This window comes from Ambystoma mexicanum, chromosome 1p, assembly GCF_040938575.1.
Source record: "Ambystoma mexicanum isolate Mex_15411 chromosome 1p, UKY_AmexF1_1, whole genome shotgun sequence".
Taxonomy (NCBI): domain Eukaryota; kingdom Metazoa; phylum Chordata; class Amphibia; order Caudata; family Ambystomatidae; genus Ambystoma; species Ambystoma mexicanum.
In genome coordinates this window covers 680,532,069-680,604,157 of record NC_090921.1, presented here as the reverse complement: position 1 = coordinate 680,604,157, position 72,089 = coordinate 680,532,069, and the positions used below count along the sequence as shown (strand labels likewise).

General features: G+C 47.6%; 1 protein-coding gene across 1 annotated transcript; it reads right to left on the bottom strand.

Moving 5' to 3' along the window:
* Positions 1 to 13,135: 13,135 nt before the first annotated feature.
* MLLT11 (MLLT11 transcription factor 7 cofactor) lies at positions 13,136 to 63,960 on the bottom strand. Its single transcript, XM_069649774.1, has 2 exons — positions 63,814 to 63,960; positions 13,136 to 13,540 (listed from the first exon to the last, which is right to left on the bottom strand). The coding sequence occupies exons 1-2, from the start codon at positions 63,886 to 63,888 to the stop codon at positions 13,274 to 13,276; spliced, it is 342 nt and encodes a 113-aa protein (XP_069505875.1). The 5' UTR covers positions 63,889 to 63,960; the 3' UTR covers positions 13,136 to 13,273.
* Positions 63,961 to 72,089: the final 8,129 nt, after the last annotated feature.

Sequence of the window (72,089 nt, the reverse complement as noted above, 5' to 3'; positions counted from 1 at the left end):
TTTTAAACATATGAGATATACATAGTACACAAAGCGTGTTGGCAAGCATTACTACTGGAATTAGTGCGATGAAAACCGAATCCCCTTTTATTACCAATTCGCCCCAGCCAGTGCCAAATATAGAGGTAAAGCACACATTGATACAATATCAAATCTACCCCCTGCTCTAATGACATATCATGGAATAATGCTGCTTGTTTCCAGATATGGGACACATCATCCCATATCTGGAAATCATTTCTCCTGGCTTCATCAAGCAAAAACCAGCGTGTTCCATTGATGGCGTAACATATTAACTTAATGGGCAGGATGGAGTAAGGCCTAACTTGCCCTATGCTAAGGTGGAACTTCCCTAACTAAAGAAACCTAAGGATAGTCTGTGTCAGGAAGTCCAAACCAAATGCCTGTCTGTGCCAGTCTGTGTCCAAAACCTATACTTGCCCTCACAATTAACGGTATACAATGTGTAGGGATGTCAGAATGAAAATGAATAGTGTTCAAAAGAAAGTTCAGAGCTTCATCCACCTCTTGGCTTATAATCAGCTTCCCTTTTCCCAACTTTAAAACACAATATATCTGGGCTCCCTTACCCAAGAGTTCAAATCTTCCAGCTTTCAAAACCACACAGTTCCTTGGGACACTTCCCGGCTCCTCTAATATCAATACTTTTCACCAGTTCAGATAGGCAGTTCTGTTTCTTGACTTCCAAAATATACAAGGTTGTTGCAAAACACAAGCTTCTCTATGTATACCTTTGTTGGCTTTTCCATACAGGGGGCACCTGGTCTAGGTGCAGTTGGCGGACCACACGGTCCACCCATCACAGGTCACGCAACAGATACCCCTTCTTGACTGTTTCAATCAACAATTATCCACTGCTTCCACTTGACAGTAATGTTTAGTTGATTCCCCAGTGTCAAACACTTCTGACACTGTACCATGGCTTGGTTGGCCACCATGCACTTTGTTACACTTTTCTGTATTCCTCTGGCTCTTGCCAACACAGGTTTCCTCTTAACCTGCAATTCATGGACCCCTTTTAACCAGTACTTGGTTTCTCATTTCATACCCTTTTGGGTATTCTCTTGACTTTGTCAATACTTGCTTCATACAATACATTCTGTGGTATCTGCTCCATGCACCACTTTGGTTTCACTTCACTCACGACTGCTCAATGTGCTTTTTACTCTGTGCAGCATTCAAAAAGGGCTTACAATAACTTTCAGTTCATTCAATATGCAAAAGGATCTTGTTACAGGTTCCCAGAGCGCCTGTCATACGCCCATTCTATCAGCGTATATGGAGTCAATGGAAACTGTTCCGCCATTGAAATGTGCCTTCACATTTCCTACGTTTTCTCTGCAACAGTCTAGTCTTTTGTAAGATGGCCACCGCCAGCTTTCAAGACCGTCATTTCGCCCACGGCCAAACGCGTTGCGACTTTCCAGGACTTCTCCTTCGTTGTTGTGCTCCAAGTATTCTCTAGGCTTTGCTAAGCCCTCTGTCCTTGGTCACCTTAGACCCTCTCCTCCCCAGCTCCTGCCTGCTGTTTTCTGCTTCCCGCTTTCGCTTCCCTGGATCGCTCTCCCTCATTTGGATTACCTCTTCTCCTGTCTCCCTTACGGTCTCCCGCCAGGCTGCCTCTCACCCCCTTAAGAAAGAAAAAGCTGCAGGGACTCGGGGTCCTGTATGTATTGTGGAGATCCATCCCATTTGCTAAGTAACTGCCCTGAGGTGCCACCAAGACGCTCGGGAAACAGGTGACCTCAAACCTAGGTGGGACTATGGTTTGAGGAAATTCTGGAAGTCCCTATGTTACTCTGGCAGTCTCTCTGTCTCACATTTCTGAGGATTCTCGACTCATGGTGGTCTCTCCTTCTGTCTTGGAGCAACACGAAGATAGATACCCGGGCCCTCAGACTGGTGCAGCTGGCAACTTCGTGGGCCACCAAGGTGGGCATAAACAGCATACCCAAGGAGGAAGACCAGACGGTGGAAGGAGTAGACAGCTCGCCTTTGAGCTCCGGACCTATCACTCATACGACAACAGAGTCTTTGCAAGTAACCATCCAACAGCACTTTGAAGATCTAAGCTTCTACATCATCAGCGCCGTGCATTTCCCTGTTCTTATGGGAATTGCTTGGTTGCGCCGCCACAATCCTAACATAGACTGGACAAAGAACACCCTTGATTTTCATTCCTTGTACTGCAAGCAAAACTGCTTACATGCTCAACATTTCCAACCCGTCAATCTTTTGAACGCAGATTCCCGCACTCGAACAGTGCACTGTATCCCAGCGGAACTCAGAAGATACATTAGCGTCTTCACAGAGAAAGAAGAACATGATTTACCACCTCACCGACCGGAGGACTGCTCTATTGATCTGGTGCCAGGAGGTCTTGTGCCTTTCGGGCGCATGTTCTTGTTGTCCCTTAGGGAAGAAGAGGTTCTACACAAGTACTTGGATGCCAACTTGAAGAACGGGCTCATCCAACCCTCCAAATCCCCAGCCGGGGCTTGTTTGTTTTTCATTCCCAAGAGGGATTCCCCAGAACTTCGTCCATGCATCGACTACCGGGGACTCAATCAGGTTACAGTGCGCGATAGATACCCGATGCCCCTCATCTCCGACATTTTGGAAGCTGTACAAGGAGCCACAATCTTCACCAAACTAGATCTCAGGAACGCATACCATCTGCTCACAGTCCGAGAGGGGTATGAATGGAAGACCGCATTCAGAACACCTTATGGGCATTTTGAGTACCAGGTAATGCCATTTGGCTTGGTAAACGCGCCTGCCATCTTCCAAAGATTCATGGACCGCACAGTCTCTGATCTTCTGACCCAATACGATATCATCTGTTTATATGACATTCTGGTCTTTTCTCACACGGATCGAGAACATTCCAACAATCTATGTGCGGTGATGCAACGACTGCAGGATCACCGTCTTCTGATGAAGCCCAGGAAATGCCACTTTCAAGTAACTTCTGTCCCGTACTTGGGTTTCATTCTATCCAAAGAAGACATAATGATGGACCCTTGCAAAGTGTCCGCAATCCTGGAATGGCCAGCACCTTCCTCCATCAAGGATGTACAAAGATTTTTGGGATTCTCAAACTTTTATTGAAAATATATCGCAGACTTCTCCCACACTGTTCTACCCATCACAGGACTCCTTAGGAAAGAAAATGTATCATTCCGATGGACACCCGAGGCGGTTGCCGTTTTCAGAATCTTGAAACAAAGGTTCAGCTCTGCCCCAATTCTCCATCAACTGGACCAATCTAAACAGTTTATCGTGGATGCCGATGCCTCAGCTAGCGCTGTGGGAGCTGCTCTCCTTCAGAAGCAAGATGGAGCCGAACATCCAGTGGTATATCTATAAAAGACACTCACTACCAGTCAAAAGAATTACTCTGTGATCGAAAGGGAACTCTTGGCCATGAAACTCGCTTGTGAAGAGTGGAGACACCTCCTCCAAGGAGGTGCTCATCCCTTCGAGATCAGAACTGATCACAAGAATCTCAAAGCCCTTCAGAATATGGAATGCGTCAACTCCAGACAAGCCCAATGGTCACACTTCTTTTTCGCACTATGATTTCACCATCACTTACATACTAGGCAGCCAGAATATCCATGCCAACGCTCTCTCTCGTCGATGTTCCTCCGAGCGTTCATCCACGGGACAACCAGAAAAATTGTTCCCTGAAAATCGGGTCATTAGCACCGTCTCGACCTTCCTGAGCCAAGTCAAGGCGGTCACTGTCCTCTCCTAATTATGAGGAAAAGGAAGGTCTCCAGTTTAACAACAAATGCCTGTATATACCCCAAGAGTATCTCCGCCAGCAGGTTATGTCATGGAGCCATGATCACAAGACGGCAGGCCATAGAGGGATGAAAGGCACCGAAGAACTTATCAAGAGATTGTTTAATTGGCCAGGAATGACGACAGAGATTGCGGAGTATGTCAAAGCATGCATGAGATGTGCTCAAAACAAATACCGATTCAAGAAGCCTAATCGGTCTGCTGGAACAAATCCCTTTACCGAACAAACCCTGGAGCCAGATTTCAACAGACTTTATTGTTGATTTACCCAATTCAATAGGCTATACCTGCATCATGCTGACGGTGGATTCGCTCAACAAACTCGCTCATTTCTCTGCCTTCCTGGGAGTTCCATCAGCTTCAAGAATGGCAGAGGTATTCATCCGGGACATATTCCGACTACACGGACTACCAGACCAAATCATCTCCGATCGAGGGAGCCAGTAGACCTCTCGATTCTGGCAAGACCTATGCAAGAAATTAGTTATCGAGCGGGCCCTTTCATCAGAGTTTCACCCGAAAACAAACGGCCAGACCGAACGGCTCAACAGAACTCTAGAGCAGTACCTAAGATATTATGTCAACCTCAATCAGGACAACTGGTTTTCGCTATTGCCTACAGCTGAGTTCTCATATAAGACCCCCATACATTCAGTGCTGCGACTCAGTCCGTTTTTCTGTACCTACGGTTTGCATCCCAGAGGTATTCTTCCAGTGGTTACGCATGACGCCAACATACCTTCCATAGAAGACAAAATTAGGGAGATCAGGGAAGCACACCGGGCGGCCAAGAACGCCCTTACGGAAGCTCGGCAGAGATATAAAACATATGCCGACCATAAACATGCCATGGAATCCATACAACAGGTGGGTTCCGAGGTTTGGTTATCCACCAAATACCTCCCCAGATAGGTGCACCCGACTAAACTGTCACCTCGCTTCCTGGGTCCCTATGAGGTGTTGTCTCAGAACAACCCAATAGCCTTTCGCTTAAGACTACCCAAAAGCCTCAGTCGAGTCCATCCTGTCTTTCACGCGTCTCTTTTTTGCGTCCGGCAGATAACAGCACCACAACCTCTTCCATACGCTGACCAAAAGACCAAAAATCCACCAGTGACACTGAATACGAGGTGTCTGCCATCAGAGATTCACGCTACAGGAAGGGAAGGCTGGAGTAGCCTGTGTCTTGGAAAAGCTACCCCTCTTCGGAAGACTCATGGGAACCTAGATCGTTTGTCAACGCTCCTCGTCTGGTGCAAAGATTCCATCTAACTCATACGGGTAAGCCTGGCTTCCGGAGGCATACTGTCATACGCCCGTTCTATTGGCGCATCTGGAGTCAATGGAAACTGTTCCGCCATTCAAAAGTGCCATCAGGTTTTCTATGTTTTCTCTGCAGCAGTCTAGTCTTTTCTAAGATGGCCGCTGCCATCTTTCAAGACCGGCGTTTCGCCCACGGCCGAACGCGTTGCAACTTTCCAGGACTTCTTCGTTGTTGCGCTCCGAGTCTTCTCTAGGCTTTGCTAAGCCCGCTGTCCTTGGTCCACTTGGACCCTCTCCTCTCCAGCTCCTGCCTGCTGGTTTCTGCTTCCTTGGATCTCTCTCCCTCATTTGGATTACCTCTTCTCCTGTCTCAGTTACGGTCTCCCGCCAGGCTGCCGCCTGTCAGCTCTGTTTGTCTAGGGCCTTTTCCCCCCCTCTTTCTTTTCCCCTCGTTTCCGACTCTTACCTGAATCCTGTCAGGTGCCCACCGCTGCTTCCCCCGCCTGGAACCATCTCTTTCCATGGACTCTTCAGCTTACCCAAACCCATTTCCAGCTTACTCTGGGTTCTCCGACAATCCTCACTGGAAAAGAACGCTGCTGTCACAGATTCCGCTCAGAGATCATCAACCCTACAGCGGATGGATCGTCACTGGGTTTTTGCCTTGGTTAAGGCTTTCCCCCCCCCTTTTTGGCAGTCGCGGGACCGGGGCCACTGGTCTTCTGGTTCTTTAACCGACCAGAGTGGCGTCGTCCTGCGGCAGGCCTTATCTGCATAAAAAGAAAGACATGACCAGAACAGGAGGAAGAAAGAAACCTCTGGTTAAATCATCTTCCAGCTCAGGTGAGGAGTGGTATCTAAGTCCAGACTGGAACAGCGAACGTGATAGCGCCCCAGTATAAGTGTTTCTCTGGTTTCCACTCAACGGTCGCACACGGCAGCTCCCTTCTGTTCGTGGTCCTTCATGTCGGGCCTCTCACGCTCTTCGTTATTTCCAGCTTGCCCAAGCTTCGCCTTTCCCTTGCGGCAGCCAGAGAGCACTGCTCGCTCTCCAGGTTTCCGGTGACGGCTGCGGTTTATGGAAGTGCGGATAGCTCTCTCTCTCTCTCTCTCTCTTCCCCCCCCCCCCCCCCGGGTCTCCGGCTCCCTTCTCTCCAGCCCGTCTTTCCTTCTTGCACGCAGTGAGTTTTATATCTGTTAGGAGTGTAAAATGACCCCTTAAGTCCAATTGCCTGACTCTGGCAAAGCCTATTAGGTGGACATGCCTGGTTGTTCCACCTGTATACCTTCATAGCCCTCTCCATTGTCTCAGTACTAGAGCAGAGTTGGGGTATGTCAGATTTTATAAGAGAAGAATGTACAACTCGGGTGTTGTCTCCGATATGTGTTTATATCAATCAAATGAGGATGCATCTTCCTACTTGGTCTCTTCCTCATCCCAGTACTGAGGTGGTATTTCTGGGATACAGTTTGGGGGAAAGGGCGGACAGTAGCTGACAAAGGCTTGAGGGATAGAGAGTTCATTGTGGCAAGGGGGGTATCATGTCTCACCTAACGACATCCTCTTCCCACTCCCCAAGTTCCCCCCACCTAGGTGATCCTCCCTTGCATATCCACCCCCAAGGTCAGGATCCAAAAGCGATGGCCTTTCAGTGGCCACCCGAGAGGAGGATCCAGGTGGAAGACGCCCTCACGTTCCTCACACATACCCCTCCTTCTCTGCCAACAGGTAATCTATGGCCATACGATTCTCATGTTTGAAGCAACACCAACTGTGCCTGTCCAGGGAATCACATGCCCCATGACACTCTTGAAAGCACTGGTTCATCAATGCGGTCATTGATCCACAGTCTTTGTCTTCACTGATGTGGCATCAAATGCCCTCTTCCCATGATACTCCTTATTTCAGAGTACGGACTCACAACCCATCAAAGGAAAATGCAGACACAACCAGAGCATCTTGGCAAACCTCTCAAGAGGACAGGATTACTTGGTGTTCAGTGGGCACAGGAACATTCATGTTCAGAGGTTTGTGTTCAGATATATAGATAAGGTATTTAATCTGTATTTTTTCTGGAATTGTTCATTTGCAATTCCCTTCTTCAAAAGAAGCTGCTAGGTCTGAGGATTAACCACCTTACTTCCCATCATTCAGCAGTACCAGCTTCCTCAGGATTAACACAATGTTATATGTGGACCGAGAGGGGGTGTTACACTTCGGCAGACAAAAACTTCCCTTCGGCGTACGTCCCATTCACAGGCTTCTTTGTGGAGCAGATACAGGTTGCCATGGCGTCTGTACAAGCTACAGCGGAACCCGTGTCAGCTGACATGGCTCGTACGTGAAGGACGTACAACAAGGCACGCCCACCTTACGGGTTTAAAACCAGCGTCTTCCAGCGGGCTTGTTGCTGCTAATTAGTGTTTCTTACTATTTGCGGTTACGTCCGTTTTCCTTCGTGAAATCCTGTCACGAAATCCCAACTTGATCTCCTGGTTTCGACCCACGCTTCAACTTTTGGATTGTTACGTCTCCTATTCCATTTACACTTCAAAGACCACTACGGTATCGACCCGGACTGCCCCTGGACTGCCTTCTCTACGCCCTTACCATTGTTATGATCTTCTGATATTTGACACAGAATGTTACTTGGATTATTCTTCCCTGCTCCTGCTGTCTTCGCAACACCTTCGTCAGCAGTTATTCGGAACACTTCAGTTGCTCCAACTATCATTTGGGAAGTCTGTGTTTCAGGTAACCAACTATGTTGATTTTCTTCTATTTCTGCCAGCGCCATCTTTGACTACTACTGCTCTGCTGGTATTCCTCACTACTGATTGAACTGCAACTCTCAACAAACTTATTTTCAAAGTGCATATTGACGCTCTCCTACTCCTGCACCAACCCGGCTCTAGCACGACCCTCGTGCCGCCCGGGTTAACTTCCCTGTACTAACTTCCCTGTTTGTTATTTTTTCCTGTCGTTTTGTTCAATCCTGGAATTCATTAACCCTTGGGAGTCCCACAATTCAGGTCTGTAGTTTTTTGACTAAAACTCTCTACAGGAAGAATCCATTAGATTAATTCACTAATTTGGGGTTAACTTCTTTACTTGTAGGTCCATTCCCGGGGAAAGTTCCACTCCAATCACTGCCTAGGTATTTCCTGTCCCATACTGTGCTTGATTGCTTACTTGGTTCCTCAGTACTGTCTAATCTCTTTGTATTCCTTTGCAGCTTGGGTATTGGCGGTGTGTGTTCTCCCCGCTCTTTTATTCAACCGACACCTCTGCCTGTTCCAATTGAAACAGCAGAGAGGTACGTTGTAAAGAAGAGCCCCTCTCTTGAGGAAGCCGGAGTCTTGAACTCAGGGGAGCTGGAGTTGGAGGCTGGATATCGATTCTTGTGAACATATCGTCTCCAAGGTATCTATCTTCCTGACCTATTTACGGAGCTGTGAGTAACAGGGGGTGGATTTTGGGAAAGGATCTGGTTCAAGGAAAGAAGGACTGATGTTTATTGTCATTACAGCTCAAGGGAGACACAGGTCTTGTGAATTTTGCTTGTGCCCCAAGGTTGATGTCCCTCTACTACTTTGGTTGTTAACGAGTGGTAGTGAGACGATTCCTCTTGGTCGTTGGGGTGCCTTGCTTCATTTCCACTGCTGAGGTTCTAAGTCCAGAACACCAGAGTTGCATTAGGTCTCTTGAATTTTAAGCACATTAGGAAATTCCATGCAGTTTATTCTTATAACAGTCGTCCCAGGGCAAGGTAGACTGGTGTACAACTAGTATCAATGGAGTTGTATTACATTGCTGCCATAAAGTGCGTATTAGAAAGTCACAAGATCTAGTGGCCAATTAATGTTGGGGTTTGCCTCCAGTAAGCCAAGGAGTTGTTTTGAAGTGAGACACACAAATGACATGGAGCTGCATATTCTTTTCTATTTTTCAGTTGTATGTCCACAAGTAAAACACAATTCATATTTAGAAGGGGGCGGCTGATGTCTTCGTACACAGGATAGATATCAACAGAATGAAATCGAGGGTCTCGCGAAATATAGAGATCCATACATTGTTCAAAAAAGTCTCTGGGGAAGCTGCCATTTTTGGTGAAGTGCATTCCAAGTGAAACACACCAATTGCACCTCTGAGACTAGTTTGCCCACTCAAATGACTGTATTTTGTCAAGGTCTTTAAGTATTAAATAGGTGAAGTACCATTCAAGCCAAACCACAAATTGACAAAAACATTCACTTTGTAGGGTAACATATATCACCGTTTTTAGATTAGTAAAAAGGTCATCTCAATACACCTGAAAAAGAGTAGAAACAACTTCTGAATGTTCTGTGCTCGCCTTAGAGCCGATAGTGTCGAGGGTTTGGAGCGTATGGCTAGGTAACACGAGGAGCTTGGGGCATATGGACAGATGGCACGAGCAGCTTAGAGGCATGGACAGGGAGTGTGAGGAGCCAGAGACAAAGGCAGAGCTTGTGGGGTGAAGGAGGGGTTTCGGTCATTGATATGTTGTAAAGTGCTTTGCTACACGGACTGAGTGTTCAGCTCAAGATCAAAACCCAGAAGTGGACAAATAGGTCAATAAGAACTACCTCGGGCTCATCCTTAAATCTCCTGAGATGAAGAATGTTTCACCCATGTGCCAAGAAGGAGCTCAGGGGGTGATGTATAAACATTGGAGCATTGTGAAGAAAAAGGGAAGTGCACCTTTCATTCCAGACAGACTGAGGAAGGAAATAGAACAATACCTTATTGAAAAGGGGACCCGGATTTAGATGAACATTTGGATAAAAAAAAGACAAGGAATTGTAAATGTCATGATGTCGCTTTGAGGCAGAATTGCACATTGAGCCCAAATGACATTCCGGATGCAGGAAAATTGAAGCAAAATTTAAAATAAAGCAAGTAAAAAAAAAAATTAAAAAAAGGACTATACTTTACATTTCATGTTTAAGTTTATTTGAGAAGTAAACTGGTCACCGTTTCTTTGCTGATTTTCTTTGCGATTAGCAGGCAATACAAAACGGTACCATCATGAAATGTACATTCTACAACTTCAGCATACTCGCATACTTTGATTTAACAGCTGCAACATTCTTTAATGAGGTTACATGATGTGACGCAGGCAAATTTAAAGGGGAAAGAAATAGAGCAATTACTTAATTTGCAACCTGTCTTGCTTTAAAATGACCTTCGCACTGTGCCATTGTGTTCGAGGCCCACACCTAAAATATCCCAAAATCAGGTTAGCATAAATAATACAATCCCCAAACTCCTGGCAATGCAAGTCTGCATTAAAATGCAAAAGAAGCTTTCCATGCAGGCACGTTCTACTGCGTTCTCATTAATATAGCAAGCAAAAAGCAGTTCCTTAATTATAATTGTTATACTGTCGTCTGGATGTTGGGCGGCCCGGCAGGACAAATGGATACAATATAAATGATGGGAGAACGGTCTTCACAATCCTGGGAGTGTTGGTCCAAATTGTGGGCTGGCTTCTGAGTTTGGAAGTTGCCCATACTGTTCCAAACAAGACCCAAATATAGCTAAAGATCACTGAACATATAATTTTCAATAACCAGTATTTCCTGTCACGTTTGATCTTAAGGTTTGAAAAAAATATTGGTTTAAGAAAACTTTAAAGAAACATTTAAGGTTTCAGTGAAAATGTAAAAGAAAATGGGATTAAGGACATTCTATGACAGTGTGTGTTTTTGCATGGTACTATAACCATCTGGGTAGCTAAATGATTTGAGAATGAAGAGAGGGGCCTGATGTAACTGGGGTACATCGGTAAGCTATAAGGACATTGGGGGTAGTTGAGCGTTGATGTTGCAGACTCAGACGTCAATGACCGACGTCTCAGGGACTGCTGCCACAGAATCTGACAATGCAGTCCGAACAAGGAACAAAATGGGTACTTTTGAGTGTCATACTGAAATGGAAGCTTATATGTGCGCTTTCTATATATGAAATCCCCAAAAGAGAAGCAAGGTCTAGAATCTGGGACTTTTTTTGTTTGGCACTTCTGCCCTTTAGGATTGTTTTGGTGGGCAAAATCCAAAGAGAGAATATCAAAGGCAATAATTTACACAGTAAAAATAAATAATTCAAAATAAATACAATCATAAAACTAGTGTGTCGTCGTGGGGTGCAAATCCATCCACTCATTAGTTTTGCTTGGTGGTGCCCCTTAAATGGACGCCCTCCCAGGTTTAGTGCACATCATTGCAGGAGCCACCTCAGTTGTGCTCGTGTACTGGGTTCAGTAATCTTCATTCTACATTCTTTTAGCCTTCCTATCCACAGCATGAGAAAATGGTTAGCAGTTGGGTCCCGGGTTCAGATGGACTGGCCTTTCGTGAAATATGGAGATTTCTCGAATTGCCTTAGCCTCAGCCATGAGACTGGCTCTGTCGCAGGCAAGTTGGCCTTCCAGAGGCAGGTGAGTCTGAAACGCAACTAACTAATCTACAGTTCTATCAGCCTTCCCAAGGCATTTACGTCTCAAATACAACTGACTCTGCCCTATTCCTTTTCCCTTCTTGTCTATTTTAGACACCATCTGTACATGGACGGACTCTACCTCATCCCTACAAGCCTTTCACCGGGACTGGCCGAACATGCCACTGACTAACCCCACCCTACCAGTGTTTCTGATACCAGCGAACCTGACACACAAGTGACTGTCGCAGCCCTACTGCAAGCCTTACATTTTACAGACTATGGTTCGGCCTAACCAGTCATTCAGGTGCAGGTAAGTCTGAGTGACCACTCAGCCGCACTCTTATCAGCAATTTATAGCACATGTCCAGGTCTGCAGGTGTGCCAAAGGCCGACACCACAAGTATCAGTACTCTAAACCACAGCTCTGTTGCTTTCACTCTGCTCTGATGCCAGAGGCACCCTACACATTTCGCATTGTCAGATGAAATGCCTGGCTGTGGTCATTTACCGTCGCTCAAAACATTCTGAAGTGGAGGAAAGGCATAAAAGAAACCTACATCTAAATAAATAAGCTAATAACAAATAAATACATTCCACAAGGTGGACATGTTCTTGGGAGTCAATATGTGTGTGCGTCAGCCTAATGTCCACTTCCCCATTTCATTAAGCCCTCAGCGCTACACATGACTGTTGGTTCATGCTTTCAACCATGAAATAAGAGGAATTAGTGGCGGGATGGGTGCAGAGGGGTTAGTGGTTATTTTAACCCTTTCCTTGCACCCACAAGGGCCTAGTTGTAAGGGTTATGAGGACTACCCTATGTCTGGGGGTGGCTAAGGCTGACAACGGATGAACACCCTAAACCTTTGTGAGCAAAATATGCAAAGCAAATCCATAAGCACTGTCACGGTGTTTGGGGGAGGAAATAAATAGGGCATGCGTGGTACCCCAAAGGGTATCACGGGAAGAGGCAGTGGAGGAGAGCCTGCTCCCCTCCTCAAAGGACACTACAGAAAGACACAAAGAAGGAGAACTCCATCCCATCTCATCCCACTACCAACATATTGTTCAAAACCTGGTGTCAAGCTAGGAGCTGAGACATGGAAGTAGGGTGGCACCACAGGAAAAGACAAGTAAGAAGATATTCTGCTCTGCAAAACAATAATATAGCAAGAAGCCTGGAGGAAAAGCAATCCACCCCTCAACCTGAAAGGATATCAAAGGAGGAGATACATTAGAACACACAACCTCACCAAAGGCATCACAGGATGAGAGTGGTAGGGCTGGACAGCTTAAGTAACGTTATCTCCTGCTAGGGCTTGTCCCGAACAGCTGGGTATGGACTAATCCGTTCAGATCAGAGGAAACAGCTGGCGCTGGAACCTAGGTTTAGTTTGGGACTGGATTTGACATTTTATGCAAAATATGTTCTCCTCCCCTGGGGCTTAATACAGTGCATTTGAGTCTAGCTTGAGGAAATAAAACCAAGAACCAGACAGAAATGCCAGAAGGAACTCCGTCCCCCTCACCAAAGCCTGATTTCAAAGGGAGAGCCGAACAAGGGGCTCTTGCTGAGCCTACTGTGCCAGATTTCTAGATGTTCCCCAGAGCCTTCTTGCACAACTGCCAAGATGGAACCAAAAGTCTGTTTCTTGACCTTCCAGGGGAGAGATTTGGGGGGCGGGGAGGGGCAGAGAAGAATTTTGGGTGAACTCTCTAGAGAAAATCAAAGTCCACACTTGCAATGGGTGCTCGCCAGTAGTTGAAGGAGTTGTACTGTGCTAGGTTGTCCTCTTCTCCTCGTCTCCCCCGGTCGCCATATCCTGGACCCTCGCTGCGTTTGTCAATGGACCCTGGTTTGAGGGAAGACCGCGGACACTTGATGCCCAGTCCCTCTAGCTCACTTAGGTCCAGCTCCGGAATTGGAAGCTTCCAGAAGACGTACGAGTTGTACTGGGTGTTCACAGTGTCCAGCATTGTGCTCTGCAGGAGAGAAGAGAGGGGAAAGGAAAATGGGGAGTTAGCCATACTTCATAAAAATGCTGGACTTGGGCAGAGCCCGCAGCACCCAAAGATGTGGAGACTTGCATGTGCCACTTAATTATTCTTATGCAAGTTTTATGTACATTGAACAGCTTTGTATTTTGAGTAGTGTTTTTTCCCCCCTCAACTCTGATACACTCCCCATTCAAAGAATAAAAGATTGCGATTTGTGGCGATACCACTCCACTGAAGGATTAGCAGACCAGGACAATGAAACATCACTTACTGAGCCCATTGCAAAACACTTATTTCCAAAAACGACTCCTTGTCCATTCAGTTTTAGATTCCGGGATGCCCCTTTGTACTTCATTGCTATTATCACCCATGCTATTATTCTCCTTTATCTCTTTCTTTTTCAATCTGGATTTGCCAAAGTATGATAGCCAGTAGTTTTGGGGAATAAAAGCGGTTGTGCAGAGGTGATAACCCCAAGAAATGATGGCCAGGAAGATCTAGCCTCAAATCTAGAGATCCTGTCCTGCATAAGCTGTTCCCCTCATAAAATAGAAAATAGGTGCAGGCAAAACATTAGGAGAGACATATGGATGACAGAATGGAATAGATCACAGAAAACTCTGGCTTCCATTGCCCTCCCAAACTCCTGCCACCACTAGTAAGTGATGAGGGCCAACTCCAAAGTCACAGGAATTACTGAGAGAGTGAATATAATATAATGACTTACCATCAATATTTGTATTTGTTTATTATTTATAGAGCGCACCTAACCCCAAGGTATCTGGGCACTTGAGCATATACAAGGTTGTTACAATTACAGAAGCAGTGAGTTAATACAGTTCACGATACAATAAATAATACAATAGAATAGTTCTTAGGACCAAGTTACATGAGGTCAGGTTGGAGATAGCAATAATCGGCAAAACAGGAATGAGAGACAAGTTCCAGTTCATTCTAGATACTTAGAGATCAGGGTAGTTAGGCGAAGAGCCAAACTTTTACTTTAGATCTGAAGGCACAGAAAGAGGGTTCGTCTTCTATAGCTGTAGAGGAGGAGTTCCAGCATTTGGCTGCCAGCACTGGGAAGCTCGACCCCGCTGCCATTTTCAATTTAAACTTAGGTATATTAAGGCAGTGCACGTAGGTAGATCGGGTGGAATGGTGCCATGAGAATTTGTCTGACAGATATTGGGGAGCTATGTTGGCCAAGCATTTAGGTGTAATGACGAGTGTGCAAAGTTTAATTCCGTCACATACCGGTAGCCAGTGAGTTGCGTCTGGTGGATGAGATATGGCTCAAACGTGGTATGTTCAAAGCGCAGCGCAAGGCATTGTTCTGAAGAACTTGTAATCTATTCAGATTCAAAGTGTTACAATAGTCCAATTTGGACACAATGAGGGGTCTGGCTGGAGTAAGGCAGCTATTAGTGGATAGAAAAGGTTTGCAGGCATTGAGGAGTTTATTGGTGTATGCAGTGGTTGAAGCTGTAGAATGTACCTGTTTTTAAGTGAAACGGTGGAATCTAAGCAGACACTGAGGGCCCTATTCTCATCCAGGTGGTAAGTACCGAAAAGGACGTTAAAAGGCTTAACAACCTTTTCGGTACTTAACACCTATTCTAAAGGTGGCGCATTCCTCCGAAGTCAGAAGGAATGCGCCACTTTCGGAATACATGTGGCGGTTTCTGGGATGGGATGAAAAACAACCTAGCAACCGCCACATTCGTAAACTGGCTTTTTGGAAGCCTAGTCTTGTGGCACTCCACCAGTTTAATATGTGCAATAAACTAGCACACATTTACGGTACCCTTTTGGTGCCGTTAAAGTGGAGGAGTGCCACAAGAAGCCTTGTTTGGTGTAAATGAAAGTGTTCATATACACCCATGTGTTGTATATGGAGACGTTCATGCACACCAAAGCAAGCAGCTTCAACTTTGTAGGTTGCAACATTGAAGCTGCTTGCTTTGGTGTACATGAAAGAGTTTGTATACAACACACGGGTGTGTGTATATGAACACTTTCATTTACACCAAACCTAGCAGCTTCAACGTTGCATCCTGCAACATTGAAGCTACTCACTTTAAATGAAAGTTCATATACACTGCACAGGCGTATATGAACACTTTCCTATACACTAAAGCAAGCAGCTTCAACATCCTGCAATGTTGAAGCTGCTCACTTTGGTGTTTAGGAACGTGTTCATCTGTATTCTCTGCAGCATTTTTGTAATATAACAAATATGTCGTTATTTTACAAAAATGCTGCTGAGATTGGATTGCGCCCGTTAGAACTAAAAACAGGCGCAATCCTCACAGATCAATGTTGCGCTCTACGAGGACGCCCAGGCCCACTTGAGAATAGTAGTGGAGCCTGGGCGTCCTCTTTTGGCACAGTGAATCGTGCAGTCGAGCACCTTCACTGCTGAAAGTTGTGAATAGGGCCCTGAGGGTTTTTACTTCTTTGCCAACTTTGATGGTGTTGCCATCGATGTTAAGGAGTGGTATCTGTGGTCGGGTTTATTAAGAAAAGGCTTGGCTGCCGACAATTAAGAGCTCAGTCTTGTCGTCATTTAAGCAGAGGCTGTGTCTGGCCATCCAGGATTGTATTTCACTGTAGATTTCATTCAGCTTTTCGGCATCTCTCTCATAGCAACCAGTGAGGGTGATGAGGACCTGAGTGTCATCTGCATAGTTTGTGTAGGTGACACCCAGGTTGTCAAGACGTTCGTAAATATATTATAAAGCGTGGGCGAAACACAGGAGCCTTGGGGTACTCCACAGTGGTATTCTGGTGGATTTTTGCTTTGTCTGTATAGCATTTTAGGTCAAATCTATTCTGACATATGTACTTGCACAAGGAGGTCTCTCCATGATAGATGGTTAGTTACACCCTTGTTTTAATGATTTTAGAGCCAAAAAAAGACAGACAGGAGCCAGTAAGTCAAGCGCTGCCAAAGATAGCCATTTGAGTTTGTGACTTCCTGATTTGATCTATTCCTGGTTTTAAAACCACTAAAAAAGATTCAACTGAAACACCGGACACCAAGATCTGTAACTTGATTTTTGAAAATCCCCAGCTAATATCAAAGAGTATGCTGGTTATTTACAATTTATTGAAACATACGTTTGCCCTCTCCCGAACTATGTAGCAGAAAGAGTCCCAAGTATGGTGCTCACCCGGTAAAGCAGAAGGAGGTGGGCAGCAGCATCTCACATGCAGTGTGTAACCTTAGCTCTTAGAGACCTTGCAGGTTATACCCATTTTGCAAACGGGGGTAGAGTTGTGCAGCAACCCTTCAACTATTTATTTCAGGGCAGGATTAAGAAAATAATCCCACCTTGTGTCTTGCTAGTGCCTTCCATGAGATAAATCAATCTACGGGAATAAGGTTTCTCTGCAGATTTGTTTGCCAACAGGCCTTTTAGAAAGGCAACACACCACCGTAGAGACGGAGAGGAACTTTATCCATTGAGGGACGAATTAGTTGTTTTTACCTTCCCTTTCAGGACATCACATAGATATTTGGTTCTTCCATTTGTGTTAAAAACTGCTGATGCCAACTGATGAGGAATCATAGGAAAAACACAATATGTACCAATGGTGGAACTGTGAGTTTGGCTGTGGAACGGGGTAGGTGGAAACAATAGGGCAACACATGTCTCATGAGGGTGCGGCAGAGGCAGGTTGACAAGTCGGTTGTACAGACAAAAGAAGGCAGGCAGCCCCTTGTTTTGTTTGAACTTTTTTTTTAAAATCACAGTTGGTCAGTCCATTGGAACATTAATATATCATCTACTTGCTGATCTTAACTCCGCTGCGACCAATAACTAGCATCTACCCGAGGAGATCCCCTTCAACATGGGCTTGCAACTTGTAAAACCTATGCTTTCATTTACAGAATTGAGCAATTTTTAGTGGGGTTGGGTATCTTATAGTAATGTATTATGACAATTGGTAGTGATATGTGTTATGTAGATATTGATTTAATTGTACTACCTATGGATCTGTTCTCGCATGTATTTGCTTATGTATTATTTTGTGAAAACATGTTAAATAAAGTTGGAAAGAAAAAAAAAAAGAATTGAGCAATTTATTCCAAAGCCTAGGTGCAAATAATGAACGTCTCATCTCTGCTCTGACCGAGTTTTAGGAATGAATAGTCTGTGGGTAACTGTCCTAGAAGTATCAGAGGTTGTCTCTGGGGGACCTGCAGGGCATTCATTTCTATGAATTTCCTGAGAACCATTAATCCAAGGTACTTGAGAACATGATGGAGGGTACTAGTTTCCTTGAAAGACAAGTGTATTTACTTTCCAATCTATTACAGGGTTATGATATCGAAACTAGGGGACTCACGGAATTACTTGGAAATGTGGAGCTGCTGTGGCATCAAAATGTATAGTTGTTCTGTGATGCTGAGCACACATCCTGAGTAAAGGAGGGGTGTGTAATGCAATAGGGCAGTCAATAATTGTCGTCTATGGACAAGACGGGTTCTACCTTATCCTTGGGAAGAAGTATTTTGTTTTTATGAGCAAAGGCCAAAATTACAAAATTCCCTGTGGCCCCACTATTGATGAAAGCAGTGATATTTTGTCACCTAGTTTTTGTAGAGTATAGCTCAATAAAAGGCACGAGAAGCACGATTAGGGACAATGGGACAGACTGTCAAACGGGAGTGGTTTTTAGAAGTACACAGACTCCCTATTAGGGGCGAGTAGGAGTGTCTCCTGACATTCCTCACATGGCGTATAAACATACTGGTTGACCGGTTTCCAAACAGGAAAAACACAAGTTCCATCTTATTTGTCTTTCTCTTTCCTAGCTTCATGGATTCAGGCTCGGGGATATTAGTGGGAAGGTATCCTGTCCAAATGGGGAATGGGTCTACTGAAAGAAGGGGAGAATGGAGAAGCAAATAATTCAGAAGTATGCTTCTCGACCCTGACTTTTAAAGCAATGTATTCAGTGATGGTATATGCAGGAGCTACAACTGGGCGTCCTTTAGTTTGTCTTTGTGTCTAAATTAAACAAAGTTATAGCTACCTCTCCTTGATCTGATGCGTGTAGAGGGGGACTATTCAGAAATTGTATTTTACATTGCATCACAAGTGACCTGAATTCGTTTGGATTCCCCCCTCCATATCTTTGATGCATGGGGGGCGAGGGTATAACAGGTGTGAGGCCAGGAGTCTGATATGCCAGCGATACCCTTGTTCCAGTATAACCGGAGCAGGTTTCCAGTGTTGCTGGTATTTTCGTTGCCAGTATTACCGGCGCTGGCAATTCCGGATGAGGTGATATCAGCGCAGGTAATTCCAGCAACTGTGTTCCAGCAAACTCCTACTTTTCAGGACCAGAAAAAGTGCTGGTAAGCAGTATTACCAGCACTTTTACCATGTACCGGCAAAGTTGTAATGAGGCTGATAGTCTTTTTTTGCTAATTGATCCAAAAAGGTACCAAAAGCTGTCATAGGTTGGAAAAGAACAATGTTCACTCAACGGTTAGTATTCGCTGTTACCTGTAATTTCTGGACTGCTATGGTAAGTTCCTTAAGTCTCTCTCCATCACTCAGGAGAGCGAAAAGGCTCTCATAATCTGTCAGAACCTTACTTGACTTGGAACACTCTCTGAAGTCTGGAGGAAGAACACTCCAAACCTGCGAGGATCCACCCCACCTGCTCTAGATAGGAATCAAGACACCTGGTTTTCCCAGGCAGGAGCAGTATGGGACACGCCCCCTGAAAACTTATGAAGACTTGGTGCTGTAACCCATAATCAGAAAAAGACAACAAACATGGAATAAGAAGAATCGTCCAGTACCAAGAGGATTCAAGGGACAGACTATGTTACACACAGGACTAACTGGGACAGCATCTTTGAGAAAACAGCAGGCTGATGAAGACTGCTGTAGCAGGTTTCTGGCCAGCAGGATGAGAACAAGGGTAGAGTGAGAAAAGGATCCAGAAAGCTAGAGATTTTAACAAGAAAGTATCTAACCACCGAAAGTACTAGGGATTCCTTCCACTTTATGCCGCTGTCACAAGAATGCTCATCTGCGCTCTTGCATGGATTCTGGATGTCAGCACGTTCGTTTTCCCTATGTATTGATGTCAAGTGTGAGGAAAGGACCTTCTGCTATACTGGCAAAGCCAGAACTACCTTGCGGCTTTGATCACAGGATTGCACAATTTCTAAGGCAACAGGTAAGCCCTTGGATAATAGCGAGGCAATCCGAGAGGATTCCCAACACTCCTCAGCTCCTAATTTTTTTCAGTACCACCTTTATTCCTTCTCCAAATCCTTTTTTTTCTACGGGGAGGTGGGGCGGTTGATGTTTGCCATCTCGTCGGGTTGATGTCCCTTGAGGGCCTCCGTTCGCCTCATCAGTACAAGTAGCGCATGCAGTGCCCGTTGGCGTCAGTTCCATTTTTCGAGCTAATGCTTCGAAGAATTAAGGTGCGCTTCGGTTCTTCTGTAAACTTCGATAGTTATTTACGTTTCGAAAAAGGTCTCCCCCATCGGCTACATCAATGCCTAAGACAGGCTGCAAGACGTGCCAAGACTGCATCGAAGATGTCGATCACTGACCCCCACCGCATAGGTCTGTGGTGTCTTGGTACTGGTACCTCCGACTGTGGTTCCTGTCAGACGAGGACCGAAAAAAAGGCTCTCAGGGAGCGTAAAGGTAAATTGGTGATGGGGAAGTTGCCTTCGACGCCTCCTTCGAACAGTTCAAAGAGAAAGACCAATGAGTCGAGGGATTCTTTGATGTAAAAAATCTAAACGGTATCGATTGAGAAGTCGTTCATGCCATTCTTCGTCTTCTTTGAAGAAGGCCAAGAAACTGCGTCATAGGTCACCTTCGGCCTCCAGTGATTCCTCGGCTGAGGTAATCAAGTGTCCAACAAAATCAGACTCCCCAGCAAAATAGGATGCGTGTCGAGATTGCGGCCACAACCTCCTCGAAGGACATGCAGAGAGCCCAGGCCCCTGTTGATCTGCGAAAAGACAAAGGGAAGTCGAAGACAAAATCTTCGAAACCGAGCCTTAAGCCGGTTCTGCATCGAGAAAAATCTCGATCCGACGCAAAAGCGAGGGCTTCGACGAGTCAGGAATCCAGCCCATCGAGGGTTCCCTTGAAGTTGACAACATCGATGCCTTTCGCTGACACCGCCGGCGTCAGAGCTGTGAGCACCAGTATCGAAGTAGACACTGACAAAGGCGATCCTGACTTCGAAGTCATTGTCAACGATTACTTCGAAATTGTCAAAGCCGGTGGTAGTCCAGGAAAAGGTTTTCAAACCTTTGCCCAAAAGAGATTAAGTCCTTATCAGCCATCTATGAAGACAATGAACAACCTTCAGATAACACACCATGACCATTTGGGTTTCAATTTGGCACCCTTAATGTGCCAGATGAATTGATTTCTGACGAGTCTAGATTAAAGGACTTATATGACAACCTTCAGTCAGCCAGTGGGTTAGATACTTCTCCCGAATTAGAATTCGGCAAATCAGATCCTACTGAAAATGCTGACTCCTCATATAGGAGACTAAGGAGTAAGGTTATAGAGTTTTTAGGTGGAGCAGGCCTATCCCTCCTTTTGAGCAGGATGACAGGACAGACATCTTGAACCAGGGTCCCCAGAAAGATCCAATTTTGCCATTTCACACTGCACTACAAAAAAGGGCTCAGCTAATTGGGAGACACCAGAAACTGTGTCTGCAGTGTATACAAATGTTCCTAATAAATACAGACCATCCAGCAGCAACCCAGAGTATCTGAATAAACATCTAACAGCATACCCACCCATCCCTCCTGATAGGGATAAGAGTGGATGCCTGGGCAAGAAAGGTATTTACTGCTGGCAGTATGGCGTTAAAGTCAACTAGTGTAACTTGTACCTAGTCAAGGTTTATGTTTACCCTGTGGAACTGCATAGCTATGGCGGCTGACCACATCCCAGAAGGACAGGAAAGAGACTCCTTCCCGGCAATCATCAAGGATGGTAAGGAGGCAATGGGTGAATGTCTCCAGTCAGGTCTGGATACTGCAGACAGCATCAGCAGATCCATGGAAACTAGCACAGTGTTACACAGGTTTGCGTGTTTGATGAAGTCCGGGTTTGCACCAGATGTGCAAGCTAGACTACTCAACATGCCCTTTGATGGCTCGAGGCTGTTTGGCAGCAAGGCGGATGAGAGTTTGGAAAAGCTGCAGACCTCAAAGACGGTGGCTAAATCCCTTAGCGCTGCCATTAGATCGCCTCAACACCCCTACTCTCGCTCGTCTTCCTGGAGTGGCAAGTCCTTTTGATTCTACTCCTCAATTGGAAGAGGAAGAGGACAAGCTGGTCAACGAGGTCTGAGAAGATTCCCTCGTGTTGCTAAGGCAACCCAAGCAGCTGCAAATTTACCATCAGCCACCGCTTCAGCCGCCTAAAAAGCACTCTGAGGCCTTGACCTACAAGACCCTGGTGGCAGGCAGACTTACTCAGCATCTTAACGACTGGCAAGGCATTACTTCAGAAGCTTAGGTACTGGAAACTGTGGCCCAATGTTACTGCCTTCCCGTCCAAGAAAGGCCTCAGGATCATCCACCGGGGAACAACTCTTTCAAAATTCCGGATCCGCTCCCTGTGCAGGAAATTGTGGCCCCCCCCTAGAGAAAGGTGCAATAGAACATGTGCCTGCAGCGGAAAGGAACAAGGGTTGGTATTCTTCATACTTTCTGATTCCCAAAAAGGACAAAGGATTGAGACCCATCTTGGACTTAAGAAACTTGAACAAGTTCCTCAGGAAGGACACGTTCAAGATGGTTACCCTTTCCCAAATCCTTCAGGCTCTCCAACTCAAGACTGGATGGTATCATTGGACCTTCAGGATGATTACTTTCATGTGCATATCCATTTCAAGCACAGAAAGCACCAGGTTCATAGTTGGCGGTTCTCATTATCAGTTTCGAGTTCTGCCATTTGGGATGACTTCCGTTCGAGGGTTTTCACCAAGTTCATGGCGGTGGTGGCAGCAAGTCTCAGGAGAGGGGGAATTCACGTCTACCTCTACCTAGATGATTGGTTGATCAGGGCTTGTTCACCCGAACAAGACCGGAAACATCTCAGCGTAACCTGACTCTCTCCACTGACTGGGCTTCTCCCTCAATTACAAAAAGTCCCACATAATACTATCTCAAAGACTCCACTTCATTGGAGCAGTCCTGGATGCTTTATTCGGGAAAGCCTCACCACCAGAGATGAGAGCTCAACACTTTCTGCAGATGGTCACCAAATTCCAGTACCCAGCATCTTCCGACCTTCGATTTTTTGATGTTGCTCAGTCTCATGGCATCCTGCATTTTCCTGGTGCCAGAGGCTCGCCTGAGAATGAGATACCTTCAATGGGCTCCAAGGACTCAATGGTCACAGTTTACAGGCAGAATGTCAGACCACCGGAAAGTTCCGAGCAGAGTCTCTCAAGACCTTCTGTGGTGGGCTTACAAGGACATTTTCAAGGGAGAATCTTTTTTGGCAGCCATGGCTGGAGATAACAGTATTGACATATCTCACTCACGGGTTGGGGAGCCCATGCGAAATATCTGACAACCAGCAGTCATTGGTCTTCATCTGAGTCCAAACTACACAACAACCTTTTGACGCTAAGGCAATCAGACTAGCGACCTCAACAAGAGAGGATGTGTAGGGTCACTACCACTGTGCAGAGAAGCAATGCAGCTTTGGTCAATTCAAGAAGGAATCTCGCTCTATCGGCAGTTTGCCTAGCCAGCGAACAGACATGGCAACGAGTGGGAACTAGCTCAGGAAGTCCTTCAGGAGATCTTTACCCTTTGGTGAACCCCTCAAGTGGATCAGGTCGTGACCGGTGTCAACCAGAAGTGCAAACTGTTCTGCTCCAGCGTATTTCCCCACAAGAGGAGCACTAGGAGATGCGTTCGTAGTGGACTGGCAGTTTCCACTCCTGTATGCGTTTCCTCCAGTCCCCGTCATTCCTCACGTGATCAGGAGGTTGAGAATGTTCAGGAAACCCATGGTCGTAATTCCCCCCAGATAAGGCCAGGGGGACATGGTACCTGGATCTTCTAGACATGTCCATCTGCCCTCTAATACGTCTTCCACAAAGAGAGGATCTTCTTTCACGAGAGGAGGGTTAGGTTCTGCATCCAGAGGTCAAGACACTCAACCTTCACGCAAGGTTTCTGGGAGGTTGAGGTACAAAGATTGGAATCTCCTGGATGACGAAATTGAGGGCTTGCTTTTGCCCAGAGGGCCAGCAACAAAATCTTTGTACCGCTGCCCTTGGAACAAGTTCAGCAGCTGGTGCAGGGATAAGAATGTGGATCCCTTTCTATGTGACACACCTATGGTGCTTTCCATTTTGTGAAATCGAACCAAAGCAAGGTCTCTAACAACCTTTTAAAACATATGTACCCCTACTAAGACCTACCGACACCAGTTATCCACCTCAAAACAAATATGGGGTTCAATAATCCTTGCAGGCATACGGTTGAGTGGAAACAGCTAATCGAGAGAGCTATACTTCGTAACAATTTTGGTTTCAATAACATCTGATGGTACAAAGATACAGACAACCTTCAGGTATATCATTAAATACGTTACCTGTATATCCTTGTGGTGTTCAGGATCTAAGCTAGGTTAACTAAGATACTGATGAAGCGCATAGATTTATTTATATATTTTAATTGTGTACCCAGCCATATAGGGATCCCATGGAATAATACATGGAGAAAATGGAGGGAACCATCCCTTGCCACCTACAAGAAACATTTCCTACACATTTTCTGCCCCCGAGTAATATCCGGCAACTATTAGCCATAGTTATAGAAACTTATAGAAGTTGGGCTGGGATTGGTATAGTGGGAAATTAGGTTGAGATAACCAACACCGTGTATGGTGAAGTGAGGGAGACATGTAAATGTACTAAGATTGTTGTATTTAGAATTAATGATTTTGTATAGGTTTTTAGTAAAATATGTATTTGGTATGATTTAGCGGGTGATTACACTTGCACTCTGATGTATTAATAACATTGACATGTGCATTTGTTAACTCCCTATATTTGTTTTAAGGTGGATAACAGGATTCCTTAGGTCTTACTAGGGGTACATATGTTTTATTAAAAGGTTTTTAGAGACCTTGCTTTGGTTTAATTTTGCATATTAGATTCCCATTTAGTAGGACAGTCTTACACCATCTAGTGGGATGCCCACTTGAGAATAGTGGCTTTCCTTTTTGTTACATTTGGCAAATCTGGAGCTCCAGACTGGAAAAATAAATTTTTACCTGGTAGCGCTAACTATTTTCAAGCCCGCTTCAGAGGAGGATTCATATTTTAAGATCCTCTGATTGTTTAATTCCTAAAAGGTCTTACTAATGTATTTCCACAGTTCCATTCAATGTCCCTGTATGGGATGCATTCCTTTTGAGGCTTTACACTCATGCCCATTAAGACTTTTAACATCTATTTTGCTTATTCTATTATATTCTAAAGAATTATTTTACTGCGCCAACTCGCCCGTAGGCCTCAGAACGCTCACAGACAATACAAACAAAGAACACAAATCAGGAAAACCTATAGCAGTAACACAAAGTCAAGAACAGGGGAGAGCGTTAGCCCGCAGGGTAAGCGAGTTGCAGGCTCTTTCCTGTAAACCTTCACATACAGTTTTCCATAAAGAAAAAGTTGTTCTCAAGGTGAAACCTTTTTTTTTTTACTTAAAAGTAGTCTACGACTTCCACTTGTCGGAGAAAATTACTTTACCAACTTTCTATCCACCTCCCCAATCCGGGAAAGGAGGAGGAAAAATGACAGACTGGACCCAAAAACGGCTCTCACTTCTTACATATCTACAATGGCTCAATTTCGCCAAAATGACCAATTATTCATTGGCTATACTGGCCCCAAATTGGGTCCAGCTGTTACAAAACAAACCATATCCAGATGGATCATCCTTGCTATTGGTGAATGGTTACAGATTAGCGGGCAAGGACGTGCCAAAATGGCCTAAGGGCACATTCCACAATGGGTATGGCAACCTATGCTGCTCTTCAAAGAGGTGTACCAATCGAAGACATTTGTTCAGCGGCTACTTGGTCGTCTGTTCACACTTGAGACATTACTGCCTGGATTCATTGTCCAGTGGGGGGGGGGGGGGGGACATTTGCGAAAGCGGTCCTTCATTCGGTCCATGATTAGAACAAAATGTAATTCATACTCCCACTCCCAAATTATTACTGCTTTGGGAGTCTATCTTAAGATGAGGAATACGTGGGAGGACACAATCCATTTGAAGAACTGGCAACGTTCTTTCGATTGGATGTTCCTCCCACGTATTCCTCATTGCCCCTCTTAGCCTACCCCACCGTACATTTTACGTGTTCTTACACTTTACGCTTTCTTGGAGCCTACAGCATGCCTGGTAATTCATCTTCAGGGAGAGAAAAACTAAACTGAAGCCAACGGGCGCCGAATGTGCTACTTGTACTGATGATGATGATGTCGACAGTCGAATGGCGTCCCTCAGGGGACATCAACTCGACGAGACGGCACACAGCGCCCCCCCAATCGAAAACAAATTTCGAAGCAGCTGAAGCTGGAGAGATAATTAGCATAAGATGATGGATACGTGGGAGGAACATCCAATCGAAAGAACGTTACCAGGAGTAAGCAACTTTTTCTTCTCTACCACTCGCTGGCCCTCTCATTTATTATCAATCATGACTCCCTTATTTCTATCTTCCTTCCGCTTGCCCCTTTTTTCTTCTAGGTGATTTCAACTTACATTTTGATTCTGTTCACTTTCCCTCGGCTTTCCACCCTCTTATTGACTATCCCTTTTCTCTCTAAATTGTCTCTCTCATGTCACATCTTTGGATCTTATTTTTATCTCTAACCCTTTTGACACTTCTTTGTGTCCCATTTATTCATCCGATTCATTAATCTGTTTTGCGTCACGATCTTCGTTCTTTCAATGCGTTTTATCCTCCTTTGGCTTTTTGTTTCTCCTCCCTCTTAAATCCATTGCACAACTCTTTCCTGACTCTGCTGCTCCTTCCCTTCTGTCTTCTCTCACTTCCACTCGAGTCTCTTTATCCTGCCAGTCTATTCACTTCCTCCTGTAAAACCCCTCAACCATGGCTTGCTCCTTGTTTTAAGTCTTTTCGTTCTTCACTTTGTAAACTTGAATGTTGCTGGAAAAGTGTCAACTGCCTCCTGATCTCGACCAGCTTTCCTCTCTTCACGCTTCCTAAGATTCTCTCCTCCTCTCTGCTAAAACACTATTTTTCCACACTTACTCTCTCCTCATCCCTCCATTCCCACTGTCTCTTTCAACTTATAATATTCTTTCTCCACATCTGCCGGATCCTTTATTCCCTCCTCCCCCGCCCCCATCTGCTTCCAGGTTTGCTGACTACTTTACCGGTAACGTTTCTTCTCTCTGTTCTGCCTGGTCATCCCCTCCACCACCTCTCCCACCCCATCACCCTTCTATCTTTTCCCCTTCTTTCAGTTTTTTCTCCCCTTACTGATCTAGACACTGTACACATTCTTTCACATGCCCACCCTACTGCTTCTTTTACTGATCATATCCCTTTATGCTAATGTCTTCTATCTATCGTCAACTCCTTCCTGATCCCTCATTAATCTTTCTTCTTTTATTTTTCCCATCCTTAAAGATACCACTATTATTCCCATCTTCAAAAAAAACTCTGCATTCTAACTTCTGCCCAATTTCCTTTCTTACTTTTCTGTCTAAACTGTGTCTACTCCCAGTTTTCTTCTAAAATATTTATTACCTTCTTCCACCGCTACAGTCTGACTTTCGGCCTGCTCATTTCACCTACACTGCTTTTCTACATGTATCCAATTAAATGTCAGTCTGCATGTCACAATAAACTATCCTCTATACTAATTCTTCTTAATCTCCTTGCAGCCTTTGACATCATTGACCACCTGCTCTTCTTGCCACCCTCTCCTCGCTTGGCCTAAATGACCCTGTTCTGACCTGGTTCCGTTCGTATCTCCCTATTCGTTTTTACATTGTGTCATTGGCCGGCTCCCTCTCCTCCCCCGACCTCTCTTGTATGGTGTCCCCCCAAGGCTCCATCCTTGGCCCCCTTTGATTCTCCCTCTATACTATCCCTCTTTCCTTGCTGATCTCCTTTTTCAATCTCTTGTCACTTCTGTACCGATGATTCCCAAATATTTTATCTTTTTCTGACTTTTCTAATGGCTTCATTCACAAGTCTCTGCTTGTCTTTCCACTATTCCGTGCTGGACTCCTACCGCCTTGTCCCCACTTTCTTTTATTACCCAGCTCTTCACCTTCCTTTTCCAACTTTGCCTGTAAAATCTGTAATTCTTCTCTCTCCTTTTCATTTTTCACTCACTGCACGCAATTGTCATTTTCTTTTCAACCTTAGTTGCGCTTGTCCATTTCTCTTTTCATGCCTCTAAACCTCTTCTGCCCTCATTTTTTCCTGGATTGACTACTGTTCAGCCCTCTTAATCAGTCTTCCTGCAGCTCGCCTTATCCCTCTTTGTTCCATCTATAACTACTCCATTTGCCTGCTCTTTTGTTTCCCTTCACATACTTCTATTTGTGTCTCGCTGTTATCTGCTTCTATTCTAACCTTTGAATCTCGGCTTGTGTTCCATTTTCTGTGTATTGTTTTTAAATGTCTTCATGGTCTTGCTCCTTCATATATTTCTTCTCTAATCTTTCTACTCCCTTGCTCATTCCCTTCACTCTATGATAAATCCTGCAGAGTCCTTGTAAAGACCCTACCTAAAGTCTCCTCCCAGGTGGCCAGGGGAGGGCAGCCGCTACCTGATCCCAACCCTGGGGGTGTTGTTAGCCGGGAGGATTACCCGAGAGTAATTTTTGTCTTCCTCTAATGAGGAAGAGACAACAATACCGGAGTCTAAAATGGCCTGTTGCCAGACGATTTTCTTCCCCAACGCCAACTAGTCCAATGATGATAAAAACTGTTCCAATCAGTGCTGTATTGCAAGTAGAAATAATTTCCCCAAGGTTAAGCATAATTGTAGAGGTGAAAGCTCTCATGTTCAACAAGGGAATATGAAAGATGAATCTGTGAATATTACCATATTCGATTCTGAAAGTCAAATTCCCTAAACAGCAAAACCATGCAGTAAAACCTTATTATAATCGTTATAAAAATGGTTAGAGGATATGAACAACGTTTGGAACATTTATTCCTTTAAAAAGGAGTGAATTGAACATTGGGGACTTCTTAGTCTCAGTATTTTTGGCATTGTGGGACTTGAAGAAGGATGCAGAGGCTTTGAACTGCAGGTTGCAATCCATAAAGTCCTTAATGTCTGCTCTCCTTCTACTTACCATATCTTTTGTGCCTGCCTAAAGGCCAATCTCTTGTCTCTTCTCTGATTCCCAATACCCAACTGATCCATTTGTTTTCACTTTACTGCCCTACTGTTGTACAGCTATTTTGATTTTGTGTTAACCTCTTTGACGAAAGCACTATAAAAATCTCAATAAATACAAGTACACATCAGGCAAGTTCTCTAGTTCTGGCTTAGCCCCAGCTGGAAAGCTCCAGAGACTATGCTACCTCGCACCGTGCAACTGCACTACCGGACTTGCCATACCGGTCCTCCTTTTTTGGCTGGCGCCGCTCTGGTTTGAGTTCTTAAAACATTCGATATCAGCTCTTCCTGGCAGACCCAATCCTCGGAAGCTAGATCCTGTGCTCAAGGAATGTGGGAAACCAGTATCACCAACAGCTGTATTGCCCTTCTGCAATCTCTGGCACTGTAAGGAAGGCATTGAATCAACAGTAAAACGGACAAAGGGTGTTTATTGAACTTCAAAAAGGGTTGGAAAAACACCCATCCAATCCTAAAATCCTAAATCTATGGATGGGAGCAAGCTACAACCATCAAATAATAACGCTGTCTTAGTGGGGTCATGTCAAAATAAAGGGCCTATACTAATAAACCTATTTCCAATCCTTACCTCTAAATACAAGTAGTGTGGGAAACAGCATTACAAAAAGAAAGAAGTGTTCAAGAAAATATGTCAGAATGCTCGGCTGTTGGCCTCCCTTACCCACGTTTTCAGCAAGGGGCAAGGCGGTACACTCCATTTTAGCACAGTCTCTGGCTTCTCTAGCACGAGGATACAGTTCAATCATTAGCTTCAGAGCCTTCTGTCTCAAGTCTCTTTCACTCTCAAAGTCTCCTCTTTCAGAGGGCCTGATGTGACAAACAATTAGTTATTTTCCTCTTAGGCTTTCACAAGTACTCAATTTCTCAGGCGATTCACTATTCACCTTGGATCCCCTAAGCTCAGATCCTCTTTACCACACTGTTCAATTAGTCTCCCTCCGCCGGGCTCGGACCAATTACTTTTTTTAACACAAATTGCTTTAATCAATAGCTCTCAGCTGACCTCCCTCTGCCAAGCTAGGGACCAAATATCATCTATTCTATCATATATCTATCAACTACGCTGACGATACCCAAGTACTCCTCCCGCTCACAGGACGCTACCTTCAGGACGCAGCCACCCTCCAGAATATATACGCCACCATCCAAGCATGGATGGCCACGAACGGCCTATGTCTTAACGGTGACAAGACCGAAATTCTCATCCTTGGCCAAAAATCCACTCTCAAGAACCTCGACCCACTCTACACAAACTTCTGCATAGACTATTGTGTCATCCCAGTTCTACCTTCTGTTAAAACACTAGGAGTCCACATTGACGCATCACTATCCATGGACAAGCATAGACATGGACCATTGTCTCTGCCTCCGCCCTGAGCACTAAGCTCATTAATGCCATTAAACCTTTCCTAACCAAAGATTATTGCTTATCTATTGCCAGAGCCACCATTGGAGCCAAGATAGATTATTGTAATGCGCTATTGCAGCCCTCAATATACCTAAAACGGGACCACATCGCGCAAGCCAGAAAGGCAGCACATTGGCTACCTGTCAAAGAGCACATTACATTCAAAATACTTACCACTGCACACAAATGTATTAACCTATCCGCACCCTCATACCTGTCTGATACTCTAGTCAGATCGCACTCCACTAGACCAACCAGACAATGCCACACCAACCAACTTAGGGTCCCACACACCAAACGAGCTAGAGCAGGTAGAATAAGCTTCCCATACATTGCCCCAAAGCTTTGGAACGCACTACCTAGCACACTCAGAGCAGAAACCTCTCTCACTGCCTTCCGAAAAAAACTGAAAACCACCTTGTTCAACTAGTTCCTCCTACGACATCATCTCCTCTTCCTCTCCTATCTTCTCCTTACTACTCTCTTGCAACTAAGCAATGACTTCATTGTATGTATAACAAGTCATGTCTGTAACAAGAGCCACGATGCCCTACAGGCTGCATGTGCGCTTAACAAATGCGAATAAATAAATAAAATATTTTGTCATAGATATTAATAATTTAAAGAAAGTTGAAGACTTTCAAATGTGCACAGAGTTTTGCTTGACCCGTTGCAGGACCACTTCGATTTTCACAATTCCTTTTCCTAAGGTATTGTATATTGTCTTCAAAGTTCAATCACTCACTGGTTGTTCAATTTTTCTCACGTTGATTACCACATACGCTTTCACTATACAATGTTGTCGATTGCAACCATGTTTTCAACACAGACCAGTTTGGCATCAGTCTCCCCAACTCACCGGCTGTGCTGACTTCACTAGTGCTGCTTGGTTGTAGGAGCCAAGGACAGTACCTCAGCGGCAAAGGATTCTCCCCGCCTTGACTATCGAAGTGGGAGAGCCCTGGGTACCTCTGACACACAATGCAGGATTCTTCAGCCTGGATTCTTGGTCTTATGTTTTCTATTCTCATAGGCTCATGAAAGTAACAGTCTTTCGTTGAAAAGATCAAGGGCGCTTCCCTCCTTGCGATCCTCTTTTGTCTTGCCGTCTTTTGCCCTGTATTAAACTGCCATCTTGGAACTGTTGCTTCCTCATGTGCTTTGCCTTGCTCAGAGTGTGCGCTCGTGTTCAGCCTTTTATCCGTGTGGGGGAAGAGTGATGAATTCAGGTGTGTGTAATGGTCAGTAATTGCCTGACCATTATATTGGGACATGTCAGGATTACGGCACGGGTTTTAGTCAGTTTTCTCTCACAGTGAGCTGTCTATGAGAAAGTGTTCATGTTGGGAAAGGGGATTTGGGGGTGCTGAGTTCCTAAGTATCCTACCTGGTGGGATGGGGGTAAAGGTGTTACAGGGAAGGGGAAATTGCAACTCGCCATCCGGTGTCCCACTCCCCGAAGACCCCTCACCCAGGTGATTCTCCCGCACTGGTCCACCCCTGGAACTGGATCCAAAAGCGACGGCTATGTCCTAGCCACCTGGATGACAGATCCCAGGGCACAAGCTGGTGAGACACCTTTAGGTTTCTCACAGCACCAACCCCTGACTTTTGAATCACTCAAATGAGCATAATCGCTCTTTCCAAGACTCGGGAGGATAGCTCAAGGGCAACGTGCTCGCCTTGGAAGCAAGACGACACGGAGCACCACAGGTTCCATCCCAGAGTCTGCGCTTAGAAACCTCTAGGTATTAAGCGGATTATAAATAACCTATCAAATCAAATCCAAGGGTCTCTGGGTCCCCTCTGTACTAGTGTTACAATGCTGGAGTACTTGATGGTTGCTGAACAACATACACATCAACTGGCCTGGAAAAACTGCCACCTGAATACTGCAGAACTGCTTCTCCAGTCACAGGGCATTGCTCTCCAAACACTCTGGCCCTGGCAGTTCTATCTTCATCCCTGGGCCTCTTTAGCATCATGGGTGTTTTACCAATGAACTCCAGGAATTTGTCCTTGGGAGCACGTTTGCACCGAGATAGGTATCTCGTGCCAACGACTGCCCCTATTCACAATACTGGTCCCGCTTGGTCACGTGAACTTGTCAGTCTGAACCGAAAAGCATTTTACATAGCTGCTACCACTTTTTCCTTTTCAGGAAGGACATTGACTCTAAAAGAACTCTCGAGTTCTACAAAGTTATATTCACTTGTTAATATATTATTTTTGCTTTCTCCCCTCCTGCCGCACCATCCCCTCCGATCATGCATCTCCCTTGCTCCCTCAACAGGCCTGTTGGCTTTTTTCCCCCTCCCTCCTCACCTACCGGATCCTCCAGCCAGGTGCCTCTCCCTCTGTCACCATAGACGGCATCAATGGAATTGCTACCAAGTACCTGGTTCATCTCTGGTGGCCATCTTGGATTGGAAGCCGCTTAATGAAAGGGGTGGATTTACCTTTTTTAAAGCACAAATGCTACCTGGCTCCTGGGCACAATGGACGTATACCAATAGCCTTCATTGTGGCGTTCACTGGTGGTGAAGGCCATTAATGGCCCACAGCCCAGCAGAGGCCCTTGCTTGCTAGGGCCTACTTTGGCATGGGCTATGAATGGTCCTCACCATGCTAAATTCAGATTGACCCTACAACGATGTCACCTTTGAGGAACCATTTGGGGATTTTGGGCTATGGACGAGCACTTTGAAGGTCAGTGTGGAGGAGTTATAAAGAAAATCTCCCAATTTGTCTCCCCACTCCCCAGCTTCCTGTGCCAAGTAACATTCCAGGAAGAGCGTAAGGAATGCAGGGACATGTGGCCACCATATGATCGTGAATCTTGCAGGGAGTGGACACCCAATGTTATGCACAGTTTACCATTACGCTTTAGCCAACATGTGAAGATGGAAGCTTTGCTTGCTGAAATAATACGAGAGCAGAGTGTCCCTAAACGGATACGTAGCAAACACCACTCTGACCACCGCTACTACGGTGATGAATCACACACAAGCCGATTCTTACAACAGAAGCCATCAGCCCGTCGGGCGTTTTTTTTCCTACACATGTTATGGGAGAATGTTGACTGGTAAGTGTTTTAGTGGTTCCTTGGAACCCTACGGTGGAATTCCCAGCTGTGGTTCGAGTTCTGGGTTCTGACCTGTCGGTTGGAGGTGCTCTGTGGAGGCAGCGTGCTATGGGGTCCGCCCTTATTAAAGCTTCTGCTGTACCTCAAGACTGTGTCCGCTTCCATTACTGCATTGGCGTCGAGGCGGCAGACCACGTGGGAGCCATGTGTGCAGGCCTGGAGTTGGTGGAGGGTCCGGACGGCCAGGCATAGGCTGTGGCCTGGGCTGTCTAAAGACTGCAGACTGGCAGAGTTGAAGCACAGAGCACCCCAGCCAAGATTCTCCAATTAGTAAAACGTGTGCGAGCAGTCAAGGCTTAGGTCTCAGGAGGTGATGCAGGCTGGTTCTTAAGTACATTGTTGTCCCAAAGCATCCACAAGGGAATGTCCACACACTATGTTATTGATAACACAGTCCTTATATAAATAAGGTTCACGTTATATACACACACTCACAATAACACACTTTGTACTCTGGCAATACTATATTGGCAAATATATACAGGTCTACGTTGTACCGCTCTTAACTATCGATTCCTTTGAAATGCATCCACGGCTAATAGCTCAAATAACATACAAATCAGATTGTAAGATGAATCAACAATAGACCACAGAAAGAAAGCAAGGTGAATTAAGCAATCGCAGAATACTGGGTCGCGACCCCCGAGACAGTTCTGTGCGAGGATCCCCCCACCTGGGCAACCTGTAAATAAAGCGTTTTGACAAGCCCAGTCCAGATATGCTTAATATAGTCTTCATTCCTTCTAAATGTTGTACGACCCCAATGTACCTGGTTTCGTAGAGTTCTTCGATGAGTCATCGATGGGCCCTTCTTGAGTGATCTCCCTTTAGGGAAGGAGCCACGGGTGGTCGAGACTCCAAGTGAAGAAAAGGTGAATGCTGTTGTCGGGGAAGCAGCTTCTATCCTCGTGGTGCTCATTGACGAAACTCGTGAACGTCCTGTGAAAATGAGGCGTGCGGTATACCTCATCGACAGTTTGTTGCTGCAAAGTGTTAGTGAAGAACTTTGGCCCAGCAAGGATGTCGGGTTGTTGGCGATCGGGACATGACCACAGCTGGCTGTCGGTTCTTCAGCGGCATCTTTGAGGTCTTCGGGTGGCGGGACACCCACAAGCAGATTTTCCTTGCTCGTCAACGACCATGACTTTCTCTAGCCGGACAAAGTGGTCAACGATGATGAGCAAGGGAGTCTTTGGATCAAATGTCTTAGGCAAAGGTGGAGCGCGTAGCAGTTCTGGTCATTGAACAGCACAACGTCAAGTTGTCCCCACGTCTGGGCAACACACTTTGACAAGCTTGCAGCGGTTATAGCAAACCTGCGAACCCTGGTCAACGACGATGGACTTGGATGTCTGGGTGCTTCACTTCAGATTCAGCGGCGGTCCCCTTCTCCGGTCGGCAGCCTTTTGAGTGTCTGACTTCCACGGAACTTTGCCAAAGATCAGCTGGTGCACGATGGTCCCTCATAGCTTGGGAAGAGGTCTCCTAGCCAGGTCCTCTCTTGGATCTGTTTCTTGAAGGCACAGCAGCTTTCAGATTATGTTGAAGGGAACAGCGGTTCACCTTCTTCCGGCTCGGCTTTGAGAGTAAGCATCAAGTATCGACTTCAGCTTCTGAACGATTTCCATCAGTCAGTGAGAGGTCCCCAGATATACGGTTTGGTCTCTCATTCACTCTACTGGGTCACACTCAGGCAACCAATCATCCAGAAGGGCATTCATGCAGGCAGGCAGCCAATCAGGCTCACAGTGCATTCAGGCCATTCTTCTCCATCAAGACACTCACAACACTGCATGTGGATTCGGACAAGCACCCAGCCATTGAGCACTCCACACTGCATTCATCTCAGTTTCGGGCAGGGCTGTCTCAGCCATTGTGTTCCACACCAGATACTAGACACCCAGATCATGAAATGCGTATTTGTCACACACTCCATTCATCCAAGTCCGACCCCACGGCCGTACCCACAATATACAGTCATTGGTAAGGCTCCACCCAGTCAGGCCTGGACTTCCCCACAATAGCAAATATGGAACTTCCACCCAACAGCCAGTCGGGGTGGGGGGGTGGGTGAAGGGCCAGAGTCAGGGCTTCCCGGGACTTCGGGAAAACAAGGTAACAGGTGATAGAAAGCAAGGGGCTAGAGGGGCCATCTTGTCTCCTATCAGGAATCAACGGATTCCAATGGCAGGGCCTGGGTATCCCAAAATGGAGGATATTCAGCACACCTGTCAAGTTCAGCATGGAGCTGCCACCAACCCATACCCTGCTCTGTGGCCAAACACAGGTGCCCAAAAACATACACTAGAAATACATGGTTGTACCCCTACCCATGGGTGTTGTAAGGGTATCCCATGGGTCTGTTCACCACGACTAAAAAGAGGACAAGCCGTACCACCAGGAGTCCCACATGAACTCCTGTGCGGAAAACAAGACAGAACATACATGATAAACCGACTAAAGGACAAGGATACGGAGGCCCTGTCCCTCCAAAGCATTTCCAGCATCACAGGCTGCACAACCCTGTGTCTCGCTTTTGGGTTCGTGGCCAGTGGAATTGGGTGATCCTGCTCCCAGAGTGTGGTCTGATACCAGGGGCCAGGCATAGAACCAGATTCAGGCAGGTGCGCAACCGAGGCATTGCCGCAATGACGTGCTTGCTCCTCGAACATTAGAGGAGCCCACCCTGGCCCATCAGCACCCACGTTGTCCTGTTGGCAGCATTTTCGTTGTGGGGGTGTCAACTGCATCTGCGCAGTAGCAAATACCTGCAGACATTTAAATAAGGCAAATGTGGACATCCCCTTTTAGTGCTGGTGACCAATCAGCTGGAGTGTGTTCACATTATGCAACAAAATAACATCAGACCCCTCTGGCTTTTCTAGCAAGTCCAAGACCACCAGTTTTGTGGGACTTGTGGGTGGATGCCTTCAAGGTTTGAGGGCAGTAGGAGGCGTGGCTTACAGTGATGACCAGAGGGAGGCAACCCTTTTTAGCTGCTTAGGCAGCGAAGGACTCAGAGTCTTCATGCACTTGCCTGGAGAAGTGGTGCGTGTGGCAGCCCCTGGCGGCAGGAAGGAGAGACTTATGTGCTTGCATGAAACAGTGCTCAAGAAGTTGGAAACACGTTTTGGAGGCTTAACGTGGTACTCAAATGCTATAATTTCTTTTCTAGGGCGCAGAAACCTGGGAAGTCTATTGATGTGCATGTTACAGCCCAGAGGACTCTCATAGCCACGTGTAAGTTCACAGGTGTACAGAAGTAGTATATTGGAGACCAAATAATGATGAAATCAAGCAAAGCTAAAGTCAGAGAGAGATTGTGGATTGCCAGAAACCCTCCTTTGGACAAGGTTATAGAGATTGCCAGCGCTATTTAAGAGTCCAGTACGAGTGTACAAGCTATTACCGAAAGACCTGACAAACTTTTACATGGTGATACTGTGCAGGCGGTATTGACCGCCAAGAAGAGTGCAAGTGAGGCAAGGGGAGGGCTGAAGCACCTTCAAGGGTGGATGGACAGACAAACGGATACAATAGAACTTCCCCCGGCGGAGGGAAGACAACCATGCAAAAAGTGCAGGTGGGCGGGCCACCCTACTGGTGCCAAGGAGTGTCCGGCTTGGGTAGCAGAGTGTAGGCATTGTAATGGCAAAGGCCATTTTGTGAGAATGTGCAGTTCGAATGGTGGCGTTGGGGCAGTCTGCCGTTTTAGGCAAGGTGCCAGGATGATTGAGGCAGAGGAGTGCAGTGCACAAGCAATGTTGTGGCGGAGGGGTCCTGCTGCAGATTCAGGGGTCAGAAAAGAAAGGGCTGTGGGGCATGCTAACTGTCAGTGGTGTGCAAATGGAAATATTGGTGGACTTCGGTTCACCTTATACTATGATTTTTCCAGAGTTTTATAAGGAAAGTTATGGCAGGAATTTGTATGCACTCAGGGTGGCAGACATCAATTCCACAGCATATGGCCAGGTACTGTGAGGAACCTGAAGGCATCCCCACATCTACTCTCTGCGGATCTTCCTCTCAGGTGGCCAGGGAAAGGCCTCACTTTTGGATCCCGACCTCAGGGGTGGATATGCAAGGGAGGATCACCTGGGTGGCGGGACTTTGGGAAGCGGGGAGAGAATGTGTTTGGGCAAGACATGAACACTCCCCTTCCACTGCCTTCATAGGTTATTGTCAGCCTTTACCTCTTTCACATGCACAAACTGTTCCACAATCATTTCCCTTTAAGACTGGGACAAGGAGGAGACAACTGGGCATTAGGCACACCCCATTTGGTACTGGGACGAGGAAGAGTAATGTGGAGGAATACCATTGGACTGGCCAGGCATGTCCCGCCAATAGATTCATCTATAGTCAGGCCAAGGACTTAGACCTGCAACCTGTTAAGGATCCACAGGTGTGTAAAAGGAGAGACCAGCATGAGAGGAGGAGGAGGAACCTGCCTAGAGAGGCTGAGGCGGCTGGCAGATGTGGAGCAGGCTGGAGATGGGACAGTGAAAAGGACACTGTGTGTTGCAGAGAGGTGAGAGACACCGGAGCGGGAGCGGGCCACAAGAGAGTTGAGTCACCTGCAATACCCTGTGCCATGTGTCCACAGCCAGAGATGTGGGACAGGGCTCCAGATTGCTGTGAGCCGCTGCAGCAAGGTTCGAAGGCAGTGAGCGCTGCATACCGGAACTCCCGAAGAGGTCAAGCGGAGCGAGGTTACGCCGAACAGAAGAAAGAAGACACCCGGGGGAGCGGCCGTGCACCAGAGAGTGTGAGAAAAAGAACACTCATACCGGGGTGCACCAGGGGCTGGAAAGGGGCATATCAAATTGCTGAACTAACAAACTTATGTTAATGGTGGTTGGAAACCGAACTGAGGAATTTTGATACATTTTGAAACCGAACAAGCAGCAAAGTAAATTTAAGATTTCAACAAAAATGATTGAATAACGAACTGACGTAAAGATATGAAAATAGAGCATGAATGAAAACCAAGTGAAAGCAATTGATGAGCACTTATCACCGAGTGAAAAGCAAGTAATGAGCACTAATGGGCAATGTGAAAGCAAGGTGGTGGAAAAGGATGAACACCACAAAGTGAATTGTGTGAAATACAAGTTGGGGTAAAGCCAAAAGACTGTCAAGGAGAAACCGAAGTGAATGTAGATTAACGACACATGTTCAGAGAGAAAAGTCTGCGTTGGCAATGAAGTCCAAAGAGAACAAATAACCCACAGCACTTTGCTATACTTATCAGTTAAGTGACCTGTAAAGGTGGACAGTGTGGTCCGACAACTGTACCTAGACCGAGTGACCCCTACTTGGAAATATCCAAGGGAAGCCAGGATACAGAGGCTGTGTGGTATAACAACTGCTGAAGTAATTGAAGAAAATAATCTGTATGAACTATTGAAAAACCTGGATGGTTACAAAGTTGAACTGGAATTGTTATTAAAAGCCGAGACATGTTTAACTGATTTTAGGTGTGAAGCAAGGGAGCCCCGAAACTTTGTGAACTGTGTTGAGAACTTGGGCAAGGTGAAGCTGAAATGCAAGCCAGGAAGAAGCTCAGAACTATATTTTGAACACAGTTTCTTTTGGTTGCTGACATCCCTACACATTGTATATCTTTAGTTGTGAGGGGAGGTATAGGTTTTGGACACAGAACTTAATGACACAGACTATCAGGTAGGGAAATCCCACCTTAGCATAGGGCAAGTGAGGCCTTACTCTCTCCTGACATAGAAAATTAACCATTTTATTTAGAAAAGTTAAATCAGTCGTCTGTGTCTTACTTCATGATGCTTGAACAGTACCGATAAAGGTTTTGGGTTACGAATGGGATAGGACTGAATTCAAGGGGGCAGTGTACAGAGGAAAGTATGTGGCACACAAAGGGGAGAGTGGCTTGGATGGAACGAGCACACAAGGGGGAGAGTGGCTTGGATGGAACGAGCAAGCAGCCTTAGATATACAAATTTGTCCGGGGAGGAGTGTGCCCGTTTTGTGCTTTGGGCAGGGTACTAGCCAGTGTCTAATATGCCTCTGAAGCATTTGAGGGAACAGTACCCGTCGGTTTTTGCAGAGCAAAGTGTTTAGGGATGTTGTGTGTTTAGCAAATTAAAAGGAAGCTGGCATAATTGAATCTTCCGAGTGGTTGTCATGTTAGTATTGGCGCACATGCAGGACGGTGGATTGAGGATGTGCATTGACTTCAAGGAATTGAACACAAGCATTTGGGTGGACAGGCACCCTTTTCTGAATATTAATGAATTGTTGGCGACAATGAGTCAGGCAGTGTGGTTTTCCACATTTGATTTGTCCTCGGCGTACCACCAGATGAACCTGCATGAGGAATCTCGTCCTCTCGCGTCATTCATTATCCCATTGAGGACATACAGCTTTTGTTGCATGCCTTTTGGTCTGGCATCTGCCATCTGCCATTTTCTAATGTTTGATGCAGGCGTTGTTCGGGGAAGTGCCTGGTGTTAGCTACTTCCAGGACAACATCTTGGTGGTGTGGAAGGATGAGTGGGGAACATAATGTGAGGGTACACCGAGTGATGCAGATTTTGCTGGAGAGGGGTTTTGACAGTAAAGCTGAGAAAGTGTTGTGTGGGTGTCCGGTGCATCACTACTTTGGGTCACACTATTGATGGCAATAGTATAAGGCCCAGAGAGGAACTGGTGAGGGTCATGAGGGAGGTGCCTGCCCCGGTGGATAAGGAACAGCTCAGGTCATGTCTGGGAATGACTTGAGTATTATGTTAAAGGACATTTGTACCGCGCACTATCACCACCGGAGTGGTTCCCTGGAACAATGGCGGCTCTGAAATGAAAAGGGAAGGGGGGGTGAGTTACTGGGAGTAAGCGGGAAAAGTGCAAGAGAGCAGTGATGTGCCATTGGCAGCCTCAACCTGGTTAACTCCATTGGCTGGGCTTGGGGTGTTTTCCAGTCGGTAGACATTGTGTGCTGTTGTGCGGGTCTATGTGTGGTTTGTTTTGTTTTTGCGGTGTCGTGAAGTTTGTGCGGCTTGTTGTGGTATAGGGTTGTGTTTGGTTAGAATTTGAGCGGTGTAGGCAGAGGGGGGAAATTGTTAGTGGATTGGTTTTGGCATTGCTGTCTATAAGCAATGTGCTGAATTTCCAAGTTCTTTCTAGTGGTGGCGCGCAAACATTACTGCATGTCTATCTAGCTCCGGCACCAGCCGATATTCACAATCCTTTCCATAAATGATGCCTGCCAATATTCAGAACTGTCTAAATTCGGCCCCTGCGTACCTGTGGAAACTCAATATGTGCGGCTAGCTGGCTAGCACATTTACAATCTTATCTAGATGCGATGCATACAGGTGTGGCATGTTCTGACAATCATAGTTCCAGCTAAGTGTGGCACATGTTAGCATGCATAGTTCGATCCAAGTGTGGCATGTTCTAGCAATCATGGTTCCAGCTAAGTGTGGCATATGCTATCATTTACAATCCTATCTAGATGCGACGTGGGTTAATGTTCACAATTCCATCGAGATGTGGCACGCGCTGACAATCGCGATTCCAGCTAAGTGTGACACATGCTACCATTTACAATCCTATCTAGATGCGACACGGCTAATGTTCGCAATTTAACCTAGATATGGCACATGCCAACAATCGTGGTTCCAGCTAAGTGTGGCAGAGGTTGACATTTATTCATTCACAATCCTATCTAGATGTGACGCAGGTTAATGTTCACGATTATCCAAGTGTGGCATATGCTATCATATCTAGGTGCGACGCAGGCTAATGTTCACAATTGGTTCCTACTAAAACTTGAATTCTATGTAAGTGTGGAACTTGCTGACATGCACAAATATGTCGAGATGCAATGCATGGCACAATTATAATCCTGTCTCTAACAGACATATGTTGATGGTCACTCTTTATATAAGAATGGGTGTTGTAATTGTTGTTCGCCTGGAAGCCTATGTTTTTGGAAGGTAACGTAGAGTGGCAGGGCTTTCTGGAGCAGAGGTATTGCTCTACTCCCCCACCTTGTTGCTGTTGGTTGACGGCCGGCTTCATTGGCTTCCCCTGCTGACACATCTTGGAGCCGCCAATGTAGGAGCCACCCTTTGCCATGGGGCCCTTAGCTGAAGGGGCTGCATGGGCAGTGTGCTGCCCTGGGAGTGACTGTTAAATGCAGGGAGGGGGCGGGTCAGGGCGTGGGAGAGGCGAGGGCTAGGCTCTGGGCTTGTGTTGTGTGCAAGAAGGACTCACCAATCACAGGTGCTGGGAGGGAGTTTCGGGGAGAGAGTCTGGCCTTTGTTGGCAGAGGTGCCGAGCGCACCTGGGAAATTACTTAAAGAAGGAAAAAGTCAACCCAGATGGATGCAAAATGCAGCACAAAGATGCCACTTTGCAGGGAGGGCCCCTTACCTCGGAGCTGCTGATGGAAAAAGCCTCGAGGCACACGCTGCGAGGGCTAGGCTCGAGCCGTGTGTTGTGTGCAAGAAGCACTCACCAATCACGGGTGCTGGGAGGGTTGGGGTTATGTGTTCAAGACGGTCAGTATGCATGCTTTGCTTAAGAAAAAGGCTAGTTTTGCGTGAACGGACCATTGTCATGCGGAATTTGAACGCTTGATGGGGGATGTGGACAAAGGTCTGTCTGAGTTAATTTGATCCCAAATGTAGGACGCTTCATACGGTTGACGCTAGTGGCACGCGTATGGGCGCGGTTCTCACGCAATGGCAAGGCGGGCAGAGATGCTGAAAAACGCTATACAGTGATAAAAAAGGAGTCTTTAGCTGCATCTTGGGCATCAAAACACTTTAGAACATCTCTGTGGGATATCCTGTATGTCATCAGAACTGGTCACAAGCCCCTCACGTATGCGACTACTAAAGGGTTATGATCAGTATCTCCCAGAATAGCTAGGTCGATGGTGGATCTTCAAGAATTCATTTTTGTGGTGGAGTACATTCCAAGGTCCAAAAATGTCATAACGGATTGCCTTTTAAGGTTGACCACTCCTTCCATGGTGGAGAGGAGGAGGCAGATGCTAGTACAGAAGTTGCTAGTGTGAATCCGGTGGTGGAGAAACGCGAGTGGGAGAAGGAGTGTGCGAAGGATGTTGGGTTGACTTGTACCAGGGCTGGGCTGCAGGGTGGCTGGGATGACAAGTTCTGGAGAAGAGGGTAAGGATTGCATGCATGTTCTCAAAGAACTGGCGGAGAGCCCATGGGGGGGTGTGACTAGAGGTGATAGGGTGGTGCCACCCGTTACCCTGAGAATAAGACTGGGGGCACTGGAGCAGGAAGGTCGCCTGGGAAGATCTTTGACAAGGGGGCTGCGGGAGTCTTTCTGGTGACTGGGGATACATGAGGAGGTGGAGGTTAAGGTGAAGGACTGCGTGGAGCATATCATAAGTGACAAAACTACGGTCTTATGCCTGCAACCAGTGTATCTTGTGGAGGTTACGGGTGAGTTGTGGTCGACCCTAGCCTTGGACATTAGGGGCCCCGCAGATGTGATATTTGGAATTTGAGGTTTATGGTGGTTTTGGCTTTGGTGGACTACACGTCATGCTGGGAGGAAGCCACTGCCATGGAATCAGTGACCACAGAAAAGATCATTGAGGTTCTACAAAGAAGGAGTACCCACAAGCATAGTTTCTGATAACGTTGTTCAGTTCGTATCTTATCATATGCAGGCAGGAGTTTTTGTTGGAGCATGAAATTAGATATGATAGAACTGCCCTGTATAATCCTTTGGCAAATGATCCGCTGGAAAGGTAGATTAGGTTTGTTTATTGAAGGCAAGCGTCGCCAACCAGCACGATCCTCCCCGCAATGAGAGACAATGATGCACTCTCCCAGAATGGGAATAAGGCCAAGACAAAGTGCGGGTGAGCGTAAATGGGAGTTTATCAATCAGAATAGGGCATGCAAAGAACTCTGCAAACTCCGAGAGCGCTCTGTCTGACAATAGCAAAGACCAGATGTATATATTTACAAAAACCGTCATCAAAACCTACACACTACAGGGGGCACAAGTTCAATGGGATTGGGTGGCGACGACTAACTATAGGTGTTGCTGTGATGTGGTTGGTCTTGGCTGGAGGACGTCACTGGTCAGCCTCGTGGGTTGGGCTGGGCCTGGCGGGTCAGCTGGGTTCATCCGGGCGGTGTTGTTGTGCCACTGTGGCCAGTGTCAGAGATGAATGTCTTTCCCTGACTTCTTTGCCCTAGGCCATGCACACCGCAGTCATTCAGTCATTTGCAATATTATCTTCTTTAGTAAATCTTCCAATAGGTTATTCTACAGGTTAATGCAACACAGGAGGAATGCACCTTGAGAGGGGTTTGATGGCGATTCATCAGTACATGGTTACCAGTGTCCTGTTGACCGGGTACCATAGGTCGTGGGGCTGGGTCTCAGGGCATGGGACAGGCGGTACATGTCCTCTTGTCTTGTTAAAAGTCATTATGAATGTGTTGCTGTAATGTTGCCATAATATTGGATGTCCTAATCTTACAGGGGCCATTAACCTAAGGTGATCCGGTGGGTCGTGGGGCTTAAGAGAGGGCGCCTCTGGATTTGTGTATTCAGGCGGAGGTTTACTGCTGGGCTGTAAATAATGCAGGTGGCGGGCCGTGGCATTGGGTGCTGCAGAGGGAACTACAAATCTTTGAAGCGGCTCCAGCCTAGTTGGGGGAGGTGGAGCAGCGCGGCGCGGGCCTCTGCTCTCTGGTCTGGCATGCTTCGCAGGGAGGGAGGGGGAACGGTCTTGCATATACTCACAAAGGTATCTTCCTCGTGTGTTGCCGATTTTAGGTGAAAGCATCATAAACATTCAAATAATATACAATACTAATTGAGTCATTCCAAGGCTCACATTTTAACTTTGCTAATGCCTCTCAAATATAGCTAGTCCAAGCACATTATTTGTACACTACGTTTTTACAACTACAACATTTTGTTATATGCATATATATTTGCAGTAAGTGAGGTAGTAGTGAGGTTGGTGGAGCGCATAGGAACGACTTGCCATCGTACGTGACGGTAGTGGCAAATAAGGGGCTTGGACATACACACATGAAGGGTGCATTCTCGCGCGCCCTTTACATGAGCCCTCAATATGGTTTCATTTGTCTTTCTCTGCACTCTAGCAGCATTAGTTCTGTTATGGCGCGGGACCATGGGGTGTAAACTTTTCAATGACACGCATAACAAATAATCCCCCCGGGACGCTTTCACTATTTGTACATAACTGCAGTGGTGTGGGTGCTTCATTGCTAATGCCATATGAACATGCATTCTGCCATATCTATACATTTTACAGGTTTTTTAGTCAAAGAGGTTTGTGGAGAAAATGCGTCCATCGCAGGTAGTTTTGTCATTACTATTTGGGAACTTTTGCTTTTATCTGAGGGCCATTTTACAGTTCTTTTTCCACCCAGGCTCTGCTGTCTGGGTCATGCTGGGAGCAGCGATACACTGCGGAAGGTGAAATGTTACAGTGTTGGTATCTTACACTAGCTCATGTCCGTCTTGTTCGTGGGAAAGGGCTCACCACGGATCTGCCAGGGAGCTGCGGCCACAGGGATAATTGAAACTCTCCAAAGGTGGGGGCCGCGCTGCAGTGCGCCGAGCTCACACCATCTTTATTAGACAAAATGGTTTCTGAGGCCTAGCTAAATTCAATATGTGTGGGCAATGTCTTCAGCATGTGAGCCATCCACCACCAGGGCCCTGGTGGTAAGGAGGGGACGCCTGATGAGCCATGGCCCTCACCGGGGGAGGGGGATGTAGGCGAGGGGGGTCTTTTGGATCAATCCTCCCCTACATTCAGTTGGCTGTGGCTAATGGGTTGTGTTGGCGGAGTGTGGTCTCGGAGGCGTTGACTGCATATAGGCGTACCCCATCCATTTTGACAGGGCGCTCTCTGTTTGAGTTAATGAGAGGGAGGAAGGCAGGTTCTAAACTTAGGACGAAAGCCCTGGGTGGTGGGGTTCTCGTTGATGTGAATATGGCTGACGTTTTGGAGGGGGTGTGAGTTCGCCAGAACCAGAGGAGGTTGCAGCGGTGGAACAGGTAACTGACCAAGGTGAGAGTCGGTGATAGTGCGAGGAATTCGAGATTCGTACCTAAAAAGGTAGGAGTATGTACATGTCCCCACGTGTAGTGAAGGTGGCTGCAGGATGTGTTATTCTGGATGATGGCTCATGGTGGAGCAAGAAGCAGATCGTGGTGCAAGAGTGGGTACTGGATGTTCCAGGTGATGACTCGTGTGGGTCAACCTTTTGGTACCAGGAAGAGGTTTCTAGTTCCTCAGAGGAAGGGACTGAGGATGAAGGAAGTACGGAAAACGACGAGTGCCTTATTGCATGTGAAGGTGCGAGTGGGAGTTTTGTTTCCTCCGAGGCGGTTGGTGGCACAGCCAGAGCCCAGGCTCATGTGCCAAGGGCCAGGATGCCGCCGGTCAAGTTGAGAGATTGTGTGGGAAAGTCATTGAGATTTCCGTTGTTCGTGTATTGCTTCTTTTGTTCTGCTCTTTCCATCTGTTCAGTTCGTTTTTTAGCTGTCTGGGTGTTCCTTGTTGTCATTTATGCGTTGTGAGGGAGGGAGAAGGGTTCCAAGGAACCACAACAACTCTACTGTGGAATTCCCAACTCATTATGTTGTCAGTCGGGGTTTAAGTTCTGGGTTCTCACCTGTCGGTTGGAGGTCCTGCAACACAGGTTCCATCCTAATAAAGCTTCTCCTATACCTCAATAGTGTGTCCCCCGTCATTACTTCAGCGGGCACCAAGACGGACCCAGAAGATGGTAGACAAATGTAGATCCAGGCACTGCTATGCACACTTCTGCCTGACCTCACAATGGTAGAATGAAGCATGCCTTCGGTCCACGTTAGCTAAGCCAAGAAGACAATTAGTGGGAGGCAGGGGGGAGAGAAAAAATTTTAAAAAATAAAAATAAAAAAAAATAAAAACGCATGACCTGAGGACACTCAATCAGGAACGTTTAACATGCGAGAGGAAGGAGGACGACACAGACTTTGACCAATCCTGTGATCTACAGGGGAATGGAAAAGTGCTCAACCAACCCCAAGCAATAATAGGCAATCTAGTAATTGCCTTGCCCTATATCAAGGGGCAAGAAAGAGTATGATTTGAAACACTCAAAAGGTTGTTCGAGCATAAAGCAGTTGTATTTGCAGAGAAGGAGGCAACATGTTCTGCTAAGGGTTAGCATTCAGCTACTGGCTGGAACTAATCCTGGGTGGTGCCATCCCCTGCCTTAGGAGGGTGAAGCCCTCTTTTTTTGTTAGGCAGAAGGCAGCACTATGCTGCGAGGTCAGTGCTTGGTCTCACCTTGAAGAGACCAGTATTCAAATGTACAGACAACGTGGTGGCGGCCAAAAATGTAGTTCAACCCGTCCGGCCACTCCTCAAAGTTTTTAGGCTGGATCTGCCCTGGGAACTAACCCCAGGAAAGAGAAAAAGCAGCAGCCTGGTGAGAGCTATATCTCAGGCCCTGAGCAAGTTCAGAAGCAACGCAGTCATCTTGGGACATGCTTGCAGCAAGCATTACCTCCTTGGGTGACGATAACGGCTGCCCGACAAACCTTAGGGGAACAAATGCTTGCCGGTAAAAGTAACAGTAATAACCTGGCTGGGCGGTAGAGCTCTCAGATTCGGTATCCGTATCACTAGCCCCCTCCTCACCCGAGTCTGTGTAGACGTCCGATGACACATTTGACGAAATCTCCTTCCTTCTTTCTCTCCAGGAGTTCGTGGGATTCTTCTTAGTTTTCTTCTCCTTCTGTTTGAAGAGATAAGGACGGGCTCCTCCAGAGGCCACTTTGCCTATAAGGCAATCTGCCCGGCAGCGGGGACTCCGGGGAGCCCACCCCAGGGAAAAGCCTTGCCGAAAAACCCTGGTACCTTCTTGTAGAATTAATTCTTTAGAGAATTGTTGTATAGAATGCAGGCTCCAGTAACCAATGCTGATGAGTTGGTTGTATTGGACTGCTGATCCCAGCATGTAGTGCTGGGTCTGCCTGTGAGCAGGGAGAGAATTTACAGAACGAGTTAACACAGGAGCTTAGAGACGTTCCAAGTCAATGGAAGTTGCAACGCATGCGCATTCGTGACTTCCGGGTATTTAAAGGAGGAAGATTGAACGCGCGTAGCGTTTCGGAACTGTTACGTCCTATCTCCATCGCGCCCACCTGTTCCAGAGCCATCGGATTATGACAAGAGCAGACATAATTTGTGCTGATAAAGATCCTCTAAGGCAAGGGGGGAGTCAGAAGTTCCTGCTGGAAGGAGTTTTTGATACCAAGAGCCTAGGAAGGTGACCTACAATCCAGAGGGTGACCATTTCTGGTTAAAGCAGAATCTCAAAAGAAGCAGAGACTGTGCCCACATCAAAGACGCAAGCTGCGCGCTATATGCTGGAGACTGACTGCACTAAAGAAGCAAGCTGGTGCTATATGCCAGAGACTGACTGCACTAAAGAAGCAAGCTGGGAGCTATTTCCATGAGACTATGCACCAAGGGAGTGAACTGGGTGACAAATCCCGGGGACATTGTAGATAGCTCTCGAACCCCGTAGGCAGAATTCTCAAGTGCCCCCTGTTAGGCAGAAACCTGGGCAGTTCCCTTAGGAACCACTGCAAAAGATTTAAGACTACAGGTGTTTGGCAGTAAACCCACTTGGTAGCAGTCTGTACCACACAGATTCACTTGGTAGCTGTGGCTGAGCAGTCAGACTTCCCTCAAGAAGAGTTAGGCAGTATGCAGAGTATACACAATAGGTACAGAGACACAGTAGTACAAACAAACACTGACCAGAGCTTTGGTGTAAAGGTATATAATTATTTAAAAACACACTTGTAATTTATACTAGCAAAAACGAGGTGAGTAAATTCGGCACACAGTCACTATCATATATATACAACCCTATTCACTTATGAGACAAGTCTTAGTGAGAAACACCACTTATTTTCAGACAGAGGTGAGCGCTTAGCATAAGAGGACACTCTAATAAGTTGCAAAGAAAGGGAGGAAAAAGGCAGAGTTAAAGAAGCCCACAAGTTTCAATACTTTTTTTTTAAAGAACCACAGTAAGGCAGGATAGGCAGAGTTCTCCTGGAGAGCAAGGAAGTCAATTGCAAGGCCCACTCTTGGAGAGAGCAAGCAGAAAGGGTCCAGGTTCACCAGGGGGTTATGCCCAAAGAGTCTTTGTAGATAGTTCGCACAAAAAGGATGAAATTAAAGTCAGGAAACGTTAGCTAGGTTGCCCCAGGCCAGCCCAGGTTAGAAAGTCGAGGCTGGCGGGACACAGTACCTTAAGTGTGAAGGAAGCTCCAGCGGGGGCAGTCGTTCCTGGCAGCAGGTGCAAGTCGGTGTTTCATCCAGAGGAAGAAGAGGTCTCGCCGTGGAGGAAAGATGAAGGTCGTTGCACTGCCAGGGAAGAAACCAGCCGCGGAGTTTTCCGGTTAAAAGGCACTACCCTTCTCTTTGCGGTAGTAGTAAACCATGGTATTCCGGTTGCCAGGGTGCTTGGCACGGGCAAGGCGGCTACGAGATGCTACAGGAAGGTGAAAAGAAGGTAAAACTGGTTATCCCCACCAGTCAAAGGAAGAAGACTCTCCGGACTGGAGATCTCCTCTGTCGTCAGGAAAAGTGGCGAGACGGTTCAGCAGGGCTCCACCGGTGGTGTCGTCGTTGCAGGTCGGCTCAGCTTCTCCCTCCTCGGATTCTTAGGCCCTGTGGCAACTTCTGAAGTTCCAGTCCCCAAAGCCCTGCTTTTATGCAGCACACCCCCATTCACTCAGCCTAGCTGTCAATCAAACATGCTAAGTGGTGAGCCGGGGGCCAATCACACAAGAGTGCGACTTGAGTTATCAAGGTAACTCAGTCCAGGGTGCCTAAACCCCCTCCCATACCCCCTGTGGTACCCAAACAGAGTGGCACCACTTTTGGAGGCTTCTGTGGAGAAGCCCGCCAAAATGTGGAACAAAAGGCTCGACTTGGGTTGGAGTCACAGAAGAAAACACAAACGCCATTTTAGAATCGAGTTCTGGCAAAAAATACCAACGGTGAATTAATATTAAATAAATAAATCAGTGGTATGTTCGAGGCTATAAGAATTAAATAATTAAAAGTTGGTAGCCTCGAACAATGGGAAAATCCCAGAGAGATATATTCGCGGTCGAATATAAAAAGTAGTATCCACTGCCACCAGCCAAAACTCGATCAGGGGGGACGGAGACGTGCCCCCTCGAACAACAGACCCCGGGGCAATCGAATTGCCCCGACCAGTACGTCCACAATACGATGGTTTGTACTGGTTTCTGTTCATAATTTGGGACTAGCAAAGCCAATGGTGACTTCACATGCCCTGGGAGACAGTAGTCAGTCCCAGGGTATGGAGTCTATGTTGGGGGGGGGTCGCTACGACACCCCTGGGTTACGGCACGGAGGGTGCTGTGTACCCACCTCAAAAAAACACATGAGACCCTATGGAGTAAAAAACCCCATAGCTCATAAAACACATGGAAAGTTAAAGGAACACCTCAAATCATGTCTAAGAGTGGGAGCAAAAGAATCTCACTCTTAGCAGGAGAGAAAAAAAATAAACCCCAAAAATCCAGCAAAGCTGCTGGGGGACTCACTAGGTTTGGGAAATTAGCCTTAGGGAGAATTCTCCCTAACACCCCCATGCCATACTGGTATGTGCACCCTCTTTGACTTTGAAGTCTGTGGAATGTAGTACCCGATTTTAAAATGTGAATCTCGAAACTACATGACCCAGAATGCAAATAAACACACATACATGGCATGGGGAAACTGAAGAGCAGTGCGTAGGTCATGGTGGTTGCTACATGTTCATCAGCTTATGGACTTTATCCAGCCATGCTTAAGAAGACTCAACACTCCTATTCAAGAAACTCAAGAAGGAAGGGGTGGGGAATAAAGCATTTCCCTGAGCTGATTCATTATTGTGATTTTAGAAAGGAGTTTGCGATTGTGTGAGATTCTTGTCCCGTTCTGTGGCATTCTAGTATTTGCAGTATTACTAAAAAGACAAAACTACAAGTGCCAGCATCCAACGGGTAAAAACAGAACTGGATTGCCTTCTCACGCATGGTCATCGGAAACTTGAAAGCTCTGATCTAGCTGAACGCCTGCCACTGCCCCCAACACAAAATTCGCCCTTTTTACCAACTCAGTAAGAGTATCCTCTGTAGCCTTTTCTTTGCGCATGAAAAAGAAGGCTGCTGAGGCTGAGACCCAGTGCAATTTAAAAAGCATACAATGAGGAAAATCATTGGCTTAGTTTGCAAGCGCAGGCTTTTCAAGAGGTCATGTGTGCATTGCAAATGTAGTCCCATAGGCTCCCTCCGTTACTGACATCATAAAAAGGGAGGATTGTGACAAAGGGAGGGCCCATTTCTGTGCGACCTTCGGCATTGGGTGCCATCTCTTGCTTCACCAGTCACTTCAAGTGCAAAATCACTGACAAGACCAATAGATCTGACTTTATTTAATGCCACTTGCAGCGAAATCTAATGCAATCATGAACCCATTGACTACTTCATGTGCATAAGTGCTGCTTTCATATCATACGTGCAACCTCATATGCTCAGTTACTGCCATAATTTGACAGGTGCAGCCAAATACACCCATTTACAGCTGCCAGGTATAGCCACCATCCGCAATGGCGTAGTAGCTCATATGTCAGATACAGCCTACATGTCCCATATCACGTTTGCTTCAAACTCTGTGTTCCTTCTGGGGCTCTAGATAGGTAGGCGAACGTGCAGTTTTGCTCAACATGTGCCCACATAATAGACTGTTAGGCAAGATTGTATGCAGTACCCTGTGGGAGACTGCAACAGCCTTGTCCTCTTGGCAATAGTTAACCCAACCTTTGGTAGAACAGAAGCATGTACTACACAAGTTGGTAGAGTGACTGAGCAGCAAGGCTCGTCTCAAGAGGAGTCAATGTGAGCTGTAAGTTTGCAACAGAGTTTCACAGTGACAAGTATTCAAATGCACACTTACACTCAAGGTTTCTTGAGTGAACAATTATTTATTAATTTAACAGTCAGCTGAATAAGCCTTCCTCAGAAGGGAGCAAATATGTAACACAAAAATAGACTTAAATAAAATACACACTCCGTTTCAATAAATCAGTAGATACCCGTTTGGGATGGCACACAGATACTTCCTACACCCTGAAGTGACTTAAATAACTAGGACACTGTGGACATTGATATATCACTGGCACATTTAGAGCCATACTGAGTTTGGTGTCAAAGGAAATGTTTAGGGACTAAATCAATGGTTAACAAATATTAAGCAGGTAAGTACTTTGAACCCTCAATGCAATGTAAATTAACCCTTTCCCAGCTACACAAGTTATAGAATGTGTGACTCTTTTGAGAGAGAGTTGAAAAACTAAACCACTGCCAAACTGTAGAAAGGGTAACATAAAAATGTTACATGAGAAACTAGACAAAGGGGATACTAAATAACCCCTCCAGCACCCTATTGTAAGATTAGAAAGTTACAAATTTAAGTAAAGTCAATTTCACTTCACTGCTCTTGGAAACAGTTTAACCAAGAGAAGGTATTTAAACCTTGGGCAAATCGAAGACTTCCCTGTGCCACTGCACTGAAGGTGCTGCTTGTCACAATGTAAAAAGATGATGCCCATGGAGTTTCAGACTCCAAAGTCAAAAGAAACAGTGTTCAAATCAATTAAAAATACATGAGAGAGTGGGAAAAAGGCCTCACTCTCTCCAGGATAGAAATTAAAAGTCTGAAAGTCCAGCAAAAAGACCTGGGGGTCTCTAAGGTAGAAGGGAATTAGCACATTTCTGAGCATTCTCCCTAACATAGACGATATATATCCATCAGTAAAAATATATTCGGCACTAAGTTTTACTCGACCTGCGCTGCACTGAAAGTTTCTTCGGATTGCAGGAGTTGTATTTGATCTGCAAGATTACTGGTGGTTGAGGTCTTACCCATCCATCCCTCGTGGGAAGGCTTGGACGTTTTTGTGTCCAGTTAGCTAGAGCTTGAGAACAGTAAATAACTCTTTCAAATTCTGTTTGAAGAGATTTTTGTGTATTTTAATAGCATTATTATTGTGGTCAGCCATCACGTGTTTCATCCCCTGTGGATCTTTATCAAGGCTAGTGGTTTATGTGCTCTGCCTGCTGGCGTGGAACTGGGCAGGGCTCCAGTTCCTGTTCCTGCCCGTTTCTTGGCCCTCAGGTGGGCATGGTCCGTTCCCAACAGTGTCCTGGTGATCCGGACCCAAAAACGTTCATATATGCACCAGCACAGCTGTATGCACCATAGTACAGGTTCAAAGGTGCACTTCTACTCCCTTAGCGAAGATAACCATATAAAACTATTTGTCCTTCAGTGAAAAGCATCTCATTTTATACAAATGACTCCACGAACGTGTGCCCCTTAAAACAGTCAGGATATTTCAGTTACATGTGCCTCAAAAGGGCTACATGCCATGAATTGCACTCACTCTGCCACCCTCAGTTTCAAATGCCCCACCACACACAGGTCTACATGTCATGGAATGCACATTGCCTCCGCATAGAAGCGCTCACACGACTACATGTCCAGTGGCTGTGTGGTTGCAGTGTTGTAACTTTCAAATTGCATTACCAGGTCTTGCGTGTGGTATACTATTACAGTGCATTGTGGGGGGTGTAGTTTGTTGTCTTGGGTGTTTCAATTGACACGGATTAATGATAAAAGCTTCTTTGGAGAAAGGACCTTGACGTTCTTGCCATGAACTGAGAAATCCATTCCAAAGGAAATAGATACAAATCCTGGCAAGCATGGCTACTTGTCACTAAATTTGCCTTGCCTGACGCAGTAGAGAAATTACTAGATGGCTCATGAATTATGGGCCATACTGCACCTGAAAAAGGAGGATGGTGAACCCACAGACAGCAGTGAACATTGCAGCCCTCAAGTCATGCCTTTAAGCCCAACCACCCAGGATTTGAGTTGTTGAGGAATGGGGAAAGGGATGGGGGTGACAACAGTAGAGGTGACTCATTCAATGGAGACATGCGTACCTTAGCCAGTCATTGGGGAAGGGGGGACTAGTGTCCCCACCTTATCACACCGATTCCTTCATAGAAGAGACAATTAACCACCAATGAAAACTGGATCATCTTCTGTTGGCATCATATGAAAACGCGTGTAGGCACTTATTTTCACTCTCCCAATTAGTCAAATACCTTGCAAAGAAATAGATCACAGACCACACACACCTTGGAACACACCCAAATCAGCAGTCCTTAAAACTCTCTGGAACAGACCAGATTGCATCTAGGCAGAATTGTGAATATTAGCTCGCCTCACATCTAGACAGGATTGTAAATATTAGCCAGTGCCACATTCAAATAGAAATGTGGAGATAGCCACGCACTACATCTGGAAAGAATTTGGAAATTAGCATGCATCATATCTAGATAGCGATGCCACTAACCAACTCACTTACAATCTCACCCTTCAGCATACACCTCTCAAACTCTAACCAAACACAACCACACCCCTAAAGCACAGCAAACTGCACAGACTTAACTACACCGCGCAAAAAAAATTACAAATTAAAAATCACACAGCTTCTCACAACAGAACACAACGGCTACCAACCGAAAAGCACACCTAACCTCAGCGAACGGTGCTAACCGAACTGAAGCTGCCAACTGCACATCACTGCTCTCTTGCACTTTTCCTGCTCAGTCCAACTAACTCGTCTCATACCCTTTCCTTTTCAGATCCTCCAGAGGAGCACTCCAGTGGTGATAATGTTAAATGTCCTCGAGCAGCATTCAAAGCATGGGAAGACGCCAGCCGGCCTGCTAAAGCTCATTAAAGCCGACTGTGGGACACGCTCATCCATTTTCACTTTTCAATCAATGCCCCCCCCTCCCCGCCCCCTCTCAAGGCATCACCCTAGTGGCCCTCACGACTGGACATAGCCTCTCCTCTTCCAAAAAAAGACCCCCCTACACCCTGACAACATAGCAACCTGCCAACCAATCGCATGCCTGCCACTTCTAGGGATGATAAAAGAGAAGACAGTTACTATGCAATTGCAGGATCACATCAATAATGATCGCCTCCTTCCTGGCTGAATGCTATGCTTCAGCAACCAAAATGCCACCGCCCTGGTGGTGGGCAATGCTCCCCACGTCAAAGGTGTCCACCAACAACGCCATGCAGCAACTGGAGAAACACCTGGCAGCCCTACAAAAGTGGATAATTCAATACTGCCAAGAATGAGCTTGACATCGTCAATAGACTGACAGCAAACCCAGGCTCAAGCCTGCCTCAGTGGGAAGCTAGATGGCTTCATACCCCACCTAGCCCACCTGAACTGCCGCAGCACTTGGTTTCTCTGTGGATGGTGGGGGGCAAAAGTGGAATCCACTTCAACATCAAGCATGCATCACCAAGAAGACCCGATGGTCTGCTGCCGGCTCTCCCTGCTAAGCAGTGCTGGTCATTGTGGCGCCGCCCGATGACGGGCGCACGCGGCGGCGTGACGTATCACGCCGCCGCAGTTTGTATAAATAAAAGGGGGCGTTCCCGGCCACGGTAGAGCGACCGGGAAGCCCGAACTGGAAGGACTGGTGCCCGTGTGAGTCCTTGGGGGAAGGGGCTTACGGGACCGCGTGGGGGCTCCGACCCGCCCCCAACAGTGGCGACGAGTGATGAGGGAGACCCGGGCCCGGCGGTGAAATTGTTTATTCCGAATTTTTGAATGGAAGCGGAACGAAGCATCGCTTCGCTTCATGCCGGGTCGCGGGACGCACACGCGGCCGGCGGCCATTTTATCTTGTAGGCCGTGAAACTTCACAAGGCTCCGGTTTGGAGCGTGAGTACATCACGGGCCTAATTTTTGGAAAAATTGGAAGTGGGAGTTATGACCTGCATGCCCATGATGGTTTTGTGCATTTTTACACAATTTTGGGACTCTTACGTCGTGTGAAAGCCAGGAGAAGGACCAACATCACAGGGCCTGTACAGGCCCATCCAGTGCCTAGGCTCAATTTTTGGAACCCCCAGGCCTATATGGACTTTGACAAGGGGAATTCACTGCTTTCTCTTTGTCTCCTTCATCATCAAAGCGCTGTGCTTTCTTCGCTGGCTCCTTCATCATCAGGTTTGGCTGCATGTTGTGCCTCCATTGGTGCCCTGCCTAGAAACCTCCCTCAAGTTGGGTGCCTGGAGAGGAAGAAGTTTGAGTTGCGGCCCTCAGGACAGTAGGTAGGGGATGCCTGTGCGCTCAAACCCATGGGTGACTCTGATGATTCGGACAGTGGTGGTGCAGCTGCGTCACGTCCCCGCGATCGTGGCCAGGCTGCTGCTCAACAACAGGCTGTCCTTCCACCGGTGATCCAGGCCCCTGCAGGACTGCTGCCTGGACAACCAGGGCTTCCCATTATGGCCCAAGCACGCGCACCTGCGGCCCATTCCTGAGTTCGATGCATCGGGCCCACCTTCGAGCATGGGGCCCCGATGGAGAAGATGGGTGAGTCGCCTCGACATGTATTTCAGGGCTGCTCAGGTGACGGATGACGACAGCCGGATTGCCACCATGCTGTACTCGGCCGGACCGGCAGTCCAGGAAATATTTGAATCACTTACTCCCATCAATAACTCCTACGATGCGGCCACGGCGGCGCTCCTCGCGCATTTCCTCCCCCTTGCGAACGTGGACTATGAGAGGTTTGTTATGCTTTCGGCTAAGCAGAAGGAAGAGGAAACACTGGACACTTTCTACGGTCGCTTACGCCGCCTCTCCCTCGGATGTGCATGGGGAGACGCAGACGACATGATGCGCAGGATGCTGATCCAGGCATGCTCCTCTGGCAAGCTCAGGAGGCAGGTCCTGAGAGAGCCAGGCATCACGCTGCCCTGCATACTCGAGCTGGGCAGATGCCATGAGGTAGCGGAGGCCCGAGCCAGCAAGATGGAAGCAGGGTCTCAGTCGGGGAGGCCTGAGGAAGTGTGTGTGGTGTGGCGAGGTGGCCGAGGTGTGAGACGCCCAGGTGGAGGACCCCGAGACAGGGCAGGAAGGAGTGGGGAGTCGTGCCAGAAGTGCGGGTATGACCTCCCCCACATGACAGAGTGCCCTGCGGTCGGAAAAACCTGCGGGAGGTGTGGGCTGGCCGATCACTTCTCGCGGGTATGTCGTGCGGCCATGCCAGTGATGGTGCCGAGGGGTCAGGCACGGTTGTGGACTCCGCGCCAGAACCAACCGCCCAGTGTAGCCCAGGTGGAGCAGGGTGAGGTCGAGCCCCAGGCGGAAGGAGCTGAGGAGGAAGACGAAGAGAACGTTTTTTTTGTCTCCAGCGTAGAAACGCTCAAAAGGAAAAGCAGGAGACAGCCAAGATGTGTAGTGGAGATCAACCACTCCCCAGTCCCGGTGCTCGTGGACACTGGTGCTTCCGTCAATGTGATGGTCAGAGGACATTTTGACTCTCTCAAACCCCTCCCGGGTCTGGCCACACCGAGAGCCCGCATATTTGCATTTGGGGGCCAGGAACCGATACCGCTGGACGGTGCCTTCGTGGCTGACGTGGAACATGATGGCTCACACATTAAGGCTCGATTCTACGTGACCCCGGTGAGCAGTAATACCTTGCTCAGCTGTGCAGCTGCAGAGGCATTAGGGATCGTGAGCTTCGCCTACTCCGTCCACCTTGAGGATATACATGACCTCCTGGACAAGTACGCTGCCCTCTTCAGCGGCATCGGAAAGATGACGGGGGAACCCATTCGACTACACATCGATGAGTCGGTGCAACCCATCGCACTGAAACACCGGCGAGTACCCTTTCACTTAAGGGGGCTGGTGGATAAGGAGCTGGCCAATCTGGTGAGCCTGGATATCATCGAGAAAGTGGAAGGCCCAACCCCTTGGGTGTCCCCGATCGTGGTAGCCAGAAAGCCCAAGCAACCTGACTCAGTGCGCATATGCGTGGACATGAGGCTCCCGAACAAAGCGATCAGAAGGGAGCGGCATCTTACACCGACGATTGATGACATCATTGCGGATGTTCAAGGGGCTCGATTTTTCTCCAAGCTGGACCTCCGAGCTGGCTATCACCAGGTCGTCCTTCATCCTGACTCCCGGTACATAACGACTTTCACCACCCACCGGGGTCTGTATCGATACAAGCGGTTGAGCTTCGGGGTGTCGTCTGCCGCTGAAGTGTTCCAAAATATCATCAGGGGCGCCCTAGCAGACCTGGAGGGCGTCCTTAACATTAGCGACGACATCCTGGTGTTCGCCAAAACTGAAGTGGATCACATGAGGAGGCTGGGAAAGACCTTAGAACGACTCCAATCTCTGGGCCTCACCATTCACCGGGAAAAATGTGAATTCATGCGCTCCTCCATCGAGTTTTTCGGATTCATCTTCAAGGAGGGGGGGTGTCGACAGACCCGAAAAAGGTCCAGGACATCAAGGCGGCGAAAGCCCCCGAGTCGGTGACCGACGTGAGGAGTTTCCTGGGGATGGTAACTTACTGTGGGCGGTTCCATCCAGAACTTGGCGTCGAGATCTGAGCCACTCCGGGCGCTGACCAAGAAAGAATCACCATGGCAGTGGGGCCCCCTTGAACAAGCCGCTTTCGAGGACATTAAGGGTGCCCTCACGGCGGAGGACACGATGGCATTCTTCGACCCAGCATTAGAATCTGAAATCGTGGTCGATGCAAGTCCCTTCGGGTTGGGAGCAGTGCTGACACAGGTGGACCGCAACGGGAGTGTTCGACCTATAGCATATGCTAGCAAGGCCCTCACTGAGACTGAACAGAGGTACTCCAGGATCGAGCGGGAGGCCTTGGCGGTGCTGTGGGGCTGCAGGCACTTCCGGCTCTACGTCCTGGGACGCCCGGTGACGGTGGTTACTGACCACAAACCACCGCTTCCGATCCTGGTGGGCTCCTCTTCGAAACCACCGGCGAGAATCGAGAGGTGGATGCTCGCCCTCCTGGAATATTCTGTTACCCTGGTGTACAGGCCCGGGGCCAACAATGCCGCGGACTATCTATCTCGTCACCCGGGAGTGTGCGGGGGAGAGGGATATGACACCTGCGGAGAGGAAGCGGACAGTCATGTTCGCATGGTGGTGGAAGCGGCAACACCAAACGCGATGTCCCTAGAGGAGTTGGAGGCTGCGGCAGCTGAGGACGAGTGCTTTCGAATTCTAAAAGACAATGCACAGTGGGTCGTGGAAGTCCATCCTCGAAGCAGGGGCCGGACGCACGCAAGAAGCCAAAACAGTATTGGAGCAGCTGTGGAAGGTAAAGGAGGAGCTGTCGTTCTCGGACTCTGGGCTGCTGCTCCGGGGTGACAGGATTGTTGTCCCACAGGCAAAGGTGGCGGAGGTGATCCATCTCGCCCACCATGGACATCAGGGCGCCGCCAAGACCAAGGCGCGGCTCCGCTCAAAGGTCTGGTTTCCAGAGTTAGAGAAAAGGGTGGATGACTTTGTGGCGGCCTGCGTATGGTGTCAGGCGGCCTCCCCTCTGCAACGTGAACCTGCCATTGAGGCCATGCCCCGAGGCACGAGGCCGTGGGAGATCGTCCACGCCGACTTTGGCTCAACATCAGTGGGTACCCATTTCCTGGTGCTAGTCGATGAATACTCGAGATACCCCGAAGTGGAGTTCGTTGACTCAGTGGCCTTTGAGCATGTGGTGGTAGCGATGGAGAAAATGTTTGCGGCCCATGGTTTTCCCCACACCCTATGCTCCGACAATGGATCGCCCTTCCAAAGTGAGCGATTCTCCGAGCTGCTGGAGAGCTGCGGAGTACAACACCGGAAGATATCCCCCCTGTGGCCTCGAGCGAACGGGGATGCAGAGACTGATGCGGACCCTAAACAAAACCTTCCGGATTGCTCAAGGGCAGGGCCAATCTTTACAACGGGCCCTCTATCAGTTCCTTCGGGTGTACCGCACCACCCCACATGCAGCCACGGGAGTGGCTCCGGCAGAGGTGTTATTCAAGAGATGCCCCCGGGGGCTGCTGCCGGAAGTTGGGGAGAAAGAACCGGGGGTCATCGATAATGAGCGGGTAGAGGCTCAAAGGCGAGTCCGAATTGAACAAGAAAACCTGCGCCGGGGTCTCCGCCCTCAGAGACTTGAACTAGGGGATGAGGTCCTCATCCGTAATCGACACCCCCACGGGAAGCTATCACTCCCCTATGAACCGGAGCCCCTGGATGTAGTGGCGGTGAAGGGGTCCATGGTGACGGTCTCGGATGGACGATCAGCTGTCACCCGAAACGTGAGCTTCTTCAAGAAGCTGGGTGATCCACGAAATGACACCCCACCTGAACCGGATCCACCAGACACGCCGGCTGACGGAGGCCTCTATGAATCGGCGCCCGAATCCCCCGTCCAGGGAGAGGCGGTGGAAGGACGTCACGTGCCGGAGGTAGGCAGGAGGTACCCCCAGAGGGCTGGGCGAGGGAAACCTGCCTACCTCAGCGAATATGTCGTGGGACAAATGGCTAGTGAACTGGGGTGAGCTGATCTGGGTGGATGACATTAAAGGGGTTTTTTCTTTGAGTGTGCAGTAGCGTTTAAAGTAGATGTGTGATTTTCTGGTTAATAAAGTTATTGTTATTGCGTTCTGTTGTTCCTCCCGGAAAAGGAGGAGTGTGGCGCCGCCCGATGACGGGCGCACGCGGCGGCGTGACGTATCACGCCGCCGCAGTTTGTATAAATAAAGGGGGCGTTCCCGGCCGCGGTAGAGCGACCGGGAAGCCCGAACTGGAAGGACTGGTGCCCGTGTGAGTCCTTGGGGGAAGGGGCTTACGGGACCGCGTGGGGGCTCCGACCCGCCCCCAACAGTCATGGGGCCGGCTCTCAGCGGATCCGAGATCCGGCACCAGATGTGGAGCCGGATCTCGGGATCCAGCCAGAGTCAGCCGCCCAAGCCCATGAACCGCGCTGGAAAAAAGAAAGAAGAAAAAAAAAGCTTCCGCGACGGCAGCATTGCCGTTTACCGCGGTTTTGGCGCTGATGTGTAATGCACAATGCCCACTACATGTACAACTGAAAGGAATCAGTTGTACATGTAGCGAGCATTGTGCTTTACATGCCAGAGCTGCGTAAAAGGCAATGCTGCCCTCGCGGGCGTTTTTATTTTTGGCACAACAAAATGAGCCAGGGCTCATCAAGGGGGTCTGGCCTAATTGCAGGCGTCCTGCTGGCCCATTAGGCCACGCCCCCCTGAAGAGCCCCGGCTCAATGGGCTACTGGCACCCCTGTCAGGCAGCCTTTTGTAGTGCTCAACACCTGATCTCTGCATTTATTTTCTATTGGGTTGCCTGGCAGGGGACAACGCCTCGCCTATTCAGCCTTAATGGTGGCGCTTCCCCTCGGCAGCTGGGGAGGGGCAGCGTCGCCATTAAGGCTGAAGGAAGCTGAGGCCGTTTTCCTGAAGACTGAAAACGGCCTCAGCTTCCAGCGGCCTCACGTTTCTCTCCACAATGGTGGCACCGGCACACGGGCATCTCCTGCTTAAATGTATGCCTCGCAGGTGCGGCGCCACCATTATGGCTGAAAGCCATTTTTTTCTGGAGCCTGAAGCTTTCGCACACGAGTGAGAGCTTCAGGCTTCGGAAAAAAATCCTTTTCTTGTAGTGGCCGGGGCTGGCAGGGGAGATTAGTGGGCCCCACAGGGCCCCGCCTCAGATTGAAATTTCGAAGCCTGACGGGGCATAGCCCCGGCAGGCCCCGTCCCACTTAAAGCCCTGGCCGGTGGTAAAAGGCAATGTTGCCTTTGGGGGCACTTTTTTTTTTCAAAGTATTTATCTGATGGATGGCCACTACCAACCCCGCCCCCCTAGACCACGCCCCCTCTTCCCCCAACTCCTCCCCCACCCGCACTTGTGGGATCCCCCACCACATTTTTTTCCATTTCCGCCACTGCTGCTAAGGACAATCCCAGCAATCCTCCTCTCAAATCTAGACGGTGACACCTGCGTACTCACTGCACTCCTCGATTTCACGCGGGGTCCATTGAAGGGCGTTCAGCATGTTACCGGTCGCATCAAACGACTGAAAACATACAACCACTGAATACTCGCCTATTCTTAGAATAGATCCTACTGCGCACCCACTGGTTTATCTCTCCAGAATCTATGGGTCCCCCAACCTTTGATCTGTCTGATCTCTCCAACGTTTCCTTAATAGCTACCCCCACCCCCAGTTGCACACTACCCCACCCACTCCTTCATATTGCACTCCTTCCTAGGACCACACCCATACAAATACGATACATATTAATATACACACACAGTCTCCATTTCTCGCTCTGCGCCCACACCCCTGCTTCTCCTGCGGCTAATCGCGTTATTGCATTACTGTAGATAGGCTAAAATAGCCACGCCCCGCACAGCGAGGACCAGACCAATCCCTTTATTTCTGCTTCCATCTGGAGGGTATCCGGAACCCCACTGCTCTATTGTCTACAATACAAAATGCTGATTAAATGGCGCGTATCGCGTCCCCTGACAGCAAGCCGCCACATACGCGGCGCCGTGGTCCCCTTTGTGTCTTCACACACCCGAAATATCCCAGAGCCGTAACGTATTTTTTTCCTTGGCGTTAACGATAATTTGGCAGAAGCACGAGGGCCGGCCGGCTTCAACCGATTCAGTTCACAGATGTCCAGACAAGGCTACAAGTCCGGGTTGAGCTTTACATATAACTCGCGTGTTTTTAAATAACCATGTGTCGCCCCATGGCACGGCGCCTAGGAGAGTGCATGACAGCGGTGCGAAGGGACCGAGTTATTTTAAAATGCGCGGGTTATATATTTACTCGTGTCCTCTCATGCCGCCGGCATGTGCTTAAGAGAGCACATTGTTTCTTATTGGAATGGCTATGCTGCCTCGCTGCCAAAATCTCGATCATCTAATATATGAACGGCTATTACGATGCGCCAATCCGCTCCAAATAACGCGTTTATAATCATCACCAACCTTCCGCCTATGTTGCATGGCATCCTTCTTATTTAGAACAATAATGCCCTATTGCCTCTCAAAAGGCGGTTGGTTACTTGATTGACGTAGTTTACCGGCGCGGTCGCCTTTGCCCTTTATGATTGACAGGTCAGGCAATGTCTGTAACCCACATCTGCGGCTCACCTCAGAGCCAACGCCTTTCCTTTGTTCGTCTGTGACAAGGGGCGCCGACTCTGCTAATCGCCCCATCTCCCGACGACAGTCCCTTATCCGCACCTGGAATTGAGGCACTTAGATGCGGGGTAAACCGTACTATTTTTGAAACGCGATACATTAAAGCAAGGATTGCGCAAGTGCTGGTACCTGTTAGTTGTATTGGTGTGAGAAGGGCGTAGCCGAGCCTTCAGTGTTCAGCGACTGCAGGAAAACGCGAAGTTGCCCGTCAAGTGTCACCGACTCAGAGAAGCTGCTCGGGAGAACGTATGGGGGCGCCTGCAAAGCTCCTCTGACACAGAAATAGTGCGCTGGAGGGTAAGTGGCGCCCCCCGACAGATGCAGCACCGGCGTAAATGGGTAATGGTGGGCCTGGGTGGTCCGCTGGACGTCGACTGCAGAGGAGCTCCAGGTACCCCCGTTCCTGCTGGGAATGGTGAGCGAATGATTCAGCTTTGCAGCTTCTGCCGAGGAGCCTCCCATGCAGTCACGTGGCCCCCACCCTTCCCACTCCAACCTCATCACATGGTCGGTCCTCAACCGTCCCTACCCACACTTATCAGATGGCAGCTCTGGGTGGGGAGGGGGTCGAGGGAGCATTCGGAAAATTTATCCCACAATAAGCATTTCCCAGAAGTAGACTTCTGCACACAAATACTGCTTTCTGGTGAGCTCAGAGTTAGCCTTTCACGCAGATACAAGGGGTCATTTTAATTGTAAGAGTAATTTGCATAAAAGGATACTATTTGGGTTTAGACTTCTACCCGGAATCTATAGGTCCCCCAGCCTGTGCTCAATCCGAGCCTCCCACCCCCCAAAGTTTCCTTAATAATTACAACCCCCTCAGGTGTAGCAATCTGTTGTAATGAAATGCTGCCCGTGTACCACGGGCCATCATTCCATATTCCTAGTCAGTTGGAGAGGGGCCTAGTAGCGGTGCGTCGACGGGGGTCTGTCCCACACTAAAGCCTTCCTCAAGACATACCTTTGTCCCCGCAGTTATTTCACTGGCAACAAGGGTTGCAGCGTCAACAGGACAGACCCCGACGCATCCATGCATGCAGAGCCCGAGGAGGCCGTGCGGGGAATGTTGGCCCACGGCACCAAAGAAACGGCCAGCCCGCTATGCAGTGTTGCCAACTCCTCAGTAAGAAAAGTAGCTATTGGCTGTCCAAAAAGTAGCTAGAAGTCGCTAAATGACGTCATCGCCTAATTTGCATAATTGGGCAAGTGCATGACGGGTGATTGAAAATCAGAGAGGCAAACATCTGTGAATTTCACTTTAAAAAATCACCCTTCTACGAACGCACCAGTATGTCTGAAAACATGTAGAATGTACTAGGTGTGACTCCAGGTGGCTTAAGGTTGCCTGTCCTGGTGCATAGAGCCCCAGAGAATTCATTACTTTCCCGGATCGAGCCGTATACTGAATTATGTATTGATATTTTATCATAGTACAGTTTACTTCTGGAATAAAAAGTTTGACATGTATTTATGTTTTGCTATTTTCATTTTTGCAACACAGTTGTTCAAACATTTTTGACTGCAGCCTTGTGGGTTTATTCTGGCAAAATGCACTAATGGAGCTTTCTAAAATACACAACTGACCGCACACGATGGAAAGATGTTAAAATCTGTTAAATATTCTTAATGCAAGTGAATATTAAATTCACATTCTAAATTCACTGGGGAAAAACCGCAGAGCCGAAAGGCAACGTTTGCCAGTGCCCTGCATCAGCAGCCTGATCAGTGCAGCACTGCACGAAATGGAGGCTGAGCCTGACAGGCTGAGGGATGGGGTCACGCTTTGCTGTTGCATACACTGGTGACCCCACAGCTGTCAAGTCAAGAGTTACGTCCGCATTAGGTCAGTTGTTAGTGAGAAAACTAGCTACTTTTCTTTCATTGGTTTGGAAACCAATAGAAAAAAGTGTAATTACCAAACCAATGGAAGAAAGTAGCTAGATTTCTCGCTAGGCGCTTTTTTAGCAGAAAGTCGCTAGGGGGGCGCACTTTCTCGCTAAATATAGCGACAAAGTCGCCAAGTTGGCAACACTGCCGCTATGGGGGGGGGGGCCGCAGGAGAGCGCACACAAGTGGGGGCCACCCACACCTTGGCTGCATTAGGCCCCGGAACTGGGGTGAGGGGAAAGCTCCGGTCACGCATTGCGACTGCTAGAGGAAAGTACCTAGCAATGTCGCTGGATCCGGTGGCCATTTTGGTTGCCAGGTAACGCTGTAGCAGGAGCAGCTGGCAGGAGAGCACAGAGAGGCACACCCACCAGGCACACAGCAGGATTTAGCTGGTGAAGACACAGGAGAGCACCTGGGTGGCACGTGAGCTCCATAAGGTACCATGTTACCCCAAATTTAAAGGTACTGAGTGTGAGTCATTCCTGAATTAGGATACTAACCTAGTGGGCTGGGCAGCAAGAGGGCACTAATACAAGCCAGTGCGCTGGGTACTAATGGTCGCAAAGGACAGTGGCCTAGATGGACACTAAGGTCATGAAGGAGAGTGGCCCAGGTGGACGGGCATAGCAACCCTGCGCAGGGCACACACTGTCACCTGACCATTTCTTCAAAAAGCCATGCAGCACACCAACGCCAGGACTCCTCCGGCCTTTCTAATGACCCGGGCGAATCCCCAAACTTGTGGGATCTTTGGGTGAAGCATTTAAGGTGTACATCAGAGCGGCTGGAGGTTCGAGGTACAGCGATGACGAAAAGGAGGCAGCGTTGTTATATTGCCTAGAGACTGAAGGACTCAGGGTATTTAGGTATCTCCTGGGTGAGGAAATATCCATTCCGGGTAGCGGAGAAGGTGAAACATTAGTGAGTGCATACAAAACGGCTCCCAAAAAATTGGAAGAACGATTTGGCAAGAGACCCAACGTGGTGCTTGAACGGTACAATTTTTTCTCCAGGGCACAAGGAGCTGGGGAAGGTATCGATGCCTACGTTACGGCTTTGTGTACTCTTATGGCCACTTGCAAGTTTACACGAGTACAGGAAGAATACATTAGCGACCAGATCATGAAGAAGATGAGCAATTGCAAAGTCAGAGAAAGGTTGTGGATAGACCGAGACCCGCCTTTGGATAAAGTCATTGAAATTACGAGAGTCATCAAGGAATCACGCGCCAGCCTTCAGGTCGTCACGGAGAGGGCGAACAGGAATAGCCAAGGGGAGTCAGTCGAGGCGGTTCTGCCACTACCCAAGAAGGGCACCGGCGATGCCAGGAACAAGACTGAAAAGTTTGAGGGGCAGCCAAACAGACCGAGCATAATGATGGGGTTGAGTCAAGCATGCAGGAAGTGCGGCTGGTCGAGTCATTGCACCAAGGCAAAGGAGTGCCCGCAATGGGCCGCAGAATGTAGATGTTGTAAGACTAAGGGACATTATGCCAGGATGTGTAGGTTGAATGGAGAGGATGGTGGCACACAAGGTAGATAAAGTGTCAGGATGATTGAGGCCGAAGGAGCTGCAGGTAACACTGTGACCCATGAAAGTGGTGCGATGAGGGAAGGCGTGATACTCCATGTCGAGGGGGAGTCTAGAAGAGGCTGTGAGGCACCTTGACTGTGAATGGCGTACGGCTGGAAATGTTGGTGGATTGAGGTTCCCCTTATACCATGATTTCCTCGGAAGTGTACAAGGAGAATTTTGGTAAGGAAGTGTCTGCCCTCAAAGCACCAGACATAAATCCTACTGTGTATTGTCAAGTGCCCATAAAGTTGATGGGGTACGAATGGGCCTGAATTGAGTTCAAGGGGCGTAGTATGGAAGGAAAACTGTATGTGGCACATAAAGGTGTGAGCGTGTTGGATTGGGATGAGCAGCTCTAGATATAGAAATACATCTGGGAAAAAGCGTGCCCGTGGAGGAGCAGTCGGGCCACAACATATCAGCACAACATTTATGCAACAGGCATCGTACTGTTTTTACGGAGCAGCTAGGCATGTGGCGGGGGTTTCCTCGCACAAGATAGTTCTCAAAAAAGGTGCTGTGCCCAAGGCGCACAAGGACAGGAATGTTTCTGTGTTGGCCAGGGAAGGGTTGAAGTTGGAATTCAAAAATGTGAAGGAGGCAGAGATAATTGAGGAGATTGAGAGTTCATAGTGGTTGTCCTCAGTGGTTTTGGCACAGAACCAGGATGGAGGGTTAAGAGTGCGTGTGGACCTTAGGGAGCTAAATGCTAACATTTGGGTTGATCGCCATTCTCCCCCCCAATATAAATTAATTACTGTTGACTGTGGGACATGCAGAGTGGTTTTCCACTTTTGACCTCTCATCGGCTTACCACTAGATAGATCAATCTACATGAGGAGTCATGTCCCCTGACTTCATTTGTGACACCTTTTGGCGTGTACAGGTTTTGCCGCATGCCATTTGGACTGGCGTCTGCAGTTTTCCAGCGGTTGATGCAGGAATTGGGGCATGCCACGGGTGAGTTACTTTCAGGACGATATTTTGGTCTGGGGTAAGAATAAAAGTGAACATGATGAGGGTACATCGCGTCATGCAGATTTTACAGCAGAGTGGTTTGACGGTGACGTTCTCAAAATGTCAGGTGGAAGTGCCCATTGTGAAATATTTGGGTCACACCCTTGATGCCAGTGGCATAAAGCCTAGGGAAGGGTTGGTCAGTGTAATGAGGGAGACCCGTCCCCGGTGAATAAGGACCAAACTGGGTCATTTTTGGCCATGACGGAGTATTATGTCAAGTTCATACCTTTTGTATGCAGAGAAAACAGTGTGCATGCACGCTTTGTTAAAGAAGAATGCAAAATTTGAATGGTGTCAAGCATAATTTGTGCAGTTAAAAGAGGATGTCGACGGGGCACCATCTTTAAGTTCATTTGACCCAAAGAACAAAACAGTGCTTACAGTGGATGCTAGTCAGGTCGGTCTAGGGGCAGTTTTGAAGCAGTGGCAGGATGGCGTGTGTAGGATGATTGCTTCGCATCTAGGGCGCTCGGGGATGCTGAGAAGCTGTATGCCGTGAGGGAGGCGTTTGCTGCTGCCTGGGCGTCGAAGAATTTCAGGACGTTCCTGTGGGGCATTCCATTTTTTTAAAATACATTTTTATTGATTTTCACTGATACATGAGATGAAACATTTCGCAGCACTGCCTTATGCAGTGTTCACAGCAGTTAGGACATAACACAACATAAGCACTTGTTTTTACAAAACCCTTCCTTCTCAACTCCCACCCCCCACCATTGCCTATAGCACTCGTGATGCCATAGTAATTCCACATTTGGCCAGAATGTATGCTAAATCCTTCATTAAATTGATATGTTTTGCACTTTTGGGACATGGTCCAGTCAAGACTATTGTGCTACTGTTCTCCATTGACATACGTGCTGGCAAAACCCCATCCCCTTTAACTACCCCAACTAATAACAACAGCCCAGCATTGTTACTTGTGCTCAGGCATATCGCTTCTCGCATTCACCGCCCATAGACATACTTGAGGTTAGTGCACAGCGGGTGGGCACAAAAACAGGTGCCCTCAAAAATGGGTCTCGAAGGGTGTGGCGGCCACAGCTGTATGTCTGGTCTCTTCTTATGTGATCTGAGACGTTGACAAGCAGTGCATCCCGTCATGTAGAAGAAGCATAAGCTCTAAGGGCCACTTTTAAGAAGGACTATTCGCCTGATGATAGCCCGCTTGTCCTGGGGTACTCATTGTCCCTCTAGTCTTGCTGAGGCAACACGGGTAGAGCCGCAACAGCAGTAACAAGTTCCATAGATGTGCCTGGCCTCTGTTTATGTAGAACTCTTCTTGTGTTTTCGTGATCTTCCGCTTCGTCCCCTTCTCAGGGGCGTATCCTCTCCCTGTTCATCCATGTCTGCACCTCTTCTGGGAGGTCAAAGAACAAAGTCCTATTTTTGTGTATGACTTTTAGTTGTGCTCGGTAGATCAGCATTTATTTCAGACCGGCTGTCCGAAGCCTAGCTTTGCCCGCTGAGAATTGTGCCGGTTCTTCTGCACCTTGAAAGTGTAATCAGGGTAGACTTCCAGGTCTGCCGAAGCTATCTTCAAGTCTCCTCCTTGTCGAGAGTAGGCTAGTATTCTTTCTCTGTCCTTATAGTTCAGAACCTTTGCAATTATCGGTCTGGGGGGGGGGGGAATCCAGGGGGTGATGGGAAGGGGCTGCAGGGAGTGCCTAGTTAGTGCTCTGTGTGCCCTCTCGATTGTGAAACCCTGTGTGAGGTTTCCAGGCCCAATTTCTTGGAGTAGCATGTTTTCTATGTATGTTGGGGGGTCTGTGCCTTCTTCCCCCTCAGGCAGGCCAACTATGCAGATATTGTTTCTACGGGCCAGACCTTCCGCTTCTTCTACCTTGTTTTCTAGCAGGTTGACCTTCTGCTGCAGGACATGGACATTAGTATGCGTCGCCCGGAGCGCACCAGAAGGGAGTAGTTTCTTACCTGTAACTCCATTTCTCCAGCGTTGGTATCTTTCATGGATTCACATGGTGTGAATATTCCCTGTCATCAAGCTAGGAGACCCCAGTAACTTTGACTTTTCCTATGGGAAAACATGGACACCTTGAGTGTTCTATTGACAATCGTTGTGGGTGCTATTGGTACCCACCAATGGGACATTGAGTTTATAGCTCTGCCCCAGCAGCTTCCTCTCAGATTTTAACCACTCCAGCTGGAGGATACCCCTCAAATAGGATGTTTGCCTGAAGGGGTAGGCTGGAGGGCGCATATGAATCCATGAAAGATACCGACACTGGAAAAATGGAATTACAGGCAAGAATCTACTCCCTTCTCCAGCACTGAATCTTTCATGCTGTGAATAGATTTTGTAACAGTATAATTATTCGGAGGTGGAAAGCAGGCAAACAGAGCTTAAATACTGTAAAAACTGTGTGCATTAATGCAAAAATACTACCTCTTCAAGTAGAGAAAGGAATCCACCCCGGAAGCTGTGGGATGTCAGACTTTGGTCTCGCCTTCTTGGACTTGGTGTCTGAGTCGGAATCTTCCTTCTTGATCTTCCCGTCTTTAGATGAGAAGAGATGAGGCCTATCACTCCAGGTCGCCACCGTGCCAACCCAGAAAGGAACCTGGGGGACTTCGGGGCCAGCTGGAGAGTTGGGTCTCAAGGGCAAAAAAAACTTTTACAGGGGGAAAAAAATCGTAGCGTTCCCAGTGACTGAGGAAATGTGCAGTAGGCGGCCCAGAAATGGTCAAATGGATGCTGCCAATCCCAGTCCGTGTAAGAATCCAGCAGGAAGTGTGCAGAATGAGTCTGCGTACAGCCAGGAGGGATAGACAGAAATCGAAGGCGGAGCACAGGGTAAGAACCAGGAACGGGAGGCCGTAGCAGCGGAGAAGAGAGTGAGAGCAACAGGAGAGCTCAGAGCAGGGAGAACGGGAACAGAATAGCAGAAAACCAGGGAGGTGAAAGGAGGAATAACGAGGATGAACAGATATTAGCTTAAAAGCAAATGAACAGCATACCGCAACAAAAGGCAGTTGCAACGCGTCGTTCACCTGTGCTTCCGGATATTTGTTGCCATGGATGAGACGTGTTGTGGATGACGCGAATGTGGTGATGCTTGCGCTAGGTTACGGGCAGCGGCCATCTTGGATTTGGAAGCCCAGCTCCACCGTTGCCATAATAACCTGCGTACATGCAATTGCCAATGCGGCTGTGTCCGCCGCATAACAATCGGAGATGTTACACAGGGCTTACCTTACTGGAACAGTCGTTGAAGGACTGCCCGTCCCATCTGCACATCCTCAGCGTGTTGTTGGTGTAAGCAGTAGTGCCTGGTGAAAGGGAGGGGTACTGCCCAGGTTGCCGCTTGGCAAATATCCCTGATGGCTATCCCAGACCAAAGAGCCGCTGAGGCAGCCGTGGCTCTAGTGGAGTGTGCTCTGGGGGCCGACTGTAACGGCCTATTGGCCTTAGCATGGCAGAAGGAGATTGTAGATGAAACCCATCTTGAAATGCCCTGTTTTGATATGGATCTTCCTTTATTGGATGGACCTAAGGCAACAAACAGTTGCTTAGTTGATCTAAAGGATTTTGTGCGATCCAAATAATATTTCAATGCCCCTTTGACACCCAAAGAGTGCAGGGCCCTTTCTGCTGGCGAAGTGGCATTTGGAAAGAATGTGGGTAGAGTTATGGTAGCATTTTTATGAAACTCTGAAGGTACATTAGGAATGAAATGAGGATTAGTGGAGAGAACCACTTTGTTTCGCAGGAACCGTAGATATAGAGGGTCTATAACCAAGGCTTAGAGATCTGAAACACGTCTAGAAGATGTAATTCCCACTTTTCAAGTTAGAAACCTGATGTGGGTCGTCGCAAAGGTTCAAATAGAGGCTTCATAAGCCCTGCCAGGACCAGGTTCCGGTGCCATACAGGTGGAATCCTTTTCTTTGGCGGGAAGGTTCGAAAAAGGCCTTTTAAAAAGTGTTTGATTAGCAGGTCACTGTAGAGAGAAGATCTTCTATTCAGAGTAAACTTGGAGATTTCCGATAAGTGCAATTTGATGGAAGAGATGGCTAGACACTCTGTAGCTAACTTTAGCAGATAAGGAAGGATCTGATGAGGTGTTATAGCTGGCGGCTGCAAGTTAGGCTGCTGTGCACACCAATCACAGAATCTTTTCCATTTACAGCTATAGGAAAGGTTGGTGGAAGGGGCTCTAGCTACGGCTAGAATGTGAAGGCAGTGTTGAGGGTTATTTAAATGGCCGAATTCGGAGTGGCCCGGAGCCACGCTGTTAATTTGAGAGAACCTGAGTCATGATAAAAGATCATCGCGTTGTTCTGGGATAAAAGATCGGCCAGAGATCCAAGATAAATTGGATCATCCACTGCCAACTGAAGGAGATCGGAGAAGCAGGTCTACCTGGGCCAATATGCTGATCATCTGTTTCATTTTCCTTAAGAAAGGAAGAGGAGGGAACGCGTAGGCAAGCACTCCGTTCCAAGGGAATGAAAATGCATCCTCCTGAGAGTTGGGATACAGGATCTTGCTGGCAAATCTCTAACTGCTTGTTGTTGGGGCTGGTGAAAAGGTCTATAGGCGATGGCCCCACATTGAGAACATTTTGGCTGTCTGGATGCTCTGCAGCTGCCACTTGTGTGTCTTTGCGAGACGTGCCTGCTGAGGGTGTCTGCTTGCTTATTCTGCATCCTGGGCAAGTGGACGATCTACAGTAGAATGTTGTGCCGGATGGCCCAATGCCAGATGGTCTGTGCTTCCTGGGACAAAGTGTT

What these genes read in the sequence shown, in the direction of transcription:
- MLLT11 (XM_069649774.1), bottom strand. Translation starts at nt 63,888, where the DNA reads ATGCATGGATGCGTCGGGGTCTGTCCTGTTGACGCTGCAACCCTTGTT. An exon ending in AAATAACTGCGGGGACAAAG is followed by an intron (nt 13,541 to 63,813) that starts GTATGTCTTGAG and finishes TCTCTCCTGCAG; the next exon opens with AGCACAATGCTGGACACTGT.